This window comes from Lycium barbarum, chromosome 11 (genome assembly GCF_019175385.1).
Source record: "Lycium barbarum isolate Lr01 chromosome 11, ASM1917538v2, whole genome shotgun sequence".
Lineage (NCBI taxonomy): Eukaryota > Viridiplantae > Streptophyta > Magnoliopsida > Solanales > Solanaceae > Lycium > Lycium barbarum.
Genome location: NC_083347.1, coordinates 32,487,552 through 32,559,640, shown reverse-complemented (window position 1 = coordinate 32,559,640; position 72,089 = coordinate 32,487,552). Strand labels below are relative to the sequence as shown.

The following is a 72,089-nucleotide window of genomic DNA, read 5'->3' as shown; positions in this document are numbered from 1 at the left end:
AGATGAAATCTACCGTTGTCTCTGTATCGAAGGATACGTATTTCTTATCCCGCCCGGTTGGTGTGGCTAGCTATCTCCGGCCTTTGGTGTCCCATAAAGATCAGGAAAAGATGGATAATGTCTCGTGGCCGTGTCTCCTGAACGAGAGCATATATTCCTCCAACCGGGTACGTACTGGTAAATTACCTTTCAGTTTCATACCCTTAAATTTTTCCCAAAACATTAACCCATTCTCAAATGCAGGTCGTGGTGTTGCTGTACGAGGGGTTTCTCCGATGTTCAAAAGAAAATGGTGAGCTGCGGAGTCAGCTTGATGATGCTCGAGGTCAATTGGATGCCCAGGGTCGCGAAACACACAAATTTGAGACCCTTTTTCGAGAGGCCAAAAAGCGACTGTCGGAGTCCATGACGCTTCCCTTCTCAAAGCCGAGGTCGACGCCGTCAACGCCGATCTCAATGTCGCCAAGGCCGAACTCGAGGTGATTAAAACTGAGCTTGCCCTTGCTCGGGAAGAGAACCTTTGATCAAGAAATGAATTGGCGGACATGGCGGAGAAGTATACCATCCTTCAGGTGGATAAAGAAAGGTTGGTCATAGAGGCTGAGGTTTCTTCTGAAGCCTTTGAAGAACGGATGACTGCCATCTTTGATCTTAGGCAGGAGCTCGATGCTCTTAAGGCCGAGTTCGACAGGTTGATGACCGAGCACTCTGCACAGAGAGAGGCTCTGAAAATGGACCAAAAGGCAGCGGATGCTCAAGCCAAGGCTGTGGAAAACCTGACCAACCAACTGAACCAGTCATTGGCAGCCCGTCGCCGGATCCAAGATCAGGTTGTTGCTGATGTCCAAGCGCAATTGATCGTTCCATTCTGAAGCCGAGCATATGAAATGGCTGACTTAGGTTCACACTCTTCGTGAGATCCAGGAGCAAGGCCTTGAGGGTATTGGAGCCAAGCTCGCTCAGGCCGAGAAGATGAAAGCCAAAACATACAAGGCATTTAATGGTGAGAGCTCCGGGGATGATCCCTCGAACTCTGAAAACCCAGCCTCTTCGGAGGAGGAGTAGATAGGACTTCGTGATTTTGTTTTTATATTTTAGGGTTTTAGTTCCCCCATGTAAATTTTGAACGATGTTTTTGCATATTTTGGGCCTATATATAATATATGACGGTTTTTGGGTTTGGTGCAACACTTTTCTTTTGATGCTTGGGCCGAATACAATGTGGGTATTTTCGAACTTATAGACCGAAGTAAGCTCATTCTTAGAGCAATGAGGACTTAATTCATTGAGTCTTACCAACTTGAGGCCGTTTTCCGGTCCTTTATGTTATCGTGGGCCTTATTTTATGTCCGTGAATTCGGACGTCTCCGAATCTATACTGGGTATTTAGGTCGATATTTTTCGACCTCAAAAGAATTTTGATGATGCTTAGGCTAAGTCCAAACTGTTAACGCCTTTATGTTTGCATCGAGCTTAATTCCTTTAGGAATCTGTTTGGGCTTGCAGTTTGTTCGACTTATTGTACTGATTAGTCCCTTGCAAAAAGGTAGTTTGTGGAAACACGAACGGTTTGTGGAAACACGAACGGTTTGTGTTTTGATTCGATATTGAAATTTGACACAGTGTCTAAACCGAAGTGTTCTTCTCATTTCATGATCACGGATGATTACAAATAGGATATATGCTCTGCTTATGCCGTAACAAAGAATGCGTTATCCGGGCACGACTCATTCGGTCGTTTGGCCCTTACAAAATAATCTATCCGGGCACAACTCATTCGGTCGTTTGGCCCTTACAAAGATTGACCTAACACAGAAACCCTTCCATGCCCTTGGTCCATCTTACGGGGCTACATTCTCTAGTCCCTCAGTGTTTATGATCGTAGTATAAGAAGAAAAACACTATCGTTGTTACCGGGGAGTGTCACACCCTGATTCCCCTAGGGTGTGATGGGCACCCGACCCCATATCCGGAGCCGAGCGAACCCACAGACTTTCATTCGTACAAAATCTTTCCGGACTCTTAAACTTCATAAAACACAATACATAGCAAATCTTACAGAAAATACACATATATTTTTTTTCTTAGCTTTCAAATCAAAAGGGGTCTGTAATTCCCACAGACGTCATAGCATAACACAGAACGACACATTGGCTGCTGGAGCCACTTACTAAACTGACATACCACACCCACGACTCTGTCTGCAAAGTCTCTAACATCATACAGAATCCATAACGTATACGCTATGTCATACTCTGACTCGGCAGTCCTCCAGGAGCAATTGGAGTTCACCAGCACTGAAATAGCTTTTATAATGTCTTCATCTCGTCTGGGAGTACCTGCGTGGCATGAAACGCAGCCCCCGAAAGAACAGGGGGTCAGTACGGATATGTACTGAGTATGTAAGGCATAAGTACAGAAAACGAAACCATGACTGATATAGACAGAACAGCATACAAAAACTTATTCAGAAATATCAAACACTTATCATTTTTCTTTTCCAGACACAAATCATACTTACTCATCTCGTATACCAGACAGATTACAGAACGTACAAATTGCTTGAATGACATCATATAGCAGACGGAATACAGAATGTACGTAAGGTCAGAATACTTACTTTCCCACATAAGTCATGCATACTAGAATCGGATATCGTATCACATACGCGGCAACCCCGGGGACAAATAACACGCCGGGACAAGTACCATATCATACAGACGATAACCTCGGGGACAAATAACACTCCGAGGAACGGTCACATCATATCATATGCATGGTGGCCTCGGGGACAGATAACACGCCGAGGAACTGATGGACAGTGCCAATGAATGCGCACGATAACATAGGCACGTGGCTGCCACTCCTGCCTTTGGCGCCACAACACATCTAACTTCCAGAAGTTTTTTCTCCGATCTCCGTCACACATCACAACATAACCACGGTACCCGGGGGTGGACAGATAACACAGCACCCCGAGCCCGGACACATCATACTTCGTAACATAACCTCGGTAACCGGGGACGGACATATACCACAGTACCCCGGAACCGGACACATCATACTTCGGAATTCATATATGGAACCCGGCCCCCAACAGAGGACCCGGCGAACCATCCGCACGATACATACCGGCCCGGGACTCGGTGAAGGAAATCATAACATATGCACGAGCAGAGTCGTGAAGAATCAAATGCGCATAACTCAAGCTCAAAGTTAATCAAACGTATTCTCAGAATGTCCATACAGATTACTTATTACCGATTACTTATAGATTATTCAAACATATTCTCAGAATATGCATAACAGATTCCTTATTACAGAATACTTTACGTCAAATTACTCTTAACATAATATTTCTATCAAGGTACTTATCGCTTTTACTCAATCAGAATGCATGTTCCAAATTGCTTGCATCGGATTTCCTCTAACCGACTACTTAGGTCCGAATACATATATCAAAAGGATTATGACAGAATGCCTATCGACATGGGAAGGTCCAGAACAAGTTTCGGGTCAATCGGAGTTAGTATACAAAAGTTACGAGCGTTCGAAGTACAAAACGCTCTCCAATCATTTCAGAAGCTTTTCTTGGAAAACCAAAGCCGTAATCAGGTTAACTACCCTTTTAGACATGATTATGGATCAAACCAAATAGAACCTTTGGAATCATACGTACGTCGGAATACTTAAGTCAGAATAAATATATCAAAAGGGTTATGCCAGGATACTTAATTCAACCTACTTATGTCGGAATATTCAGGTCAGAGTCCATACTTGTATCTGAATTTCTCATATCGGAACACTTATGCCAAATACTTACGTCAGAACATTTGTGTCGGCACGATTAGTCCAGAACGTTTATATCAAAAATACTTAAATCACGATTCACCTATCAGACTCACTTGACACTTAATTTAGGGAAAACATACAGATCACAAACAGACTTTGAATTACAGAATGGAATAACCTCAAGATACATATCATATCATATCCTACATGGCTCTAGGGCATGCCAAGGAAAGAAAGGTAAGCCTCACATACCTGGGCGACGACCAACTGGTTGTGCTTACGCATCCAACTTGTTTTCTTACACGCAAGAGGGTTCATCCATCTTGTCAATCTACATCCAAAAGGATTCATTCAGTCGTTAGACTCGTTGTCACATACTTGCCTTAACCTTTCAAACACGTTTTCTTATGTTCTGCCGGAATTTCGGCAGCATCTCCTCTGTAAATGTACCAATCCCGAGAATAAGGCTCGGCCCCAAATCAACAACAACCATCCGGGAATTTAACCCGGCCAAACCAACAAAGATACTAACACACCAACAAGAGGTTCAAAACATATTTTTCACATTAGCGACTCCTACACAATTCAACATCATAATCTTATACTTAATTCGACTACTTACACTCAAACCAACATCATCGCTCATACATTCCATTTCTAATCCGAACCCAATCGAAACAATATTCCAGACCCTTTAAACAATTCACACGATATTACAAACAACTCAACCAACACCCCGACCTACCCGAATTCATCCCCAAACCCGAGAACAACGCTAAACACATTCTTTCCTCCCAAATTCACACATTATGTTACAATACATTCATTTACAACTTCATTTCATAAATTCAAGAAACCGCATCACGACTATATTACAATCATATTAGCTTCCAAATCAGCCCGCATAATTAAAATCTTAACTTGGATTATCAAAACTTCATTTTCCATCATAGAACTCACAACGACGACAACCAAAATACTAACAACAATTTATTCATTCCCAACTACACAAAAGGGGACCATACGGCCAACCCCCAACAATTCCATATTTCATGAATTTCTTCCAATTCCATATACTACAATACGCATGAATCCTTCATAATAACAATTTTAATACGAAGTAAAATTTGCTTATTCTTTCTATTCCAAAACATCCCATACACAAGGCTACACACACCAATACACACATGTTTCACAAATTTCACTCATTTCTACATACTACAATACTTCAACAATATTCATAACACATAAAAGAGGATTGGTTCTTTACCTTCATTCTTCAACCTCTCCACTTGGTTAAGGCTCATAAACCATCCATATAAGTGTTCTACTTGTTCCAACAATTCCACCATGTTAACAAGCATCCTCCAATTAGTATATAAGCATGAAAAAAATAATCCCTCATGAACAAAATTGAGGGGCTGGTTTCGGCCAGCCCCTAATCCGAACCCTCTCTCTCTCATTTTTTGTTGTGTTTTGTGCTTTTGTTCTTGTCTTGAATTAATAAGGGCTCATATATATATAGACACATAATTAAGGCATGTGAGGGGCACATGCCCCTCTCTAGAATGATCTTCTATTTTCATGAAATTTTTCCATAATTAAAAGATGATCCAAATTCTTGTCTTGTACACTTTGGCCCCTAGGTTTTCCATCACATAGCCAATGTGCCCCTTTTGAACCTTCATAAATTTTTTTGTGAAATTCCCGTTCCGTCCCTCGACTTTTCTCAATATGACCATTTTACCCCTAGCCTTCCACATTGTTTCCATTGGTCTTTTTGCAAATTTCTCCTCTTGCCCTTAGGCTCTCACATTATTTTCATACTAATAATGGTCATAAATAGTATTCTTAACGACTTGTGCATTAATGAAATATTTGAAATTGGTTTCGTCCTTAACTTTCCGCGACGACTTTAAAATATTCAAACGTCCAAAATACGGGCTATAACATCCTCCCCCCCTTTAGAACATTCGTCCTCGAATGTTCAACTCACCTTATGGGGCTTTATAATATTTCGGGAGGGTCCGTCCTATAGACGCTCTTTTCTCCATGCCCGCTCTTTATCCCTTATCTTATCCTCCTTGACCCTTTCACGCATCCTCGTTTCACGTCGTAGGTTTCTCTTTTTTTTTTCTTTTTTTTTTTTCTTCTTCAGTCGACGACATCATTCTCGTCGGCATTCCTACATCTTTCCGTTCGCCATTGATCCTTTCGCACATTTAGTTTGCTGTCTTACTTGTAAATTTTCGTTAACCGTGCTCTTGCGTCACGTTCCTTAGCGTGGCCGTTATTCCTTTGGCTCTACTTATTCAGATCGGTCTTCAACCCTTACACACTTTTCCTTTGTTCATGTTGCCACACTTGTTCTTTTTACGTACCTATACTTGCAATTTCACCTCAGATAATTCCGTGTGCTTCCAGTTATTCCCCTTTTTGGAAGTCTTGCCCATTCATGTTTCTTATCTTTCGCTCCTTTCGGAGATTTAATCTCTTTATTTCCCACCTGCATACTCACTTTCTTCTTCAAACATCATAGTGCTCAGACTATTCCGTCCTTAACCTGTAGCGAAGGTAGCAACTCATCTCATAGTACTTGCACCATTTGTTCCCTTACTACTGGTCAGGTTTCTGATGCCTTCTTTCTGCCGTAGCATAGATCGTTAGGGCACACGTGTCCACTGACACCTTCACACATGAGATATTACACATGTTCACACACACATAATCAATACCACTAATCCACAATACACTTCTAGACGCTATTCAAGCCTATCCGAATTCCCGAGCTATGCAGTACTCTCGTCCCTTCACCGGGCTAATCTGTCCCGTCCTACGCATCTTATTAAGGTTTCCAGTCATCCTATATACTATAGTTTTCACTCAGAATATTCTGGGTTTCCATTTGCCTTTTATATCAAAATATGTAGAATTTCTTGAAGACTTCCCAGGGGGTCACCCATCCCAGGATTGCTCCCACCTGAGCAAGCTTAACTTTGAAACTTGGCTGGAATCCAATACCTTAATGCCGATATTTTCGCGTCAACTTCCGCGCATGACCTTTACTACATAATTTGAGGCTAATCGAGGTCTTACAGATCCCGGGACACCCTCGTAACATGTCTTTTCCTTCACAATTACCATTTTACCCTTTTTGGGCCTCAGAGCTCATCTTTCGCTTCCGCGTATAATTACTTTTCATCCTAGGTTCCCAAATTCCTGATAGTAACAGATGCTTCTTCGTTTCCCTTACTTCATAATTGTCCGGATATCCGTCCGTTCGAATTTCTTACTCACCGCTTTTACATAATAATTTATAGCGAAATTAGTTGTCAACTTTCTGAATCCTTCATCCGACCTTGTTTTCCTTGTACAGAACAAATATCAGTAACAACTTACAGAACATACGGCTACATCACATTCTGGCCATCCTGAACTGCCAATTCCAGGTAACAAGGCAAATACGTCAATACTGCCCCCGGTGACCTTCCATATCACCACTTACCTTTTGTGTCGTATGTGAGGCCCATATAAGAGATCTCATTTCCTATAGTTTGGCTCTATCGCACGATCTGAGACAGAAAGATGGTCAACAATTCCTAAATGCCCTGTAGTCTCCTGTTTATACATGTGGCCGGCAACACACCATAAACAGGACTCTACTAGACACGACTTTGCAGACAACCCACGGACAGACCTCGCTCTGATACCACTCTGTCACACCATGATTCCCCTAGGGTGTGATGGGCACCCGACCCCATATCCGGAGCCGAGCGAACCCACAGACTTTCATTCGTACAAAATCTTTCCGGACTCTTAAACTTCATAAAACACAATACATAGCAAATCTTACAGAAAATACACATATATTTTTTTTCTTAGCTTTCAAATCAAAAGGGGTCTGTAATTCCCACAGACGTCATAGCATAACACAGAACGACACATTGGCTGCTGGAGCCACTTACTAAACTGACATACCACACCCACGACTCTGTCTGCAAAGTCTCTAACATCATACAGAATCCATAACGTATACGCTATGTCATACTCTGACTCGGCAGTCCTCCAGGAGCAATTGGAGTTCACCAGCACTGAAATAGCTTTTATAATGTCTTCATCTCGTCTGGGAGTACCTGCGTGGCATGAAACGCAGCCCCCGAAAGAACAGGGGGTCAGTACGGATATGTACTGAGTATGTAAGGCATAAGTACAGAAAACGAAACCATGACTGATATAGACAGAACAGCATACAAAAACTTATTCAGAAATATCAAACACTTATCATTTTTCTTTTCCAGACACAAATCATACTTACTCATCTCGTATACCAGACAGATTACAGAACGTACAAATTGCTTGAATGACATCATATAGCAGACGGAATACAGAATGTACGTAAGGTCAGAATACTTACTTTCCCACATAAGTCATGCATACCAGAATCGGATATCGTATCACATACGCGGCAACCCCGGGGACAAATAACACGCCGGGACAAGTACCATATCATACAGACGATAACCTCGGGGACAAATAACACTCCGAGGAACGGTCACATCATATCATATGCATGGTGGCCTCGGGGACAGATAACACGCCGAGGAACTGATGGACAGTGCCAATGAATGCGCACGATAACATAGGCACGTGGCTGCCACTCCTGCCTTTGGCGCCACAACACATCTAACTTCCAGAAGTTTTTTCTCCGATCTCCGTCACACATCACAACATAACCACGGTACCCGGGGGTGGACAGATAACACAGCACCCCGAGCCCGGACACATCATACTTCGTAACATAACCTCGGTAACCGGGGACGGACATATACCACAGTACCCCGGAACCGGACACATCATACTTCGGAATTCATATATGGAACCCGGCCCCCAACAGAGGACCCGGCGAACCATCCGCACGATACATACCGGCCCGGGACTCGGTGAAGGAAATCATAACATATGCACGAGCAGAGTCGTGAAGAATCAAATGCGCATAACTCAAGCTCAAAGTTAATCAAACGTATTCTCAGAATGTCCATACAGATTACTTATTACCGATTACTTATAGATTATTCAAACATATTCTCAGAATATGCATAACAGATTCCTTATTACAGAATACTTTACGTCAAATTACTCTTAACATAATATTTCTATCAAGGTACTTATCGCTTTTACTCAATCAGAATGCATGTTCCAAATTGCTTGCATCGGATTTCCTCTAACCGACTACTTAGGTCCGAATACATATATCAAAAGGATTATGACAGAATGCCTATCGACATGGGAAGGTCCAGAACAAGTTTCGGGTCAATCGGAGTTAGTATACAAAAGTTACGAGCGTTCGAAGTACAAAACGCTCTCCAATCATTTCAGAAGCTTTTCTTGGAAAACCAAAGCCGTAATCAGGTTAACTACCCTTTTAGACATGATTATGGATCAAACCAAATAGAACCTTTGGAATCATACGTACGTCGGAATACTTAAGTCAGAATAAATATATCAAAAGGGTTATGCCAGGATACTTAATTCAACCTACTTATGTCGGAATATTCAGGTCAGAGTCCATACTTGTATCTGAATTTCTCATATCGGAACACTTATGCCAAATACTTACGTCAGAACATTTGTGTCGGCACGATTAGTCCAGAACGTTTATATCAAAAATACTTAAATCACGATTCACCTATCAGACTCACTTGACACTTAATTTAGGGAAAACATACAGATCACAAACAGACTTTGAATTACAGAATGGAATAACCTCAAGATACATATCATATCATATCCTACATGGCTCTAGGGCATGCCAAGGAAAGAAAGGTAAGCCTCACATACCTGGGCGACGACCAACTGGTTGTGCTTACGCATCCAACTTGTTTTCTTACACGCAAGAGGGTTCATCCATCTTGTCAATCTACATCCAAAAGGATTCATTCAGTCGTTAGACTCGTTGTCACATACTTGCCTTAACCTTTCAAACACGTTTTCTTATGTTCTGCCGGAATTTCGGCAGCATCTCCTCTGTAAATGTACCAATCCCGAGAATAAGGCTCGGCCCCAAATCAACAACAACCATCCGGGAATTTAACCCGGCCAAACCAACAAAGATACTAACACACCAACAAGAGGTTCAAAACATATTTTTCACATTAGCGACTCCTACACAATTCAACATCATAATCTTATACTTAATTCGACTACTTACACTCAAACCAACATCATCGCTCATACATTCCATTTCTAATCCGAACCCAATCGAAACAATATTCCAGACCCTTTAAACAATTCACACGATATTACAAACAACTCAACCAACACCCCGACCTACCCGAATTCATCCCCAAACCCGAGAACAACGCTAAACACATTCTTTCCTCCCAAATTCACACATTATGTTACAATACATTCATTTACAACTTCATTTCATAAATTCAAGAAACCGCATCACGACTATATTACAATCATATTAGCTTCCAAATCAGCCCGCATAATTAAAATCTTAACTTGGATTATCAAAACTTCATTTTCCATCATAGAACTCACAACGACGACAACCAAAATACTAACAACAATTTATTCATTCCCAACTACACAAAAGGGGACCATACGGCCAACCCCCAACAATTCCATATTTCATGAATTTCTTCCAATTCCATATACTACAATACGCATGAATCCTTCATAATAACAATTTTAATACGAAGTAAAATTTGCTTATTCTTTCTATTCCAAAACATCCCATACACAAGGCTACACACACCAATACACACATGTTTCACAAATTTCACTCATTTCTACATACTACAATACTTCAACAATATTCATAACACATAAAAGAGGATTGGTTCTTTACCTTCATTCTTCAACCTCTCCACTTGGTTAAGGCTCATAAACCATCCATATAAGTGTTCTACTTGTTCCAACAATTCCACCATGTTAACAAGCATCCTCCAATTAGTATATAAGCATGAAAAAAATAATCCCTCATGAACAAAATTGAGGGGCTGGTTTCGGCCAGCCCCTAATCCGAACCCTCTCTCTCTCATTTTTTGTTGTGTTTTGTGCTTTTGTTCTTGTCTTGAATTAATAAGGGCTCATATATATATAGACACATAATTAAGGCATGTGAGGGGCACATGCCCCTCTCTAGAATGATCTTCTATTTTCATGAAATTTTTCCATAATTAAAAGATGATCCAAATTCTTGTCTTGTACACTTTGGCCCCTAGGTTTTCCATCACATAGCCAATGTGCCCCTTTTGAACCTTCATAAATTTTTTTGTGAAATTCCCGTTCCGTCCCTCGACTTTTCTCAATATGACCATTTTACCCCTAGCCTTCCACATTGTTTCCATTGGTCTTTTTGCAAATTTCTCCTCTTGCCCTTAGGCTCTCACATTATTTTCATACTAATAATGGTCATAAATAGTATTCTTAACGACTTGTGCATTAATGAAATATTTGAAATTGGTTTCGTCCTTAACTTTCCGCGACGACTTTAAAATATTCAAACGTCCAAAATACGGGCTATAACATCCTCCCCCCCTTTAGAACATTCGTCCTCGAATGTTCAACTCACCTTATGGGGCTTTATAATATTTCGGGAGGGTCCGTCCTATAGACGCTCTTTTCTCCATGCCCGCTCTTTATCCCTTATCTTATCCTCCTTGACCCTTTCACGCATCCTCGTTTCACGTCGTAGGTTTCTCTTTTTTTTTTCTTTTTTTTTTTTCTTCTTCAGTCGACGACATCATTCTCGTCGGCATTCCTACATCTTTCCGTTCGCCATTGATCCTTTCGCACATTTAGTTTGCTGTCTTACTTGTAAATTTTCGTTAACCGTGCTCTTGCGTCACGTTCCTTAGCGTGGCCGTTATTCCTTTGGCTCTACTTATTCAGATCGGTCTTCAACCCTTACACACTTTTCCTTTGTTCATGTTGCCACACTTGTTCTTTTTACGTACCTATACTTGCAATTTCACCTCAGATAATTCCGTGTGCTTCCAGTTATTCCCCTTTTTGGAAGTCTTGCCCATTCATGTTTCTTATCTTTCGCTCCTTTCGGAGATTTAATCTCTTTATTTCCCACCTGCATACTCACTTTCTTCTTCAAACATCATAGTGCTCAGACTATTCCGTCCTTAACCTGTAGCGAAGGTAGCAACTCATCTCATAGTACTTGCACCATTTGTTCCCTTACTACTGGTCAGGTTTCTGATGCCTTCTTTCTGCCGTAGCATAGATCGTTAGGGCACACGTGTCCACTGACACCTTCACACATGAGATATTACACATGTTCACACACACATAATCAATACCACTAATCCACAATACACTTCTAGACGCTATTCAAGCCTATCCGAATTCCCGAGCTATGCAGTACTCTCGTCCCTTCACCGGGCTAATCTGTCCCGTCCTACGCATCTTATTAAGGTTTCCAGTCATCCTATATACTATAGTTTTCACTCAGAATATTCTGGGTTTCCATTTGCCTTTTATATCAAAATATGTAGAATTTCTTGAAGACTTCCCAGGGGGTCACCCATCCCAGGATTGCTCCCACCTGAGCAAGCTTAACTTTGAAACTTGGCTGGAATCCAATACCTTAATGCCGATATTTTCGCGTCAACTTCCGCGCATGACCTTTACTACATAATTTGAGGCTAATCGAGGTCTTACAGATCCCGGGACACCCTCGTAACATGTCTTTTCCTTCACAATTACCATTTTACCCTTTTTGGGCCTCAGAGCTCATCTTTCGCTTCCGCGTATAATTACTTTTCATCCTAGGTTCCCAAATTCCTGATAGTAACAGATGCTTCTTCGTTTCCCTTACTTCATAATTGTCCGGATATCCGTCCGTTCGAATTTCTTACTCACCGCTTTTACATAATAATTTATAGCGAAATTAGTTGTCAACTTTCTGAATCCTTCATCCGACCTTGTTTTCCTTGTACAGAACAAATATCAGTAACAACTTACAGAACATACGGCTACATCACATTCTGGCCATCCTGAACTGCCAATTCCAGGTAACAAGGCAAATACGTCAATACTGCCCCCGGTGACCTTCCATATCACCACTTACCTTTTGTGTCGTATGTGAGGCCCATATAAGAGATCTCATTTCCTATAGTTTGGCTCTATCGCACGATCTGAGACAGAAAGATGGTCAACAATTCCTAAATGCCCTGTAGTCTCCTGTTTATACATGTGGCCGGCAACACACCATAAACAGGACTCTACTAGACACGACTTTGCAGACAACCCACGGACAGACCTCGCTCTGATACCACTCTGTCACACCATGATTCCCCTAGGGTGTGATGGGCACCCGACCCCATATCCGGAGCCGAGCGAACCCACAGACTTTCATTCGTACAAAATCTTTCCGGACTCTTAAACTTCATAAAACACAATACATAGCAAATCTTACAGAAAATACACATATATTTTTTTTCTTAGCTTTCAAATCAAAAGGGGTCTGTAATTCCCACAGACGTCATAGCATAACACAGAACGACACATTGGCTGCTGGAGCCACTTACTAAACTGACATACCACACCCACGACTCTGTCTGCAAAGTCTCTAACATCATACAGAATCCATAACGTATACGCTATGTCATACTCTGACTCGGCAGTCCTCCAGGAGCAATTGGAGTTCACCAGCACTGAAATAGCTTTTATAATGTCTTCATCTCGTCTGGGAGTACCTGCGTGGCATGAAACGCAGCCCCCGAAAGAACAGGGGGTCAGTACGGATATGTACTGAGTATGTAAGGCATAAGTACAGAAAACGAAACCATGACTGATATAGACAGAACAGCATACAAAAACTTATTCAGAAATATCAAACACTTATCATTTTTCTTTTCCAGACACAAATCATACTTACTCATCTCGTATACCAGACAGATTACAGAACGTACAAATTGCTTGAATGACATCATATAGCAGACGGAATACAGAATGTACGTAAGGTCAGAATACTTACTTTCCCACATAAGTCATGCATACCAGAATCGGATATCGTATCACATACGCGGCAACCCCGGGGACAAATAACACGCCGGGACAAGTACCATATCATACAGACGATAACCTCGGGGACAAATAACACTCCGAGGAACGGTCACATCATATCATATGCATGGTGGCCTCGGGGACAGATAACACGCCGAGGAACTGATGGACAGTGCCAATGAATGCGCACGATAACATAGGCACGTGGCTGCCACTCCTGCCTTTGGCGCCACAACACATCTAACTTCCAGAAGTTTTTTCTCCGATCTCCGTCACACATCACAACATAACCACGGTACCCGGGGGTGGACAGATAACACAGCACCCCGAGCCCGGACACATCATACTTCGTAACATAACCTCGGTAACCGGGGACGGACATATACCACAGTACCCCGGAACCGGACACATCATACTTCGGAATTCATATATGGAACCCGGCCCCCAACAGAGGACCCGGCGAACCATCCGCACGATACATACCGGCCCGGGACTCGGTGAAGGAAATCATAACATATGCACGAGCAGAGTCGTGAAGAATCAAATGCGCATAACTCAAGCTCAAAGTTAATCAAACGTATTCTCAGAATGTCCATACAGATTACTTATTACCGATTACTTATAGATTATTCAAACATATTCTCAGAATATGCATAACAGATTCCTTATTACAGAATACTTTACGTCAAATTACTCTTAACATAATATTTCTATCAAGGTACTTATCGCTTTTACTCAATCAGAATGCATGTTCCAAATTGCTTGCATCGGATTTCCTCTAACCGACTACTTAGGTCCGAATACATATATCAAAAGGATTATGACAGAATGCCTATCGACATGGGAAGGTCCAGAACAAGTTTCGGGTCAATCGGAGTTAGTATACAAAAGTTACGAGCGTTCGAAGTACAAAACGCTCTCCAATCATTTCAGAAGCTTTTCTTGGAAAACCAAAGCCGTAATCAGGTTAACTACCCTTTTAGACATGATTATGGATCAAACCAAATAGAACCTTTGGAATCATACGTACGTCGGAATACTTAAGTCAGAATAAATATATCAAAAGGGTTATGCCAGGATACTTAATTCAACCTACTTATGTCGGAATATTCAGGTCAGAGTCCATACTTGTATCTGAATTTCTCATATCGGAACACTTATGCCAAATACTTACGTCAGAACATTTGTGTCGGCACGATTAGTCCAGAACGTTTATATCAAAAATACTTAAATCACGATTCACCTATCAGACTCACTTGACACTTAATTTAGGGAAAACATACAGATCACAAACAGACTTTGAATTACAGAATGGAATAACCTCAAGATACATATCATATCATATCCTACATGGCTCTAGGGCATGCCAAGGAAAGAAAGGTAAGCCTCACATACCTGGGCGACGACCAACTGGTTGTGCTTACGCATCCAACTTGTTTTCTTACACGCAAGAGGGTTCATCCATCTTGTCAATCTACATCCAAAAGGATTCATTCAGTCGTTAGACTCGTTGTCACATACTTGCCTTAACCTTTCAAACACGTTTTCTTATGTTCTGCCGGAATTTCGGCAGCATCTCCTCTGTAAATGTACCAATCCCGAGAATAAGGCTCGGCCCCAAATCAACAACAACCATCCGGGAATTTAACCCGGCCAAACCAACAAAGATACTAACACACCAACAAGAGGTTCAAAACATATTTTTCACATTAGCGACTCCTACACAATTCAACATCATAATCTTATACTTAATTCGACTACTTACACTCAAACCAACATCATCGCTCATACATTCCATTTCTAATCCGAACCCAATCGAAACAATATTCCAGACCCTTTAAACAATTCACACGATATTACAAACAACTCAACCAACACCCCGACCTACCCGAATTCATCCCCAAACCCGAGAACAACGCTAAACACATTCTTTCCTCCCAAATTCACACATTATGTTACAATACATTCATTTACAACTTCATTTCATAAATTCAAGAAACCGCATCACGACTATATTACAATCATATTAGCTTCCAAATCAGCCCGCATAATTAAAATCTTAACTTGGATTATCAAAACTTCATTTTCCATCATAGAACTCACAACGACGACAACCAAAATACTAACAACAATTTATTCATTCCCAACTACACAAAAGGGGACCATACGGCCAACCCCCAACAATTCCATATTTCATGAATTTCTTCCAATTCCATATACTACAATACGCATGAATCCTTCATAATAACAATTTTAATACGAAGTAAAATTTGCTTATTCTTTCTATTCCAAAACATCCCATACACAAGGCTACACACACCAATACACACATGTTTCACAAATTTCACTCATTTCTACATACTACAATACTTCAACAATATTCATAACACATAAAAGAGGATTGGTTCTTTACCTTCATTCTTCAACCTCTCCACTTGGTTAAGGCTCATAAACCATCCATATAAGTGTTCTACTTGTTCCAACAATTCCACCATGTTAACAAGCATCCTCCAATTAGTATATAAGCATGAAAAAAATAATCCCTCATGAACAAAATTGAGGGGCTGGTTTCGGCCAGCCCCTAATCCGAACCCTCTCTCTCTCATTTTTTGTTGTGTTTTGTGCTTTTGTTCTTGTCTTGAATTAATAAGGGCTCATATATATATAGACACATAATTAAGGCATGTGAGGGGCACATGCCCCTCTCTAGAATGATCTTCTATTTTCATGAAATTTTTCCATAATTAAAAGATGATCCAAATTCTTGTCTTGTACACTTTGGCCCCTAGGTTTTCCATCACATAGCCAATGTGCCCCTTTTGAACCTTCATAAATTTTTTTGTGAAATTCCCGTTCCGTCCCTCGACTTTTCTCAATATGACCATTTTACCCCTAGCCTTCCACATTGTTTCCATTGGTCTTTTTGCAAATTTCTCCTCTTGCCCTTAGGCTCTCACATTATTTTCATACTAATAATGGTCATAAATAGTATTCTTAACGACTTGTGCATTAATGAAATATTTGAAATTGGTTTCGTCCTTAACTTTCCGCGACGACTTTAAAATATTCAAACGTCCAAAATACGGGCTATAACATCCTCCCCCCCTTTAGAACATTCGTCCTCGAATGTTCAACTCACCTTATGGGGCTTTATAATATTTCGGGAGGGTCCGTCCTATAGACGCTCTTTTCTCCATGCCCGCTCTTTATCCCTTATCTTATCCTCCTTGACCCTTTCACGCATCCTCGTTTCACGTCGTAGGTTTCTCTTTTTTTTTTCTTTTTTTTTTTTCTTCTTCAGTCGACGACATCATTCTCGTCGGCATTCCTACATCTTTCCGTTCGCCATTGATCCTTTCGCACATTTAGTTTGCTGTCTTACTTGTAAATTTTCGTTAACCGTGCTCTTGCGTCACGTTCCTTAGCGTGGCCGTTATTCCTTTGGCTCTACTTATTCAGATCGGTCTTCAACCCTTACACACTTTTCCTTTGTTCATGTTGCCACACTTGTTCTTTTTACGTACCTATACTTGCAATTTCACCTCAGATAATTCCGTGTGCTTCCAGTTATTCCCCTTTTTGGAAGTCTTGCCCATTCATGTTTCTTATCTTTCGCTCCTTTCGGAGATTTAATCTCTTTATTTCCCACCTGCATACTCACTTTCTTCTTCAAACATCATAGTGCTCAGACTATTCCGTCCTTAACCTGTAGCGAAGGTAGCAACTCATCTCATAGTACTTGCACCATTTGTTCCCTTACTACTGGTCAGGTTTCTGATGCCTTCTTTCTGCCGTAGCATAGATCGTTAGGGCACACGTGTCCACTGACACCTTCACACATGAGATATTACACATGTTCACACACACATAATCAATACCACTAATCCACAATACACTTCTAGACGCTATTCAAGCCTATCCGAATTCCCGAGCTATGCAGTACTCTCGTCCCTTCACCGGGCTAATCTGTCCCGTCCTACGCATCTTATTAAGGTTTCCAGTCATCCTATATACTATAGTTTTCACTCAGAATATTCTGGGTTTCCATTTGCCTTTTATATCAAAATATGTAGAATTTCTTGAAGACTTCCCAGGGGGTCACCCATCCCAGGATTGCTCCCACCTGAGCAAGCTTAACTTTGAAACTTGGCTGGAATCCAATACCTTAATGCCGATATTTTCGCGTCAACTTCCGCGCATGACCTTTACTACATAATTTGAGGCTAATCGAGGTCTTACAGATCCCGGGACACCCTCGTAACATGTCTTTTCCTTCACAATTACCATTTTACCCTTTTTGGGCCTCAGAGCTCATCTTTCGCTTCCGCGTATAATTACTTTTCATCCTAGGTTCCCAAATTCCTGATAGTAACAGATGCTTCTTCGTTTCCCTTACTTCATAATTGTCCGGATATCCGTCCGTTCGAATTTCTTACTCACCGCTTTTACATAATAATTTATAGCGAAATTAGTTGTCAACTTTCTGAATCCTTCATCCGACCTTGTTTTCCTTGTACAGAACAAATATCAGTAACAACTTACAGAACATACGGCTACATCACATTCTGGCCATCCTGAACTGCCAATTCCAGGTAACAAGGCAAATACGTCAATACTGCCCCCGGTGACCTTCCATATCACCACTTACCTTTTGTGTCGTATGTGAGGCCCATATAAGAGATCTCATTTCCTATAGTTTGGCTCTATCGCACGATCTGAGACAGAAAGATGGTCAACAATTCCTAAATGCCCTGTAGTCTCCTGTTTATACATGTGGCCGGCAACACACCATAAACAGGACTCTACTAGACACGACTTTGCAGACAACCCACGGACAGACCTCGCTCTGATACCACTCTGTCACACCATGATTCCCCTAGGGTGTGATGGGCACCCGACCCCATATCCGGAGCCGAGCGAACCCACAGACTTTCATTCGTACAAAATCTTTCCGGACTCTTAAACTTCATAAAACACAATACATAGCAAATCTTACAGAAAATACACATATATTTTTTTTCTTAGCTTTCAAATCAAAAGGGGTCTGTAATTCCCACAGACGTCATAGCATAACACAGAACGACACATTGGCTGCTGGAGCCACTTACTAAACTGACATACCACACCCACGACTCTGTCTGCAAAGTCTCTAACATCATACAGAATCCATAACGTATACGCTATGTCATACTCTGACTCGGCAGTCCTCCAGGAGCAATTGGAGTTCACCAGCACTGAAATAGCTTTTATAATGTCTTCATCTCGTCTGGGAGTACCTGCGTGGCATGAAACGCAGCCCCCGAAAGAACAGGGGGTCAGTACGGATATGTACTGAGTATGTAAGGCATAAGTACAGAAAACGAAACCATGACTGATATAGACAGAACAGCATACAAAAACTTATTCAGAAATATCAAACACTTATCATTTTTCTTTTCCAGACACAAATCATACTTACTCATCTCGTATACCAGACAGATTACAGAACGTACAAATTGCTTGAATGACATCATATAGCAGACGGAATACAGAATGTACGTAAGGTCAGAATACTTACTTTCCCACATAAGTCATGCATACCAGAATCGGATATCGTATCACATACGCGGCAACCCCGGGGACAAATAACACGCCGGGACAAGTACCATATCATACAGACGATAACCTCGGGGACAAATAACACTCCGAGGAACGGTCACATCATATCATATGCATGGTGGCCTCGGGGACAGATAACACGCCGAGGAACTGATGGACAGTGCCAATGAATGCGCACGATAACATAGGCACGTGGCTGCCACTCCTGCCTTTGGCGCCACAACACATCTAACTTCCAGAAGTTTTTTCTCCGATCTCCGTCACACATCACAACATAACCACGGTACCCGGGGGTGGACAGATAACACAGCACCCCGAGCCCGGACACATCATACTTCGTAACATAACCTCGGTAACCGGGGACGGACATATACCACAGTACCCCGGAACCGGACACATCATACTTCGGAATTCATATATGGAACCCGGCCCCCAACAGAGGACCCGGCGAACCATCCGCACGATACATACCGGCCCGGGACTCGGTGAAGGAAATCATAACATATGCACGAGCAGAGTCGTGAAGAATCAAATGCGCATAACTCAAGCTCAAAGTTAATCAAACGTATTCTCAGAATGTCCATACAGATTACTTATTACCGATTACTTATAGATTATTCAAACATATTCTCAGAATATGCATAACAGATTCCTTATTACAGAATACTTTACGTCAAATTACTCTTAACATAATATTTCTATCAAGGTACTTATCGCTTTTACTCAATCAGAATGCATGTTCCAAATTGCTTGCATCGGATTTCCTCTAACCGACTACTTAGGTCCGAATACATATATCAAAAGGATTATGACAGAATGCCTATCGACATGGGAAGGTCCAGAACAAGTTTCGGGTCAATCGGAGTTAGTATACAAAAGTTACGAGCGTTCGAAGTACAAAACGCTCTCCAATCATTTCAGAAGCTTTTCTTGGAAAACCAAAGCCGTAATCAGGTTAACTACCCTTTTAGACATGATTATGGATCAAACCAAATAGAACCTTTGGAATCATACGTACGTCGGAATACTTAAGTCAGAATAAATATATCAAAAGGGTTATGCCAGGATACTTAATTCAACCTACTTATGTCGGAATATTCAGGTCAGAGTCCATACTTGTATCTGAATTTCTCATATCGGAACACTTATGCCAAATACTTACGTCAGAACATTTGTGTCGGCACGATTAGTCCAGAACGTTTATATCAAAAATACTTAAATCACGATTCACCTATCAGACTCACTTGACACTTAATTTAGGGAAAACATACAGATCACAAACAGACTTTGAATTACAGAATGGAATAACCTCAAGATACATATCATATCATATCCTACATGGCTCTAGGGCATGCCAAGGAAAGAAAGGTAAGCCTCACATACCTGGGCGACGACCAACTGGTTGTGCTTACGCATCCAACTTGTTTTCTTACACGCAAGAGGGTTCATCCATCTTGTCAATCTACATCCAAAAGGATTCATTCAGTCGTTAGACTCGTTGTCACATACTTGCCTTAACCTTTCAAACACGTTTTCTTATGTTCTGCCGGAATTTCGGCAGCATCTCCTCTGTAAATGTACCAATCCCGAGAATAAGGCTCGGCCCCAAATCAACAACAACCATCCGGGAATTTAACCCGGCCAAACCAACAAAGATACTAACACACCAACAAGAGGTTCAAAACATATTTTTCACATTAGCGACTCCTACACAATTCAACATCATAATCTTATACTTAATTCGACTACTTACACTCAAACCAACATCATCGCTCATACATTCCATTTCTAATCCGAACCCAATCGAAACAATATTCCAGACCCTTTAAACAATTCACACGATATTACAAACAACTCAACCAACACCCCGACCTACCCGAATTCATCCCCAAACCCGAGAACAACGCTAAACACATTCTTTCCTCCCAAATTCACACATTATGTTACAATACATTCATTTACAACTTCATTTCATAAATTCAAGAAACCGCATCACGACTATATTACAATCATATTAGCTTCCAAATCAGCCCGCATAATTAAAATCTTAACTTGGATTATCAAAACTTCATTTTCCATCATAGAACTCACAACGACGACAACCAAAATACTAACAACAATTTATTCATTCCCAACTACACAAAAGGGGACCATACGGCCAACCCCCAACAATTCCATATTTCATGAATTTCTTCCAATTCCATATACTACAATACGCATGAATCCTTCATAATAACAATTTTAATACGAAGTAAAATTTGCTTATTCTTTCTATTCCAAAACATCCCATACACAAGGCTACACACACCAATACACACATGTTTCACAAATTTCACTCATTTCTACATACTACAATACTTCAACAATATTCATAACACATAAAAGAGGATTGGTTCTTTACCTTCATTCTTCAACCTCTCCACTTGGTTAAGGCTCATAAACCATCCATATAAGTGTTCTACTTGTTCCAACAATTCCACCATGTTAACAAGCATCCTCCAATTAGTATATAAGCATGAAAAAAATAATCCCTCATGAACAAAATTGAGGGGCTGGTTTCGGCCAGCCCCTAATCCGAACCCTCTCTCTCTCATTTTTTGTTGTGTTTTGTGCTTTTGTTCTTGTCTTGAATTAATAAGGGCTCATATATATATAGACACATAATTAAGGCATGTGAGGGGCACATGCCCCTCTCTAGAATGATCTTCTATTTTCATGAAATTTTTCCATAATTAAAAGATGATCCAAATTCTTGTCTTGTACACTTTGGCCCCTAGGTTTTCCATCACATAGCCAATGTGCCCCTTTTGAACCTTCATAAATTTTTTTGTGAAATTCCCGTTCCGTCCCTCGACTTTTCTCAATATGACCATTTTACCCCTAGCCTTCCACATTGTTTCCATTGGTCTTTTTGCAAATTTCTCCTCTTGCCCTTAGGCTCTCACATTATTTTCATACTAATAATGGTCATAAATAGTATTCTTAACGACTTGTGCATTAATGAAATATTTGAAATTGGTTTCGTCCTTAACTTTCCGCGACGACTTTAAAATATTCAAACGTCCAAAATACGGGCTATAACATCCTCCCCCCCTTTAGAACATTCGTCCTCGAATGTTCAACTCACCTTATGGGGCTTTATAATATTTCGGGAGGGTCCGTCCTATAGACGCTCTTTTCTCCATGCCCGCTCTTTATCCCTTATCTTATCCTCCTTGACCCTTTCACGCATCCTCGTTTCACGTCGTAGGTTTCTCTTTTTTTTTTCTTTTTTTTTTTTCTTCTTCAGTCGACGACATCATTCTCGTCGGCATTCCTACATCTTTCCGTTCGCCATTGATCCTTTCGCACATTTAGTTTGCTGTCTTACTTGTAAATTTTCGTTAACCGTGCTCTTGCGTCACGTTCCTTAGCGTGGCCGTTATTCCTTTGGCTCTACTTATTCAGATCGGTCTTCAACCCTTACACACTTTTCCTTTGTTCATGTTGCCACACTTGTTCTTTTTACGTACCTATACTTGCAATTTCACCTCAGATAATTCCGTGTGCTTCCAGTTATTCCCCTTTTTGGAAGTCTTGCCCATTCATGTTTCTTATCTTTCGCTCCTTTCGGAGATTTAATCTCTTTATTTCCCACCTGCATACTCACTTTCTTCTTCAAACATCATAGTGCTCAGACTATTCCGTCCTTAACCTGTAGCGAAGGTAGCAACTCATCTCATAGTACTTGCACCATTTGTTCCCTTACTACTGGTCAGGTTTCTGATGCCTTCTTTCTGCCGTAGCATAGATCGTTAGGGCACACGTGTCCACTGACACCTTCACACATGAGATATTACACATGTTCACACACACATAATCAATACCACTAATCCACAATACACTTCTAGACGCTATTCAAGCCTATCCGAATTCCCGAGCTATGCAGTACTCTCGTCCCTTCACCGGGCTAATCTGTCCCGTCCTACGCATCTTATTAAGGTTTCCAGTCATCCTATATACTATAGTTTTCACTCAGAATATTCTGGGTTTCCATTTGCCTTTTATATCAAAATATGTAGAATTTCTTGAAGACTTCCCAGGGGGTCACCCATCCCAGGATTGCTCCCACCTGAGCAAGCTTAACTTTGAAACTTGGCTGGAATCCAATACCTTAATGCCGATATTTTCGCGTCAACTTCCGCGCATGACCTTTACTACATAATTTGAGGCTAATCGAGGTCTTACAGATCCCGGGACACCCTCGTAACATGTCTTTTCCTTCACAATTACCATTTTACCCTTTTTGGGCCTCAGAGCTCATCTTTCGCTTCCGCGTATAATTACTTTTCATCCTAGGTTCCCAAATTCCTGATAGTAACAGATGCTTCTTCGTTTCCCTTACTTCATAATTGTCCGGATATCCGTCCGTTCGAATTTCTTACTCACCGCTTTTACATAATAATTTATAGCGAAATTAGTTGTCAACTTTCTGAATCCTTCATCCGACCTTGTTTTCCTTGTACAGAACAAATATCAGTAACAACTTACAGAACATACGGCTACATCACATTCTGGCCATCCTGAACTGCCAATTCCAGGTAACAAGGCAAATACGTCAATACTGCCCCCGGTGACCTTCCATATCACCACTTACCTTTTGTGTCGTATGTGAGGCCCATATAAGAGATCTCATTTCCTATAGTTTGGCTCTATCGCACGATCTGAGACAGAAAGATGGTCAACAATTCCTAAATGCCCTGTAGTCTCCTGTTTATACATGTGGCCGGCAACACACCATAAACAGGACTCTACTAGACACGACTTTGCAGACAACCCACGGACAGACCTCGCTCTGATACCACTCTGTCACACCATGATTCCCCTAGGGTGTGATGGGCACCCGACCCCATATCCGGAGCCGAGCGAACCCACAGACTTTCATTCGTACAAAATCTTTCCGGACTCTTAAACTTCATAAAACACAATACATAGCAAATCTTACAGAAAATACACATATATTTTTTTTCTTAGCTTTCAAATCAAAAGGGGTCTGTAATTCCCACAGACGTCATAGCATAACACAGAACGACACATTGGCTGCTGGAGCCACTTACTAAACTGACATACCACACCCACGACTCTGTCTGCAAAGTCTCTAACATCATACAGAATCCATAACGTATACGCTATGTCATACTCTGACTCGGCAGTCCTCCAGGAGCAATTGGAGTTCACCAGCACTGAAATAGCTTTTATAATGTCTTCATCTCGTCTGGGAGTACCTGCGTGGCATGAAACGCAGCCCCCGAAAGAACAGGGGGTCAGTACGGATATGTACTGAGTATGTAAGGCATAAGTACAGAAAACGAAACCATGACTGATATAGACAGAACAGCATACAAAAACTTATTCAGAAATATCAAACACTTATCATTTTTCTTTTCCAGACACAAATCATACTTACTCATCTCGTATACCAGACAGATTACAGAACGTACAAATTGCTTGAATGACATCATATAGCAGACGGAATACAGAATGTACGTAAGGTCAGAATACTTACTTTCCCACATAAGTCATGCATACCAGAATCGGATATCGTATCACATACGCGGCAACCCCGGGGACAAATAACACGCCGGGACAAGTACCATATCATACAGACGATAACCTCGGGGACAAATAACACTCCGAGGAACGGTCACATCATATCATATGCATGGTGGCCTCGGGGACAGATAACACGCCGAGGAACTGATGGACAGTGCCAATGAATGCGCACGATAACATAGGCACGTGGCTGCCACTCCTGCCTTTGGCGCCACAACACATCTAACTTCCAGAAGTTTTTTCTCCGATCTCCGTCACACATCACAACATAACCACGGTACCCGGGGGTGGACAGATAACACAGCACCCCGAGCCCGGACACATCATACTTCGTAACATAACCTCGGTAACCGGGGACGGACATATACCACAGTACCCCGGAACCGGACACATCATACTTCGGAATTCATATATGGAACCCGGCCCCCAACAGAGGACCCGGCGAACCATCCGCACGATACATACCGGCCCGGGACTCGGTGAAGGAAATCATAACATATGCACGAGCAGAGTCGTGAAGAATCAAATGCGCATAACTCAAGCTCAAAGTTAATCAAACGTATTCTCAGAATGTCCATACAGATTACTTATTACCGATTACTTATAGATTATTCAAACATATTCTCAGAATATGCATAACAGATTCCTTATTACAGAATACTTTACGTCAAATTACTCTTAACATAATATTTCTATCAAGGTACTTATCGCTTTTACTCAATCAGAATGCATGTTCCAAATTGCTTGCATCGGATTTCCTCTAACCGACTACTTAGGTCCGAATACATATATCAAAAGGATTATGACAGAATGCCTATCGACATGGGAAGGTCCAGAACAAGTTTCGGGTCAATCGGAGTTAGTATACAAAAGTTACGAGCGTTCGAAGTACAAAACGCTCTCCAATCATTTCAGAAGCTTTTCTTGGAAAACCAAAGCCGTAATCAGGTTAACTACCCTTTTAGACATGATTATGGATCAAACCAAATAGAACCTTTGGAATCATACGTACGTCGGAATACTTAAGTCAGAATAAATATATCAAAAGGGTTATGCCAGGATACTTAATTCAACCTACTTATGTCGGAATATTCAGGTCAGAGTCCATACTTGTATCTGAATTTCTCATATCGGAACACTTATGCCAAATACTTACGTCAGAACATTTGTGTCGGCACGATTAGTCCAGAACGTTTATATCAAAAATACTTAAATCACGATTCACCTATCAGACTCACTTGACACTTAATTTAGGGAAAACATACAGATCACAAACAGACTTTGAATTACAGAATGGAATAACCTCAAGATACATATCATATCATATCCTACATGGCTCTAGGGCATGCCAAGGAAAGAAAGGTAAGCCTCACATACCTGGGCGACGACCAACTGGTTGTGCTTACGCATCCAACTTGTTTTCTTACACGCAAGAGGGTTCATCCATCTTGTCAATCTACATCCAAAAGGATTCATTCAGTCGTTAGACTCGTTGTCACATACTTGCCTTAACCTTTCAAACACGTTTTCTTATGTTCTGCCGGAATTTCGGCAGCATCTCCTCTGTAAATGTACCAATCCCGAGAATAAGGCTCGGCCCCAAATCAACAACAACCATCCGGGAATTTAACCCGGCCAAACCAACAAAGATACTAACACACCAACAAGAGGTTCAAAACATATTTTTCACATTAGCGACTCCTACACAATTCAACATCATAATCTTATACTTAATTCGACTACTTACACTCAAACCAACATCATCGCTCATACATTCCATTTCTAATCCGAACCCAATCGAAACAATATTCCAGACCCTTTAAACAATTCACACGATATTACAAACAACTCAACCAACACCCCGACCTACCCGAATTCATCCCCAAACCCGAGAACAACGCTAAACACATTCTTTCCTCCCAAATTCACACATTATGTTACAATACATTCATTTACAACTTCATTTCATAAATTCAAGAAACCGCATCACGACTATATTACAATCATATTAGCTTCCAAATCAGCCCGCATAATTAAAATCTTAACTTGGATTATCAAAACTTCATTTTCCATCATAGAACTCACAACGACGACAACCAAAATACTAACAACAATTTATTCATTCCCAACTACACAAAAGGGGACCATACGGCCAACCCCCAACAATTCCATATTTCATGAATTTCTTCCAATTCCATATACTACAATACGCATGAATCCTTCATAATAACAATTTTAATACGAAGTAAAATTTGCTTATTCTTTCTATTCCAAAACATCCCATACACAAGGCTACACACACCAATACACACATGTTTCACAAATTTCACTCATTTCTACATACTACAATACTTCAACAATATTCATAACACATAAAAGAGGATTGGTTCTTTACCTTCATTCTTCAACCTCTCCACTTGGTTAAGGCTCATAAACCATCCATATAAGTGTTCTACTTGTTCCAACAATTCCACCATGTTAACAAGCATCCTCCAATTAGTATATAAGCATGAAAAAAATAATCCCTCATGAACAAAATTGAGGGGCTGGTTTCGGCCAGCCCCTAATCCGAACCCTCTCTCTCTCATTTTTTGTTGTGTTTTGTGCTTTTGTTCTTGTCTTGAATTAATAAGGGCTCATATATATATAGACACATAATTAAGGCATGTGAGGGGCACATGCCCCTCTCTAGAATGATCTTCTATTTTCATGAAATTTTTCCATAATTAAAAGATGATCCAAATTCTTGTCTTGTACACTTTGGCCCCTAGGTTTTCCATCACATAGCCAATGTGCCCCTTTTGAACCTTCATAAATTTTTTTGTGAAATTCCCGTTCCGTCCCTCGACTTTTCTCAATATGACCATTTTACCCCTAGCCTTCCACATTGTTTCCATTGGTCTTTTTGCAAATTTCTCCTCTTGCCCTTAGGCTCTCACATTATTTTCATACTAATAATGGTCATAAATAGTATTCTTAACGACTTGTGCATTAATGAAATATTTGAAATTGGTTTCGTCCTTAACTTTCCGCGACGACTTTAAAATATTCAAACGTCCAAAATACGGGCTATAACAGGGAGTCTCCAGTCCCGGGTCGTTGCCAGCCTTCGACGTTTAAAGTAACACGTTGTATATTGTTGCCTCATTAAAAACCTTGTCGGAAAACCCAAGTCGGGATAAAATCGGGCCAAGCGAAAAAGAGTGCAACACGTGTTTTCCGACCTAAATCCGGCGACCACAGCTTCGCTTGTGCTACTGCCTGTATGGGTCAAATTAACATGTTTAAGAAATTCACTAGAGTTAGAGTTTGTACCTTAGCAGTAGTATCTCTTTAGATGTGCTATATTCCAGTTGTTTGGCACCAACTGTCCGTCCATTGTCTCGAGCTGATAAGAGCCCTTTCCCGTTATTCGGGTTACCTTGTATGGTCCTTCCCAATTTGGTCCGAGTTTTCCTTCGTTGGGGTTCTTCTTATGCAGTGTTATCTTTTGAAGGACCAAGTCCCTGATTTAGAAATGACTGAGGTTCGTCCTTTAGATGTAGTACCTGCCCATTCGTTGTTTTTCGACTACTAATCGAACTAATCGGGCTTCGTGCTATTCCTCCGTCAAATCGAGATTTATAGCCATAGATTCATCATTTGATTCTTTGGTGGCGTATTGGAACCTGAAGCTGGGCTCGCCTACTTCCATCGGGATTAGAGCCTCTGTACCATACACCAGGGAAAACGGTACTTACCCGGTGCTTGACTTCGGTGTTGTTTTGTACGCCCACAATATCTCGAGGAGAACTTCTTTCCACCTACCTTTAGATTCATCGAGACGCTTTCTCAAGCTCTGAATGATGGTTTTATTCGTGGATTCTTCCTGTCCGTTTGCATTCGGGTGGTACGGAGTTGACATTATTTTATTTATCTTCAGTCCTTCGAGGAAATTATTTACTTTGGCTTCTATGAATTGTCGACCGTTATCATATGTGATCTCGGCCGGTATGCCAAATCGGCAAACAATGTGGTCCCATATGAAATTAATGACCTCTTTTTCCCGGACCTTTTGAAATGCCTGTGCTTCAACCTACTTAGAAAAATAGTCAGTCATAAATAATATAAAGCGAGCTTTACCTGGTGCCGAGGGTAAAGCTCCGACTATATCCATCCCCCATTTCATGAATGGCCAAGAGGAAAGCACCGGGTGAAGCAACTCGCCTAACTGATGTATCATCGGGCATGTCTCTGACATTGATCGCATTTGCAGATGAAGTTCTTTACATCCTCTTCCATATGATGTCAATAATAACCTGCTCGAATCAATTTTTGGACCAACGAATCTGCTCCGGAATGATTGCCACATATCCCTTCATGTACCTCTCGCGTTGCGTAGTCGACTTCGCAGAGCCCTAGGCATGTGGCGAGAGGACCATAGAAGGAAAGTCGGTATAGCCTACCATCAACCATGTTGTATCTCGCTGCTTTAGTTCGGAGTGCGCGTGATTCCTTAGGATCCATTGTCAGCTTCCTATCCACCAAGTAATCTATGTACTTATTCCGCTAATCCCAAGTCAAACTTGTTGCGTTTACTTCTACTTGGTTGTTTTCTATAACTGAACCCATCAACTGGACTACAGTGCCCGAGTTTAGTCCCTCCGTTTCTACCGAGGAGCCTAGGTTTGCCAAAGCGTCTGCCTCGATGTTTTGCTCTCTCAAGGTATATTGTAACGTCCATTCTTTGAAACGATATAGAACCACTTGAACTTTTTCCAAGTATTTCTGCATTCTATCCTCTTTTACCTCGCAAGTCCCATTAACTTGGTTCACGACCAGGAGGGAGTCGCATTTTGCTTCTACGACCTCGGCATTTAGTCTCCGGGCTAACTCTAAACCTGCAATCAAGGCCTCGTACTCGGTTTCATTGTTAGTCAATGTCAACAACGCTTTTATAGACTTACTTATTACATCTCCGGCCGGGCTTTTTAGCATGATACCGAGTTCGAACCCATTTACAATGGATGCATTGTCCGTGTATAAGGTCCAGACCCCCGATGTTTTTCCCAAGGTTAACAACAATTCTTTTTCAACCTCGGGTACCATCGCAAGGTGAAATTTGCCACGACGTCTGCCAAGATTTGAGACTTTATGACTGTCCGGGGTTTGTACTCAACGTCATACCCGCTGATTTCGACCGCCCATTTTGCTAACTTACCGGATAATTGTGACTTGTGCATTACGTTTTTTAATGGGTGGGTAGTTACTACGCATATGGGATGACAATGGAAATATGGTTTCAACTTTCTAGACGCACTTAACAATGCTAAAGCAAGCTTTTCTAAGTAGGGATAACGTTTCTCAGCGTCTCCCAAAGTTCTACTAACATAATAAATCAGAAATTGCGTACCTTTTTTCTCTCGGACCAGGACACTGCTTACCACAATCTCGGACATAGCCAAGTAAAAATATAACTGCTCATCGGCCTTCAGAGTGTGCAGTAAGGGTGGGCTCGACAGATATTGCTTCAATTCTTCCAAAGCTCGTTGACACTCAGGTGTCCATACGAAGTCATTTTTCTTCTTGAGCAGGGACAAGAAACGATGACTTTTGTTCGAGGATATGGAAATGAATCTGCTCAAGGCCGCGATTCTCCCGGTCAGCTTTTGTACGCCCTTTACATTTTCGACCACCGTGATGTCCTTGATGGCCTTTATCTTGTCCAGGTTATTTTCAATTCCTCGATTTGACACCATGAACCCTGAAAACTTGCCCGACCCAACTTCGAAGGCACACTTCTCCAGAATCAGCTTTATGTTGTATTTGCACAGAACATCAAAGGTTTCCGGCAAATGCTTTTGTGGTCCCCTGTTTCCAGGGACTTAACTAGCATGTCATCAATGTAAACTTCCATCGTTTTTCCTATTTGTTCTTCGAACATTTTGTTAACTAGGTGTTGATAGGTGGCTCTGACGTTTTTTAATCCGAAGGGCATTACATTGTAACAATAAGTTCCATACCTAGTTATGAAAGATGTTTTCTCCTGATCCTTCGAATTCATTCGGATTTAATTGTACTCGGAGTATGCATCAAGAAACTTAACAGGGTGTGTCTGACCATTGCATCTATCATTCGATCGATGTGAGGCAAAGGGAAAGAATCCTTCGGACATGTCTTGTTCAAATCTTTAAAATTGATACACATTCTAAATTTATTACCTTTCTTTGGCACGACTACGACGTTGGCTAATCAGTCCGGGTATCTTACCTCCCGGATGGACCTTATGTTTAACAACTTTGTTACCTCTTCTTTGATGAATGCATGTTTGACCTCTGACATCGGCCTTCGTTTCTGTTTTACCGAGGGGAAACTCTGGTCCAGGCTTAATCGATGAGTGGCTATCTCCGGTAGAATTCCTATCATGTCTAATTGGACCATGCAAAACAATCTGAATTAGCTTTAAGAAATTCAATTAACTTACTCCTGAGCTCCGGGGTAAGTCCTGTGCCCAGTTATACCTTTATGTCCGGTAGGTGAACGAAAAAGACGACTTGTTCCAGTTCTTCTATTGTTGACTTCGTTGCATCAGATTCGTCTGGCAGCACGAAGGATCTTGGTATGCCGAAGTCGTCTTCCTCTTCGGCCACTGCATTCTGTGATTGTTGTTTGGGTCTTTTGCCCGTGTCTGAATTCTTGGCGCAGCTTACAATTGGTGCAAGTTCTTTCGGTGCTACTTCCTTGACCACGAACATCTCTTTGGCGGCTGACCGCTCTCCCCGGATTATCTTTATCACATCGGGGGTTGGAAATTTCAGCATCTGGTGTAGTGTGGAGGGCACTGCTCTCATTATGCGTATCCAAGGTCTCCCGAACAAGGTGTTGTACTTTATTTCCCCATCAATGACGTAGAACTTGTGTGTTGCACAACTCCGGTTGTGTTTACGGGCAAGGTGATTGCTCCTTTCGTGGTTTCAAAAGCCATGTTGAACCCATTCAAGACCCTAGTTGTAGGTATGATTTGATCCAACAGGCCTAGTTGTTTGATGACCTTCCATCATATGATATTTGTCGAGCTACCTGGATCGATTAAAATACATTTAACGTGAGTTTTATTTATAAGTATAGAGATTACCAGGGCGTCATTGTGAGGCTGGTGATGCCTTCCACTTTCTCATCGTTGAACGAAATGATTCGATCCGGTATGTAGTCCCTGCTCCTCTTTTCCCTCGTGATAGAGAACTTTGTTCTTTTCATGACAGGTCCTCGAGGTATTTCAACCCCGCCAATGATCATGTTAATAACATGTTGAGGCTCCTACGGCTCAACCTTTTTGTTACCTTCCCTGTTCTTATAGTTATTTCTCCCTCGTTCACTCAAGAATTCTCTTAGATGACCGTTCTTTAGTAACCGAGCCTCTTCATCTCTTAATCCCCTGCAATCGTTGGTCCGATGTCTGTGAATACCATGATAGTCACATATCAACTTTGGATCCTGCTGTGAAGGATCGGTTCGGAGCGGTCTTCGCCATATCGCTCCTTCTATCTTTCCAATAGCCGCCACCAAAGTTGATGAGTCGACATTGAAATTATATTCCGACAACCTAGGATTTTCTCCGATATTTAAGACAGCGGTGGTGTTGGTTTTGTACTGGAGGCCTCTGCTCGACGAACCCCGATCGCTCCGTCTGTCTTCTTGGTCGCTCAGCCTGTCTCCTCGATTCATGCTAAGACCGAGTGCGCTTCTTCTTTTCTCCGATCAAAAATCGGGCCTTACTGACGGGTAAGGATGATACCTGTCCCTTGGGGAGTTCAACTCTTGCTCGAACATCCCTTTCGATCTGTCGTTCCTTGTTCGAGTTACTGGACCCGATGGGAGCCTGAGCTGATCATCCTCTACCCGGTGGGAGCTCGAGCTGACCATCTCATCGTCCTCAAGATCATTCCCGGCTATAGCACAATTGTAGGCAGTAATATGCTTTTGCGGGTCGGTTGTTCCGTCATACTTCGATATGTCGAGCATTTTGAATCTCTTCGTGAACAACTTTGGTGCGGCACTCGGAGGGAAAGGCCTCCTCACAATGTATTTGGTTTCTTATCCGGTGAGGATTGGAGGCGCTCCCGGGATCTGGTCTACCCGGGAGTTGTAGTCATTCACCTTTTTCTCGTTGGAATCTATCCGTTTGATCAAAGCTTCGAGCATTCTTATCATCTCGGATGACTCGCCAGCGGCCTGCTTGTCACGACTGTCGCTGTCATCTATTTCCCTTTGAACTGGCTCAAACACTCGGTCTTGTTCTGGTGCCAACGCGTCGTTGGGATCCCTTTGAAGTCGTACAATGGCTTCTTGCTGTTGTTGCATGGTGACTTGATGTTCCTGCAACAAATTATAAATCACATGCAAACTAACTTCCTCCGCCACCCCTTTGAGGGCTCCATGCCTATCCACTCCATTAGCATGTAGGTTTTGGACAGCCTGATCGCCCACTGGATCAGCGGCGGGCATGTTGTTGGGTGGTACCCCGTTGATGTTTGTGTTATGCTTGTTGGATTCACCTTCGTTGAGGTGAACGGAGTGGCTTAGGTTCGACATGTTGATCCTGAAATCACAAAAATTAACAAAACAAGTGAAAGTTGTACAGCCAACGAGCCGGTTACTATTATCCTTAACCCCACGGTGGGCGCCGAACTGTTTCCCCTCAAAAGAGAGCAACAATAGAAAATATTCGCAGTTTAAAGGATATGTGATTAGGCTTATTGGCAAGATAAACAGATAATCAAAAAAGTAAATAATAACGTGGAAAATTAAGAGAAAATAGCCTGTGTAACGAATGCAAGCAACATGTTCGAGTAGGAGAAGGATTTATCTCCTTGCTTGGACCAAAAATAAACTTGAAGTAACAAAGCTTTATTGGTATCAGGCCTCTGCTATGATATTCTTTCAAGTGTTAATGGCTAATTTAAAGAGATGGAGATGTATGAAGATGCCCTCTACTGGGGCTGTTACATATGCATTTATAGTGCTAGTGTCCTATTCTAACTAAATGACACGAGCTTCAACGTGGGTAAATGGCTCCGAAAATATCAGACACGTTTGTTGAGGGCGTGAGTTTCAGAGATAAATCTGTGAAGCATAATCTTCCTCAGATTCGGACTTATCTTCTCGGACTTCCTTCGAGCAGGCTTGGTTTGTTGCCTCCGTCTTCTCGGACTGACCCTCGCTATTCACCCCATATGACCCATCGTCGAACCGAGGTGAACTCACGAGTTCACATCGTACACAATAAGGGATGTTGCTTTCACTAGTGATGGAGCCTTCTCCTTTGTTACACCCCATATCTTCGAGGAAGCACTTATCAAATTTGAAACATAAGTACGTTGAGTTAGGGTTAAGTAAAACTACTTTGCAATATAAGGAGCAAGCATTATTAAGTATATTTAATGAGTGAAGGATGTATATAAGGTATACCGGAAGGTTTTATAACGAAATGAGTGGAGGAAATGGAGTAGTACGACTTTGGAGAAAGGATGGGTAATGTCTTGTGTGAAAATTTTGGTCCAACTTGGGGGACGGATATCTCTTAGCATATGAAGTGTTTTAAGGTGAAACAAAAGCCTAAGATGAAGCTCGTTGAGTCTAGTTTTTAACGCAACAAACATCTCGTCGATTGGACTTCGGAGTAGAGAATTATGGACGTTACAAGTTCAGCTGACAGAGCAGAAACGCGTGCTACAGTACTGCTACAGTAAAATGCTACAGTGACCCGACCCGAATTTGAACTTTATAAAAGGGGAAAAACCCCATTTTTTTCACAAAAAAAAAAAATCAGATTGGGAGCTCAGCACATATAGGGGTATTTTGGTCATAAAAAGTTGAGAGAATTGAGTGATTTTAGCTAATCAAGGCTCGGATAGTGCGTAGTTGTAATCACGGTATTAACTTGCGTTGGATTTAGCTTGTATTCAAGGTGGAATCTTGAAGATATTATCGTTTTGACAAGAAAAAGGTATGAATCTTTCTCTTTTGGTATTATTTAAGGCTTATTTACGGAGATAAAGTCGTTAAATAATTGCGTAGTAAGTTGGTTAGTTATGGAATTTGGAAAAACAGCGTGTGGGCTGTTTTATGGTACATATTGGTGTTGTAAATTATGTTATTGATGTTGGTATTGTTGTTGTTGTTGTTGGTTGCTGAATTGAGATTCCATGCTAGGCATATAAACAGGGGAAATGCTGCCCGATTTTCAGCAGGATATAAAATAGTTTGACTTGAGAGCTTAGCACAAATATACTACGATGAGTCTAACGATTGTGTGAATCCTCTTAAATGTAGACTTACGAGCTCGGACGAATAAGTGTAGATAATGGGAGGCTGAACAGGTATGTTAAGGCTCATCCCTTTCTTTCAAAGGCATGATTCCTAGGGTATGATTCCATAAATGTTTTCGTAACCTTCTTGTTTTCAAAAGCTAAAAGTCCATGGTTCTTAAAAGCTTCTCATGGTGTCGAGCATAAGAATGGTTTTATGATGGTGACAACGATAATGATGATTTTGTGTTTTGAGAACTCAAGTTTATGATTTCAAAGCGAATATGAAAATGTAAAACTACTTGTAGATTTTCTCAATTTTATCCATTGATGATGACTCTATCTCTAAAGGCTCTAGGGTGTATGTAAAGTTATCCCTTCCTTCTCTTTGGCATGAACTACATAAAGTGAGCGAACAACACACATACATGACTCCAATAAACTCTAGTTCTCAGCGGTACTTGACATGACAGTTGTATTTTATTCTCAAGTGTTGGTTCATTCTGATTATTCTGTTGAGTCTCAAATAATGATTTAGTTTGCATATGGTTGCTCATGATATTCTGCTCGTGCATAACGTTAATATATCATTCACCGAGTCCCGGGCCGGGTATGTATTCGTGCACAGTCTCATTGCATTGTTCACCGAGTTCCTCACTAGAGGGCCGGGTACGGTATATATATGATTATTTCACCGAGTCCCTCACTAGAGGGCCGGGTACGCTATATATATATGATGATTTCACCGAGTCCCTCACTAGAGGGCCGGGTACGGTATATATATGATGATTTCACCGAGTCCCTCACTAGAGGGCCGGGTACGGTATATATATAATGATTTCACCGAGTCCCTCACTAGAGGGCCGAGTACGATATATATATATGATGATGACTTCACCGAGTCCCTCACTAGAGGGCCGGGTACGGTATATATATGATGATGACTTCACCAAGTCCCTCACTAGAGGGCCGGGTACGGTATGTATATGGTGATTTCACCGAGTCCCTCACTAGAGGGCCGGGTACGGTATATTGTATATGTATGCATGACTCATCTTATAAGGCACAAATGCATTGGTATCCTTGATTATCATACTTGTCTCCTGTCATCTTCTACTCAGACATGATCTTCATTATTGTACTTCATGCTTTACATTTTCCGTACTGACCCCCTTTCTTCGGGGGCTGCGTTTCATGCCCGCAGGTACAGACACTCAGTTTGGTGATGCTCCGGCTTAGGACTTCTGCCCAGCTGCTTAGAGAGCTCCATTATTCCGGAGCTTGAGTTATTTTGGCACAGACCCTTTTGAGGTAGACTTTGTTACACTCTTAGAGGTCTGTAGACATATGTGGGTTGTGTATATACGGTTTGGTCAGTTATATCGATGTAGTTCGTCTTGGACGTCCCCGTGTATAGCGGCAGCCTTGTCGGCTTGCATATTTGTTATGTTTTGGTTAACTGTGACTTCTCAGCAGACAGGTTCTTTCTGATGTATGATATGATGAGTTCACAGCATGCTTTTATAGAGTGTCATATTATTTTCAGTTTCAGTCTGATTATATCTAGCGGGTCGTATACGGGTGCCCAGCTCGGGCTCTAGTCATGGCCCATCGGTTTGGGTCATGACATCCTCCTTGTGTTTCCCCTTCGTCTCCACCGCAACTCATTTCGAGGACGATGTTATTCTCCCAACACAACTTCTTCACGTTGGACACCACTGGGGAACAACAATAACAACTAATCTCCCACCTTTCCCCTCATTTGCACCACCAGTCAATAGCCGAAAAACCTCAATTCTCATCCAATGAAATCAACATCCACTGCACCTTTCTCTTCATTCTAAATTTGTTCATCGTTTACCCAATCCACTACGTATTCAACTCTAGCTACAACCAAAAAGTGTTCATACAGTAAAAACAAAGTCTCAGAAGAAAATATTCTTCAAAAATTTCACGCTCCATTATATGAATATTAATAACAAAGAAAAGCAAAAGAAAGTAATTCAAAGTTAGAGTTTTAATTTTTCTTTTCCCGATAAGTACATCTCGAAATTGAGGGAGTTGACGGTGACGACAACAATGGGGGAGGGGGAGTGGGAGGGAAGGTAGATGAGGAGAAAAGGGAGGTAGGGGCGAAGCAACAAAATAGAGAAGAGTGGGAGAAGACAGAAACATAATGAGGAAGATGAAAATGGGATTTTCTTTTTCTTTGTCAATTTCATTTATAGTTTATTTTTCTAATTTGAGTTATTCAATTCAAAATTTTTGTAACGACGCGCTTTATGACTCTTTTTAACACGCGTTATTGCTACAACAGTAAAGCTTTTGCCACATAGGTAAGCTCAACAATCAAAGGTGTTTATTAATATATATTTTTAAAAAATTTAGGGGTTTAAATGAAAAAGTTACAAATATAAAATACTGGAATTACAAACGGTGCAAGTTTAGGTGGCCATTAAGTCGCTTTGCCAAACTTAAATAGTGGCATTGAAAGAGGCTAACAACAACGACGATAACGACATATTCAGTGAAATTACACCGGCATTGAAAGAGGCTAACAACAATAATGACATATCCAGTAAAATCTCACAGACATTGAAAGAGGCTATTTGTGTAAATCCCCCAAAGGTTCTAACCCGAGCCCAAATCTTAAAATCAGTTGAAGAGGGTAATTGTGTTACTCCATAACTTGTGACGAACAGACAAACAAACAATCAAAAGAAAAGGAAAAAATATTCTAGAAGCATCTTATCTTTTGCAGAAAACCCCTCCTCTTGAACCTTCTAGGGTTTTGTTATCCTCTTCTTACCTACTCTCTCTATATTTCCACCAATCTAACCACACACACACTCGCTACTCCACTTCAGAAAAGAGAAAAAAAAAAAAAAAAAACTTCTTTTTGAATCCTAATTCAGGTGCCCTTTTGTTCAAAAATATTCTTTTTATTGTGGGTTTTGAGGATATTAACCAATTTCCACTTTTACTTGAGGAAAAAAAGAACTTATTTTTGACTCCTAATTCAGATACCCTTTTGTTCATAAGTAGTCTTTTTATTGTGGGTTTTGAGGATACTAACCATTTGATCATTTTTGTTGTTGTTGTTGTTGTTTAATTTGGTTAGGATTATAAAGAAATGGCAACCACTCAGTTGACAGCATCATCTATTTCTGGGAATGGATTTGCATCATTTGAAGGGCTTAGGTCTAGTGGTTTTGTAAAGGTTGCATCTTTTGCTACATTGAAGCAGAATAACAGGTCTTTTCGTGGTCTTTTTGTCAAGGCTGCAACTACTGTCGCTCCTAAGGTATATTACTAATTTTTTATTGCTTAATGGCTATGAATAATTGGTTTCTTTACTAATGTGTGTCTTTTGTGAGTGAATTATGTGTTTAATTAACATTGTTGATGCTTTTCTTGTTCATTCTAAATCTAGTACTAATATCAAATATTGGTTCCACCTAATACATTTGGTCAATCTGAATTGTTGGGGTCTGCTAAAGTTTTATTCTTTTAATAAAAGAAAAATAAGAAGGGGCAATTCTTGGGTACACTTTTTGTGGAAGAGTTAGCTAAAACATATAACTTCAAACCAAAATTTAATTGGATAAGTATTGTCATTTTGTGGATTGCCTTTCTGCCTGTTCAAATGTGTGACAAAGTTTGTAATTTGGGTTTACTGAAAAATATGGTTCCCTGAGCAAAATTGAGGAACAATTATACTTATTCGGTTTCAATTTATGTGATATTTTTTTTCCTTCTTAGTTGGTCTCACGCAGAATGACACGTTCCTAAATGTCAACTGTTTCAAAAAAAAAAAAAAAAAAAAAGGAATGACACCTTTCTATATTTAGTAATAATTTGACTTTAAATTTTTCATTTTACTCTTTAATGAGATATAATTTATAGCCACATAAATATTGATGGTTTCTTTTTTTATCACAAGTCCCAAAAGTCTCTCTTTCATTCTTAAATTTAGTATTTAGTCCAACACCATCACATAAATTGGGACGGAGGAATGGAGGGAGTAGCTCTTTCTGATGTGTTTGCCTGAATAGCAGTTGTCTTCTTGAGAAGTGTGCTTTGAAGCCCAAAGATGACATCATTGAACATTAGGCTTCATCTGCTTATACATCCTGACTTTTTACTTGATCTTTTGTTATGTTTATGGTAGCCCTTTTCTGCAACTTTACAGTATCATATTGTGTTGTTACCCTTGTCAAAGAGACATTACTACTTGGGACAATATGTTAAATTCTGTTGTCTTTGCAGTACACTTCGCTTAAGCCTTTGGGCGACAGAGTGTTGGTAAAGATTAAGACTGCGGAGGAGAAGACTGTAGGTGGTATCCTACTTCCAGTATCAGCCCAGTCGAAACCAAATGGAGGTGAGGTGGTTGCTGTTGGGGAGGGTCATTCAGCTGGCAAGACTAAAGTGGACATTAGCGTGAAGGTAATAATACTATATATTCAAATACCACAGTCAAAACTTGGGAATCATCAATGGATAATCAAGTTGACTGAAAATATCTATTGTGTTTAGACTGGTGCCCAAATCATCTACTCAAAGTACGCGGGAACAGAGGTAGAGTTTGATGGATCAAAGCACCTCATTCTCAAAGAGGATGATATTGTTGGTGTTCTTGAGACAGATGATGTCAAGGATCTCCAGCCATTGAATGACAGAGTCTTAATCAAGGTTTGTCATTCATGTCCTACCTCCCTTTCTTGTTTGCAAGATATCTAATGTTCCATAGTCAGTTGTTTGTCTATTTCTGGTTTAGTTTTCCTTTGTGGTTTGTAGAGTTGGGTTTATATGAGGTGAGGTGTAGTATTTAATCGTAAATACAAGTTTAAGAGATTTATGGGTTTCTCCTTGCGGAAGTTGATTGCAGCAACCACGTCTTGTGTCACCGGTCGTTGGGAATCCGGATGATGCGGACGAATTCCTGTTGTCCACAATCTAGATATCCTAGATGCAAAGCGTATTCTTTCTTGTACAGCTAACCTTAGCTGTCATGTACTCGTATTCTTTCTTGTATAGCTAACCTTAACTGTCATGTACTCGTATTATGGTTGAAAAAATCATCATTCTTCCAATACCCTATAGGCTAGAGTTTTGGGAGGAGGACAAGCTAACGGATACTTAGCACTCCCTATGGGTGTACCCAACCCAATAGCTACTTCCAGCACGAGGAAATGTGTTTTAAGATTCTGGCTCCTCCCATAGGCTAGAGTTTTGGGAGGAGGACAAGCTAACGGATAATTAGCACTCCCTATGGGTGTACCCAACCCAATAGCTATTTCCAGCACGAGGAAATGTGTTTTAAGATTCTGGCTCCCTAGCCTAGTACTTGTCTTCCTGCATTTGTTTCAAGTGTTTCCATTTTCTGCGAAGTCTTTAATTGGCTGAACGAGTTTACTTGTGGTTGCATTTGCTCTTTAGGTTGACGTGGCTGAAGAAAAAACCGCTGGAGGCTTACTGTTGACTGAGGCAGCAAAGGAGAAGCCTTCAATTGGAACGGTAAGAGAGAGAAGAATTTGCATTCCCCAGTCCATGCTTTCTATATTGATTGTGATGTTCTAAAGTCTAAACCTTAATTCTACGATTGAAATTACAGATTATAGCGGTTGGACCTGGTTCTATTGATGAGGAAGGCACCAGGAAACCACTTCCAGTATCCCAAGGAAATACAGTTCTCTACTCCAAATACGCGGGCAATGAATTCAAAGGTGCTGATGGTTCTGATTACATTGTGCTCAGGGCGTCCGATGTAATGGCCGTGCTATCTTAGTTGGACTATCAAGTTCCGTGCCAAAATTTTCAGTAAGATCTAGGAAGGAGGAAGCTGCATTCAACTGAGTCGCGAGCTAAGCGCTTTACAAATTAATGATTAATTTTTAAAGTGTAGAATAATTTTCTGAACGCATTTCTGTTCTTGATTTAAGGAATTACCCTTTTGGGAATTTTGTGTGTTAAAAGTGATTGAGAACTGCAGATTATGAAGATCCGCAATCAATTCTTCCGGATGGATTTTCACTTTAAAAGTTGTAGGAGTCGTAGCAATAATTTTGAATAAGATAGTTGTGGAAAGTAATGAAGGGGGATCAAAACTGAGATATAGTAATGACCAGGACTTAAGCTGATATTTGTTATTTTCAGGACTTACGCTTGTTCAGTATGAGAAATAAGGATAAATAATTTTGGGATTATATTTGAGATAATTTTATTCCACGTTTGGTTGGGATAAAATTGCGGTATAATTAATTTTGAAATTAGTTATTTCGAGATTGTCGTGTTATTTTATCTGTATGGGGGGTGGAATAGCTAATCCCGAGATGACTAATTAGGGATAAGTTATTCTGGAATAAATTGTTTCCAACCAAATGACCCCTTAGTTCTCAGGGATCCAGAGGATGAAAGAGGTAGTGTTTTCAACTTGCAAATCCATTAGCAAAATGTCTCAAGCGTTTTAAAAAGGTTCATAGTTCTTGGTAACCAGTCATAATTATGGTGGTTTTGTTCTTAGATAAAGAAAAAAGATAAAGAGGGGCGTGGGTGGCTAATTTCGCACAGTTCAAGAGCGAACTTTTGACGTAGGACACGCTAGAGGGATTCCAGAAGAATGTAAAAACTTGAAGCGCTGTAATGTCATTAGACAAGTCTTCCACAATCGTCAAAGCTATACACTTTCTGTTAAATTTAGTACCAACAGGAGTGTTTCTTCCTGTAATTTTGCGATGCCTGAATTACAAGGCTAACTTCCACCTACTTTGATCGGAAAAATAATAAATTTAAGGTTTCTCTCTTCAACTCATTCACAAATTTTGCACCTAACAATAAAGTATCAATCGAACTAATCTAATTTCAACTGTGCCGTGAAGACAAGCGGGGAGTTCCATAGCCGGAAAAGGTATGTGAATTCACGTCACGTATAAAAGAACGTCATGAGTTGCTCCCACCAGCCGCCTAGAACACATGGTTCCACTACCTCATCTTCAGTTAGAATATGCTGATCTGAGTTGTTGGCGGCCTCGAGGGAAATGTGTTGAAAATATATCCCAAAGTCCGTTCCCATTTAATTGGAACACCTTATCGATTAAACGATGCAGCTGAGTTGTCATCATAGTGTCCCCTCCACGCATTACCACTATCAGTGCCACTGCTAGCTTGGTTTGGTACTGGCACATTACCTAAATCCCCATCCAAGCTCATTTGCTGCACTTCAGCACAAGACAGGATTTTGATGCTCTGAACACAGCTCACAAATTCCCTGAGAAAAATGAGCAAGATATGAATATCTTCGGAAAAGTAATACTTCAAGAATCATAGTACAACTTTCAGCAAGTCAACACTTACTCCCAAGGATCGTCACCAACAAGCAGTATATCATTCTCATGGTCAACATACACAAGCTTCCATTCAGTTCTTTGAGGATCTTCAAGCTGTCCCTCTATTCCAAACATACGTGCTAGATCATGCCTTAGTTCATCATACTCTTTGTAACGAGTGACATCTATAGTTCTTCCCACAGAGCCTCGTTTTTGAACCTTCATGATTGCAAAATGATTTTAAAAACTTTACATTGGGAAAGAGACATAACACTGCTACTCCATCATATGAAATTTAAATAAGAGCAAACACGCAAGGGTGATAAAGAGAGCAAAGCATGTGTGCAACAGACCTTTGTATATGTTCTCATGCGCTGAGTCTGATTCGTCCATGCATTATTATTCAGAACACCATTGTCATTCACAGCAAGATCATTGGAACTTCTTGGCTTGTATGACATGTTTGGCACCCCAAATTGTTGAGAATTGATCCCAGCATCAGACAACTCAGTTTCTATGTCCCTAGGGGCGTTGCCAAAAGGAGAGAATAGGTTTTGCATATCCTTTCCGGGATCATAATCCCGTGATAGTAAAGCATCAGGGGTCAATCCATCTATATTATTTGCTGCAGAAGGAAGACTGTTCCTAGAATGTGATTGAACATCACCTTCCACACATAATGCAGGCAATGAAAAGTTGAATCCACTAGAATCCAGCCCGTAGGATGTTGTTGATGAGGCTGCCTCTAAGTTCTCAGTAACATTGCCTTTGTATTTAGACTGCTCTGAACCTTTTGAGAACGGTAGCTCATGTTTTATTCGAAATTCGGATTTGTTTTGCTCTTGAGAAGGATCAACTCCCGACTCATCCACCAGTATCGCTTGCCCTTGGTTCCTCGTCAAGAAGTTTGGTTGTGAAACTTGGAAATTGTTTGTAGAAGGAGAGGTTGAACATGAAGGAGCATCTCCATCTGTAGCACCAGAAAGGGCTTTGATTGTTATAGGGGATTTGTGCTGGCCTTGGAGTTGGTTGAAAGCATGTTGAGGTGACTGGAGATGTGTGGTTGTCAATTGCTGATGAGCAAACTGGAGCTCTTGTGGCTGCCGGCACTGTTGTTGCTGGGACATACGCGGCTCCACAGTAGAGCTTACAGGAGATAATCGCTGTGCTTGTTGCTGATGTTGCTGTTGTTGCTGCTGCAGTTTATTAAGAAGCTGTAGTTGCAGCTGCTGCTCCGTAAGGCTCTGCTGTGATGATGGTTGAACTTGTGGCCTCTGCATCAAACTTTGCTGCATCAATTGTAGTGGAGCTTGCTGTGGTATTGTCTGCTGCTGCTGAGGTTTTTGATGTTCCACTTGTTGCTGAAATGGGAAGTCTTGTGCCAAGGATGTAGAAGGAAATGGATTTCTATTGACAGGAACATTTTGCTGTGGTTGGGTACTAGCTGATAGTAACTGTTGCTGCTGATGCTGACCATATATCGCACCTTGTGAAAAAGGAATCTGGTTAGGAGGAGATACACAATGATTTACTGGTGGCGATGAATTCACGGCCAATTGTTGCTGCTGGGATGGACGCTGTTGTTGCTGCAGCTGCTGCTGTGCTTGCTGTGCTTGCTGTGCTTGCTGATGAAGCTGTGGCTGTGGCTGTGGCTGTGGCTGCTGCTGCAGCGAGTGTTGTTGTTGCTGCTGCTGCGAGTGTTGTTGCTGCTGCTGCTGCGAGTGTTGTTGCTGCTGCTGCTGCGAGTGTTGTTGCTGCTGCTGCAGCATGTGTTGTTGTTGCTGCTGCTGCAGCATGTGTTGTTGTTGCTGCTGCTGCAGCATGTGTTGTTGTTGCTGCTGCTGCAGTGCGTGTTGTTGTTGCTGCTGCTGCAGTGCGTGTTGCTGTTGCTGTTGCAGCAAGGGTTGCTGCTGCTGTGCACTCACAGGAGACTGTAACGATTGCTGCTGCTGTTGAGCCCATGCTAATGGTGGCTGCTGGATTTTCCCAAATTGCTGATTTTGTTGAATTGGTTTGTTGAACTGGAGACCTTGCGTAGATAATGTAGGTGACTGAAAGTTCAGCAACTTAGAATGGTCATCAGTACCGATATTACTATGTAAGACACTAGGAAGTCCAGATTGGGCAACTGGCACATGATTGTTCTGTTGCATACTCATCCACTGTACCAAGCTCAGTCCTGGGAATATTGAGCTTTGAGCATCTTTTATACCTAACTCGTCGTTCATCCAAGGCATCCCCCTCTTTAAAACATTTTCAATATCAGACTCATCACCTGCAAAAGCGTTAACCCTTTAAGGATTATATCGAGGAAGTTACAGTAGACTAATTTCCTTTTTGTGCAAGTAGAGATGAGCGAGATTAATCGTGCTAATATACCAATGGCTAGACCTATTTCCAGCCATGTAATCAGACATAATTAATTGAGATGGAAAACTGGAAAATTCCTAGATTTCCTTTTAAGTCAAAGTCAAGTTTTAACTCTAGTGAACCTTCAAATAAGCTATTTGTTTTAGTTCTTCTTAACCTTTGAAACATTATAGAGATAGCTAAATGTCAAGTAGCTTACCAGGAAAACCTGGCTGCTTAGGAAACTTGGACCTGAAAAATGGAGGTGGACAGATATAAAAAGGAGTCACGACAGGCTCAATATCCCATATAGAAACTCTGCTTGGACGTTCCCCAGCAGTTGATTCATCCCATCCCACCTAACAAATTAAATAAAGAAGTAATTTAGAACTGGATCAACGCAAATGCAGTTTACTATATACCATCAAGAAACCCTTTGGAACCACAAGTAAAGTTCAATAAAGAAGCCAGCAGGATATCTAATGATCACGGAAACATCTGAAAAAGTGCAAGACTGCAAGTAAGCACTGCTAATCTGGAGGAGCAACTGATGACTCAAGTGACATTCCCTAATATATACTATATGGTATAGCACTGGGAAATATATTTTCAAGAAGTGGGAAGAGCTCTACTATGACCACTAAGTTAAATATACCAAAATTCTAGGCAAATTCTTGGGCACAAATCCTAGATGACTGAGTACCTGAAGATTACGCCACTGTGAGTTCTTCCATCGTATGGGGTCCAGATCACTAACACCAGTTATTGTACCCATGTACCTACGGACTCCAGAATCCTCCGTTTCAAACATCATCCGAAATCGCATACCTAGTTGAACTTGTGCATACATAGCTTTATTATACTTGGCCAGAGGAATTACAAATTCAGAAGGGCTAGCCCTGTCAAGAACAAAAGGAGCAAGATTAAAAAAATGTGTGTATAATTCAACATCTAAATTCAAACACGAAATATTTTCAATGTAACAAGGGCTGATATAGTACCTAGGATTGTAAAAGATAGTAAACGGACTATTGTTTGCAGCAGCATGAGCTGCAGCAGCAAGGATCCCAATGTGCATGCTGTCACTAGATATAACAGATGAGGAAAGGACAGGCTGCTGTCTATTCGCTCGTTTTATACCCAAGAGAAGATGTGACTTTTCATCTCTACATAAAATTTTCCCAGTTTAGCAACAAGATGGCCATCATATAAATAAGAAAAAGTAACTAATGTTTCCGTTACCTTATGAAAAGGACAGAATCGCCGGCACACAGCCTTTTAGAGGAGATAAAGACACTCCAACCAGTAGTCAAAAGGTGTCTTTTTGGTTGACCTGAAATCATGTAAATTAATTTTAATGAACCTTGTTAGCACTTAGCACTGACCAATTGTTTTCTGATACGTTGATAGCTCCAGTTTGTTGAAGGGAACATGTTCACAATTCACAACATGACCTAAAACATAATTCACTAAAGGCTAAGCTTCTTTACATCAATGTACTTTAAGAAAAATCCGCTACAAAATAGTAATTCCTAATTAAAAGATATTTGAAAAGTTAAAACAAGAAAAATATTATTGGAATCACATTTTCGTAAGTTGAGTTGGATTTAGAGATAAAAGTTACTACTGTATAACAAAAGAAGGTTAATTATTCGAATCACTTAATCTAGCACTCCAAAAGGGAACTGTATCCTTCAAAGAGAAACCGAATTGTCAACTACTAGTATTGCGACTCAAAGCGTTACCCCAATAGTAGTTCCACACAGAACTGTCAGAACTAAACTTCCAACATAAGAGAGTAAAAGATCTTAAAAAGTACCTCGATAGATATGCCTGAAAGTCCATGCTTGGTCATGTAAATCTCTAGCCATTAGCTCCTGAGCAGGAGGTTGCATTGAATAGTCCTACAAAGAAGCTCCCTGTCAGATGCGTAAAAACAGATCTCTTTTCATTAACGTACTTTATGAAGATAAACAAACCAGGGGAGGAAATATCTTCTCGGCTGCGCGTCGAGGAACAGAAAATCCACCATGTGTGCTTGTATCACTAGCTGTGAGAGTTTTACAGAAGAACTCGGCAGGCTGCCTGTTCTGCTTAAGGCCCATATCAGATAAAAGTAAAGCCTCCTGGTCATACTGCAGAATCAAAACGCAAAATTTGGTTTCATACAACTTCTTATGGAGTAGGTAAAAAAGTACTGTGACTGCAAAGACAACAGCTAAAATTGTAAACAGCATAAAGGACTTACCTTGTTTACAGGTTGAAGAGTCATCTGAGCATAAACCTCATCAGTTTCAGGGTCAGCCTAACAAAATCATCACAAGTATACCATGTTAGGATAAAGGAAACTCCACTACTCCTTAATTTGCTTTAATAGAACAATATTTTTCTACTTAAGTCACAGTCACATCTTTGTAAATACAAAGAAGGTATGGGAAAACACTCATATTCAATCATTAATTTTAAGCAAAATATGTGGAAATGGAAAGACAACTCATGAAATCATGAATCCCAGCCAATACGGCGATAGAGGAAGATGGCATACATGTAAAGTGACATTGTGTAACATGCAGATCAACTTGGAAGGAAGATTAGGATAGCTTGGTATTCCATCTGTCTCCTTTTGCATTGATGCCGCCACCTGCATAGCGTTGATATAGAAGTACAGTTTCAATATCTTGGGGAAGTAATACTCCTATTTTTTAACTTAAAAAGATACATACCTGCTCACTGTGACCTTGAGGAAAATATACCACAAGGCTTCCAACAGGAGGCAAAGAAACCAATGGGCCAGCACAAGCGTGCCATAACTCTGAATTCATGAGCTTTCTTTCACCTGTTGCATTATGATACACACTTTCAGGTACACATATTTACTGAATTAAAGTTCAACTACAAAAATTCATCCGAAGCTTCACTATACAAGAAACTAAGGTCCTTTATGCCCGAAACCTCTGTCTTAAACAGATGAATTAACTACAGGTACATAAAGATAAGGAGTTCCACAAGCCAAATGATTATAAAGCTTCAGCAATACCAGGAACCTACGCGAATATTGTGTGACCCTCTAAGAGTTGTATACCAAATGGCGATCAAAAACTAACCAACAATTGTGAGTTTAGGCATGTCAATGATATGCACGGATAGCAGTAATGAACAGATCTAGTAATCCATGAAAAGAACAGCTTTTCCAATTTCCGTTCTCAAAGAAAACCATGTCAGAATATGAATTTATGGCAAGTGGATCCTATTAAAGCATCATGAACACAGATCAAGCAAAATTTGTAGCATTAATTTCGTTCCTGTTACAGTGATAACCTCGTTTCACTCTGTTCTTACCCCTCCTTGTACTTGCTTGTCAGCAAAGCAGAACCTACTTAAATCTAATTGCAGAGAGACCGATTCCCATGCTCATGTTCCGCCCGTGATCAACCCCCACAAAAATAACTAACGGAAAGTGGACCATCAGAGGCATCTGCTAAGTTAATAAGAGGTCAAAAGTGAAACTTAAAACGAATAACAGACATGATTTCATAGGTCAATTACACTAAATACGACTTATATTCCTGGATGCACAAATTATTTTAGTAACATTTTGCTAATGCACGAAAAATAAATAACTAATGAAAGAATAAACAACTAAAAGCAGTTCACAGAAAGTGTATTTCTGTTCTCATTCCTTTGCAATAGAAATGTTTCTAAACCAAAAAAAAGACTATATCTGACTTAAAAACAGGCAATATTCACAGGAAATTAAGCATTACAAGGACAACTTAGTCTAAGAGAAACCTGCATAATATAGTTAGCAAGTAACCGAATAATCAAATGAGATAATGGTCAAAAACACACCTGAACTATCACTTTTTCATTAGTTTCCTACCTGAACAATCAGCAGTGCGGGTTTACTGCCTTATCGCTAACTATTTATCAAAACACACCTCAACTATCAGTTGTTCCCTTTTCCTACCACAACTATTCACGTAAGGAAAAGGGAACAATTATCTATAAGAAAAGGGAACGACCGATGGTTGAGGTGTGTTTTGATAAATAGTTAGTGATAGTTTAAGTAGGAAACTCCCAAAAAAAATGTTAATTCAGGTGTGTTTTTGACGATTAACTCTAATCAAATTGACGTCCAATAGCCCCATAAGACACAACTTGAAGAAATAAATAACAAGGTAGAAAGTAGAAATGCAAAAGAATCAATCAAGCTGTAGTAAGCACCTTCTCCTGAATTTGCTAGATATCCATTTGATGGCGCCTTCATTTCACCAAAAATTTCCACTTGAATTGCTTCACAATCTATTCAGTTTTTCCACTTCTCTCTCTCTATCTCCAAAAAACAATTTCTTTTAAAAAAAGAACTCGTCTAACACAAAGTTTTCACGTAATTCCAGCTTTTCACTTTCTCAATATAGAAATCTCCAGCATTTCTTTAGGTACTAAACCACCATTATGCTAAGCTCCATAATTGCAACACGGAATTTCCTGGAAACCAAATATTCTTCCTTTTCAATTGTCATGATTACGCCAGCATTTTCCAGTTGCCGAATTAATCAAACTATACCCCACCAAAAAAAAAATCTCTGAATGGGGTGATTACAATTTCCTATTCGACGAAAGGTTGGATTTCAAGTTATGGAAATATTACCATAAGTTGATCAACATGTAATTAGCATTGAAGTAGGAAAAAGGAAGCTGACACCAAGGGTCGCCGGATAATCAAGAACCAACAAAAGATGTTTAAAAAACAATACTAGTATCCAAAAATGGAAAGGCAAAGAGAATAAAGTAGAGATAATATGTGAAGTTGCACGAAACCCAAGGTGGAAGTGGCCGGTGGGGTGATCGGAGAACTCGCCGGAAAATCAGAGGCCAATAATGACGGAGCTGTGCTTTATATTGCTACTGTACTACAACATACACCTTTATACTATTCCAATATGCTAGATCATATAGTAATTAGTAGCAACACTTACTTTGGATGGTTGTTACGTGTTTTTGTTTTATAAATGTATCGTATTTTATGGTATTGTATTGTCTGATTAATATAATATTTGGATAAATTATATTGTTTTATGCCGTTATATGACATTAGACATCACCAATTTGAAAGGTAAATCTATTATAAAAAAATATGATAGAGTGTAAAACTATCATAAAAAAATATGATAAAGGATAAAATATGATTATTTGATATAAGTAAAGACAAAATAAAAAAAAATAAAAATAAGGTAACGATGCGATAACAGTAAATCGGTCGTTTTATAAAATGAGATTTTTCATCGTTATACAACAATATATTTAACGATACGATACAATAAAATTAAAATAACAATAAAAATAAATATTGTATTTAAACAAACAAACACTAACATATACAATAGGTAACAAACCGTCCAAACAAGGTGTAAGTATTAATGAAAAAACATATGCGTCTGTTATATGATACGTGTTATTATATATGTTACTGTCATGAATAGTAGTTGGTTACGTTTTGAGGAGTAGTAGAGAACCAGCCGACACGGATGAACTGGACAAGGTTAAATAATAAGTGAAATTACAAGCCATGTTTTGCTCTTACAAGACATTATTTTCCCCTTCATTAGATTCCTATATAATCTCTCTTTTCCCCTTAATTGATTGGATGAGTTGATTCTATTTTTATTTTTTCTTGTCTCTGTTATATTTGAATTCTTTCATTTCATAATTATCATCCACTTCATTAATTATCCGGTCACACTCTTGATTTTTTTCTTGATTTTCTGTTATATTTGATACTTTAAAAAAAAACAGTTAAAAAAAGAATGATATATTTCTATACTTAACAATAATCTAAGTTTAAAGTTTTTATTTTATTTTTAATGAAATGATTTATAATTACATAAATATTTTTAACTTATTTTAGACCACAAATTTCAAAAATAAAATCATTCTTAAACTGCATGCTAAATGGTGATGAAGGAAGTATTAGATCCTTTTTCAAGATGTTAAGTTTCTTGGAGTATGTCTAATTTAGGTAGATTGACATATGTTACTCAATACATTCTATTTTAAGTGACTTCTTGCTTTTTAAATTTATTTCAACATAAGTGATTTTTGAAGAAATTAAGAAAGTAGTATTTTTTTTTTTTCCTTCAAACTTACCTGGTTGATAAGGGTTGAATAAATTTCTATGAAATTTTTCAGAACTTCTTTACAGTTTTCTATACATATGCAATATTAAATCGTCTTTAGTAAAATAACACGATTATATAATGCTATTAAGTAACCTTTGTAATTGCTGTTCGGAACTCTTAATTACGTAAAATGGAATGGCGGGAGTAAATGAGATGATTTAAGTTTATTACTATTTGTGAGTGGTGTTAAATTTAACTTAGATCCAACTATTATGACCTCAACACTCAATTATTGATATTTGTTCTTTTCTTCAATTTACCAAGACGATAAACGCTCTGCTTTCCCTAATCAAAGGTTTCACGGATAAAGAGTTAGGTAAATAATTTTGGTACACAAAGCTTTTTTCTTGGATTATATGAATAATTATTGGTCACAAGTTACTTTATTTGGTTTTGATGATTGTCTTAGATTCGTTGATTCATGTGAATAGGAGTCATTCGGTGCAAATGTCGTTCATTTTTACTGCAGTGATATTTGTATTTTAATTAATCATTAGATATGTTAATAAATTAGTAATATTTCTAATTGAAAAATTAATGCGATAACTCTCAAGACTATAGTACAATAAAGTGAAAGGCATAACTAGTAATGTCCAACAATATTGAAGAAATAATAGATTAAAGAGTTTTACGTGTTTTAATGTCTTTTTAAGATCACGTAAAATGGAATAATAATAGCTAAGGCGTTGAAGGCTAATGGTAACGTGCTTCATGCCTATGATAGTTCAGTCCATTTGTTGAAACCTCGTAATAGCTAAATCGTTGACAATTAGAAAAGCACTTCAAATGGTTGTGAAGTATGATTGGAAGAATATAAGTATCTTGTCAGATTCATCAATAATGGTTCAAATGTTTTAATGGAAGAATAGGTCATTCATGAGATGTGAATGGAATTTGGGATGATGTTAGTTATCTCGAGCAGTGTTTAAATGGTGTATTTTTTGTGCATATAAGTAGACGTTTTAATACTTGTAGACATAAGTTAGCTGTTACTACTTAGTGAAGTCTCGTGGTTTGACACCTTCGTTGTTTGGGTTGTCAATGAGGTTTTGTCTTGCTTTATACAATTGACTACTGAATTTGATTAATGAATACTTATATTATTTGATAGAAAAAATAAAAATCTCGAAAAATAGATAGATTTTTTGCCATTACTAGAAAGATAATGGTAATAACCCCGCAATTAATGGAAGGCGGGTTTTTATCTCTAAAGTTTCCAAAACCAAGTTTAAAGTCCTATTATTGACATTTTCTTAGTCAAGTATTAACAGCAGGCCTTTCCTAGAGCCATTATGGTGGTTGAAGGAGGCTATCTGAGTCCAGAATAATTCAAGAGCTTAAAAATTATTTCATGTCCTCCATAAAATAATTCTTTCTTTGGTAAAACCTTAAAATAAGATTAATTTAAACTAATTTTGTTTTCGATTTTACCAAAAATTATTATGTTTGAACTCTAAAAAAGTCGCGCATATAAGTGAAAAATGACAATGACGCTGTTTTCACGTACTATTTCTCTTGGATAAACTCTAATGGCTATGTGTGAAACTAATTAAAATGTGGGGGGTAATTTTCTAATGTTTGGAGAGTATTATCTCAAAAGTATTCGGGTGAATGTTGCTTTTTTTTCCTATTTAATACACTTGTAACGATAGTTTTGGATCTGGCATTCTTGATGAATAACTAATAATTGGTCCTACTTCCAAGAGAACTTTGAGTAATCATGTGCATTTTAGGTCGATGTTCTCTAGCAATGATGCCCCTCATCACAAATTTTTCTTTTCCATGTTCTCTTTTCTCATTAATATCATATTAGTACAACAATGTGAGTACTCATGGTCACTTTTCTCTCGGGATATACTATATAGTCTTTATAAAAAAAAAAATTGTACCTAACCGTCTCCATCTAATTCTAGTTATTTCCTATTATTAGTACATCAATTCCTATTCTTTATCTCATTGTTCAATCTTAAAATTTCAAAAGTAATTCCAACTTTATTTGCCAAGAGCATTTTATGACCTTAAACAAGCATTTAATCTATATAAAGTGCTATAATTGTCCACATTTTTTTAACAATTTCTTAATGGATCTATTAACCTAAAAGGGAATTTTTTGAAAAATTCCTCAATTCATCCCATCAAGTCAAATTATTGTTTCATAAAAGCTAACCCTCTCCTTCTAATTATTATATTTCTTTCATTTTTTATTCTGTCTAGTAACACAATTTTTTTTCGTAAGTCAAATAATACTACTCTCGCTATTCCAAAATACTTATCGATAATCACTCTTCAAAAGTGAAACTAGACTTTTGTAAAACGCTATTTTACATAAATTTATACAGTATCCTTTTAGAAAATTTTAAAACACAGTACATGAATATACTTTTCATTAAATCTATCATTTTGGTTGTTCGCCACAAAATTCTAGCAATCCTAAAATTGGCTTTGAAACATAACTTAAATTGGCATTCACTAATTAAATTTCTGGAAAAGAAGCAAGTATTTGTTTATTTTTTTGGTGCAATACTGAGGCAAGAAAGAACAAAAAGATATTCTTCCAAGTCCCGATTAATATTTGGGTCAAATACATTGAATTAGATACATCGTATATCCTTATTTGTTTTGTTTGAATTGGATGTCTCCATCTGAATCGATTAGAGTAAAAGAATCACAAAATAGCTTAAGTTAATCTACAAAGCCGCAAAAACCGGAAATTTTCCACATGACATTAACTATATGGAGTATAAAAGTTTATAATCGTACTTACGGAATAGCATACTTAGGTCACCAACTTATATAAAATAATTGACGAAAACGTACTAGGCTTTTTTTCGTGTTTGGTAAAAAATTTAGGTTTTAAGCCACTTAATTGTTACCCTTTGACAAAATTCGTCTTTGCCGCTATATTCAAATTGTACGGTATCCTTAATCAAGCTGTCCTATTCTCTATAGAGTTATGTTATAGCCTTAGGACTTTAATACACACTATTTATCGGTAACGAAATCTCTACTTCAGCTCATTTAAAGGACATTTATAAGTACTTGTTCTTAAAATATGATATTGATAATTTTAAAACAAGATAGGTTATCTACTACAATAAATAAACGTGATGACCTTACAATGTAAAAAGTCATTACATTAATAATGTATAAGACTGAAACTCTAGTATTATATGGGTCATGATAATCTCCTTCTAATCGTACTTTTTTTTATATGATCCTAGGCACTTCTCATTTTTCATCAAGTAGTTTTGGGGTTGAATTATGTCTAAAGTCTTATGTATGTAGTTATGTGTTCAGCAGAATTCACTAACTTTTATCCAAATATTTTATTTGTGTTAAAATTCACTTAATATGTATACATATTTTACTGTCTTTTTAAAATTCAGATCTCATAAATTTAAAAGCCTAGCTTCACCGGTGAATGGACAGAATAACATAGTTTCATAATATATTAATGAAAAATCACATTCTTGTGCTAGATACCTGGAACAACTTTTGAACTACTTATTAATTATCTAAGACAGCCTCACCGCACTACCCAAAAACCCTTGAAATGTGCATGGCTTTTTCTACTTTCCCTGGAATATATATTCATTCATCACAAAGGAAATTTATAGAAAAAATGATATTTCTTTTCGAGCAATGAATATTCTTCTCCTTTTTCAGTTCTATTCTACTACTATAAGGAAAAAAAAATCAAAAGAAATGATGTAATAGTAATAAAGAATATTGAAAGCTGCTAAGCTTACTTCATGTTGTATATAATTTATCTTTGAGGAAAAAACATATAATTTATCTTTGAGGAAAAAACCCATGTGAAGGACTGCAGCTTTTGTCTGGTCAACAACTTCCTAACTCCGACCAGAATGTGGGGAAGTTTTTTCATTATACTTGCTTCCCATATGATACGTACATTTTTCTAGTCCTCTTTTTTTATTTAATCATCATAAATATTGTACTAGTACTACTATATATGATAATATGACATATATATCGTGTGGCTGTCACTTTTATTTTTCAAGCAAATTAATTGTGGTGGGGTTACTTCCTATATTGATACTCCTACCTTGGTTGGCACTGGCCCACAACAAGAGAGCTAAGAGCTAGCCTAGTCCCCACAAAAAATGGGTTGAAAAGCATATTGTTAAGCCTTTTAAAATCTCAAAGTATGATTGCTATGAGTCATTGCAAGTACGGAATTATCGATCTTTTATCTATTGTTTAATCACCTTTCAACTGAGTTTCTGCTATTTCTGTTCTGAAATGTTGCACGAGGGGCATTCTCTTTTTCATTTTTGAAGTAGTACCTAGCTCTAGTAATTGGGCACAAGTACTATATTATAACTTTTTAATGTAAGAGAACAGGAACAGCACTGCTAAAATATATGTTTAAAGTTGAATTTACGATACATCAGAAGCAGCTTTTAACATTAGGGATCAAAATGAAAGTTCAATTCAGTAAGATTCCTCCTTTTAACAAATGCTAAAGCTATCAGAACGTGTATGTCTTATGTAATTATATTCCTGGATTAACTGTTCACTTGTCGGTAAGGGCTATTTCTTTGGTGGAAGGCGAAAAAAGACACAGACCCATCAATCATAATCGTTTACATCTTTTCCATTAGAGATATTTCAAATGAAATGTCATTTCGGATAATAAAAGCGGATTAAGGAGATATTATTTTGTGGGTCTAGAATGTTAGTGAATCCACTTACAGTATTAATTACTATTCCCTCCGTTTCAATTTATGTGAACTCATTTGACTGGACATACAATTTAAAAAAAGTAAAGAAGACTTTTAAACTTTTGGTGTTAAATGAGTCACATATATTTTGTGTGGTTATAAATCATTACATAAAGGTAAATTGTTTCCAAATTTAGAAAGAGGTAATTCCTTTTGGTACAGACTAATAAGGAAATGATTTCACATAAATTGAAATGGAGGAAGTATTTGTGTTGTTGAATTCAAAAAATTAATTTTGTTGTGTGTTTATTAGATCTCTTAATACATATACAGGGGGTGAGCTAAAGTTACTATATTCAATATTGAACCTCTAACTTTAATGATACATCTGCCCCAGTACATTAGGATTAAGCAAGTGTTATGTTGCAAATAACACCCCAAATCCCCAATAATAAAGAAGTAGAATGTCCTTTGTCGTAGCAACGGAAATATCTTGTATTTTCATTTACTAGAGACTTATATACACAGGGCAGAGTTAAGCGCGCGCATATATAAGAAGATCTCTACTCCAGACCAAATAAACCTGCAAAAGAAAGAAGAGAGTTGTTGTAAAGATTGTCAAGACAACAATACATGCTGTAAAAGCAAAAGAGAAATAACGAATTTAATTCTAGAAGAAGAAGAAATACTAGACGACGATAATCTAATAGGAAAAAATTATACTTTAATAAACATAGAAACAGAATTATATAATTTTAAAACAGGGATAGAAAGGATAGGAGTAATAAAAAACCAAAAAGATTTAGATAATATAATAAGAATACTAGATGAGATAGAAAATATAGGAGAAAAACCTTTAAAACATTGGAAAAATAACAAAATTGTATGTAAATTAGACATAATAAATCCAGAATATATAATTAAAACAACCTCAATAGAAGCAACTAACCAAGATGTGGAAGACTTTAAAGTACAAATAAAAGAATTATTAAATTTAGGAGTAATAAGAAGATGTACTTCTAAACATAGATCTGTCGCATTTATGGTAAGAAATCATAGTTGGGTCCATCCCCTATTTTGAGGAAGAAAACATCTCCCTCATTTTGAGGAAGAAAAACATCTCCCTTGTTTTGAGGAAGAAAACATATTCCTTGTATTTGGCAAATTGTCAAGTGCTTGCTTGAGTCATTAATGACATCAATAGGTTCATTTCATCCCTATAAATAGGGAAGTCTTCTATCATTTGAAGACACACCAAAATCATTTGCTATGCACACCAAAATCTCAGACAATACATCTGAGTGAGAGCAAAGTGAGGTATTCCATAGACTGTAAGAAAATAGAGTGTGAAGAAAAATAGAGTGTGAGTGATATTGTAATGAGGTGAGAAAAATCAAAAGAGTGTTTTTCTTTTTGAGTGTGTAGTGGTCTTTGGAGTATTTATACTCGTGACTACACAGTGTAAAATTCCTTACTATAGTGATATCAGCTGCTCCTCTTGGCCGTGGTTTTTCCCTTATTCAGAAGGGTTTCCACGTAAAATCTTGGTGTCATTATTGCTGCATTTTATTCTTGCTGATTTAACCATAAGTTAGTGTTCCACGTTTATCACTAATACCGTGAATATTATTTTTGCGGATTTATTTTATTCCCAACAAGAAATCATAGTGAGATAGTAAGACGAAAAGCTAGAATGGTAATAAGTTACAAAAGACTTAATGATAGCACCAGAACAGATGGATATAAGTTACCAGACAAAACAGAACTAATAAATAGAATACAAAGTAAAAAGATCTTTAGTAAATTTGATTGTAAATCAGGATATTGACAGGTACGAATGCATGAAGAAAGTATAGAATGGACTGCATTTACCTGTCCTGAAGGACATTTCGAATGGTCAGTAATGTCATTTGGATTAAAGACAGCTCCACTTAGAAGACTTTAGTAGAAAGACGATTCTACAGCCAGAGTCACACCTAATGTACACTAATTCTAGAGGAGAAACATCTATAAGATTTACCAATTATAATTATACATCGCAAAGACACATAGAAGAAGAAAGTACTCTAGATGAAAATGAAACTACAGAGTCAACCCTTATGAACATAGAATTAATACAAGAAGAATTTGAAGTAGACATAGCTATAGAAGAAGCAAAAAGACTTCATAGAGAAAATAAAAATATAAATTTCAGATGTAAAGAATGTAAGTTAGGAGATTTAACAATAGAAGAAACTATAAGTCACTTTAAATTATGTGAAGCTAGAACTGATAATTGGGGATATAGAGTAGAGCATATACACCAAAAGAAATCAGACGCTTTCGATAAAATATTAGAAGATATACAAGATAGTGATGAAGAAATAGAATTAGACTCAATAATAAGCCAAAAAGAATTAATGGAATCTAGTGCATCTAGTTCTAGTCCATTTCAAAGAACAATAGGAGAACAATATACAGTAGACACGAACACAGGAAATGTACCTAGAAGAAGAGTTTTTAGAACAGCAGGAGAACCTATAGACAATATAAAACCATCAAGGAAAAGAATGCATATAGAAGAACCTATTATTCTCGAAGAAGGAGGTAATAAAGGAAAAATATTAAATATAGCAGCTCATGATCCACAAAGATGGAATTCAGTAATAGATCTTTGGAAAGGAATTGAATAGTAGTAGCAGACTATATATATATATATATATATATAAAGAAGTTCAATTGAACCCTCTTACTATCGAATTCCCTTGATATAAGGGAAGTTTGCAGTATAATGACACATATAGTTAAAAATTCATCTTGGATTGCAGGTTCGAATCTCATATGTGATGCTTTCGCTTTTTTTTTTTTAATTCACTTATTAAAATTTCTGGCTCTATTAATATAGTTAAGGTATCAAGAATGATACATACTTGGTGAAATGATGCAGTGATATTCATTGGTAATCATGAACGGATTAATCCCGTACAAAAGTTGGACTTAACTAATTACAAGCTGGCAAAGATATCCGTCAAATAGCATCCAATGAATTAAATCCTGCAAAACCCTCTCAATATTGATGTAGATTTGAACCAAAGCACTATCAATCAATTCGGTCCTTGACCTTGAATGATCAATGCCACCACCAACCACCAAGATAATATGAAATTGCATCACATTGTTTCATGCATGTAAAGATTAAAGAACCAAATCAAAACACGATAATTGAATATTTTCGTTTGATATATATGGACCATCTGGTTAGGTATTTATTTTAAAGAGGAAATATATATATATAATGGCCAATGATGAGGTATTATTACTATGATGGTGAACATTGCGCTGAAATTTAATTTTTGTACAGAAAGCTCAGTAGATACATGCAATAGATGTCTTAGCCATCACAAGTTTAACAAATTAATTACGAGGGAGAAATTTAGCTGTTCCAATAACGAAAGAATGTTTGCACTGGAAAACAACAATTAATATATATGAAAAAGAAAGCTGCTATCACAAGGCTATTGACAACTCTCTAATACATCCCTAATACATGCTAGCTAGTAACAACATATCTTCAATTCTTCATAGATAAATATATAATGGTAGCCTAGAATTATATATGTTCTTGTGGTTCACATTTCATGACGGACCCTCTTGACTAATTCTTAGGCAATCTTAAAAAATGGAATCCTCTCTAGATGTAATAATTCAATTCGTTTAGCTGGACAAAAGATCGTGCAATCTCTCATTTTCTAAGCTCATATATCCAATTAGACATTATCCAAAATTTTCGATCCTACAAATTTCCAATTTTCATTGGCAAAAGTAAAAGAATTCTTGATAGTTGGTTCACTACACATCCGAGTCTACCAAAATGACATTGCTTCACTATGATCAAGTGTCGGTTATATTTTGACGCATGTCTAAACAAACAAAAAATGATAATTTCATTTAATCATTTTCCCCTCAACTTGTGGTTTAACAGAGTCCGGAGCCAAAATGGGTTATTTTTGCAGCTATTAGGCTAAAATAGTATATTTTTTTTTTTTTAGACCAAAATGACCAACGAAATACCCACACTCACACTGTTCCGGTGCCGAATGAATTGTTGCATTTCGCTACATGTGTAGCGAAATGCAACAAATTAATTTTTTATTTTTATTTTTGCATTTCGTTGTGCAATTCACGAAATGCAACAATTTTTTTTTATTTTTTTTTGCAATTCGTGAAACTAATGAAAAAAATTGCTTTTTTTAATTTTTTTTTTTTTTTGCATTTCGTTGTGCAATTCACGAAATGCAACAATTTTTTTTTTTTTTTTTTTTTTGCAATTCGTGAAACTAATGAAAAAAATTGGTTTTTTTTTTTTTGCATTTCGTTAATTGATCGACGAAATGGGGTTTTTTTTTTTTTTTTTTTTTTTGCATTTCATGAAATTAATGAAAAAATTTGTTTTTTTTTTTTTTTTTGCATTTCGTTGTGCAATTCACGAAATGCAACATTTTTTTTTTCTGTTTTTGCAATTCGTGAAACTAATGAAAAAAATTGTTTTTTTTTTTGCATTTCGTTAATTGATCAACGAAATGGTTTTTTTTTTTTTTTTTTTTTTTGCATTTCATGAAATTAATGAAAAAAACTGTTTTTTTTTATTTTATTTCGTTCATCTAAAAACGAAATTGGAATATATATATATATATATATATATATATATATATATATATATATATATATATATATATATATATATATATATTTTGCATTTCGTTGGTAGATCAACGAAATAGGATAATATATATTATTTTTTTGCATTTCGTGTATTAAAAAACGAAATAAGATAAAAAAAAAATTAGTTTTATCCTATATGTTGAGAAAATTAGTGAGCTTTATTTTCAAAAATTGAAACCACATAAGTGAAATTGACATTCACAGCTACATTACTCCGAAATTTTTATGTTGAAGTCTATTGCGCATCATCATATTATAAGTAAAGAAAACTAAAAATTTCCCGCCAATTTGGGGGAAAATTAAAATTGGAAGGGAAAAAAGAGGTTTTCTAGAAAATCGGGTTTGCGCTGCTAGATCTCGAAAAAATATGCAAAATCAAAAAAACAATTGCATAAATCGGATATCCGAGCGCAAAGTTATGACTGTTTAAAGTTTCACCAATTTACAACTACTCTTTCACCAATTTACAACTACTCTTTCTCCTATATTTTCTAACTATGTTTTTATCTAATTGAATTAGATTTATATTCAAAATAAAGTTATGTTTTGATTAAAAAATAAAACACTTAAACAGAGTAGTTGTAAATTGGTGAAAGAGTAGTTGTAAATTGGTGAAACTTTAAACAGTCATAACTTTGCGCTCGGATATCCGATTTATGCAATTTGTTTTTTGATTTTGCATATTTTTCCGAGATCTAGCAGCGCAAACCCGATTTTCTAGAAAACCTCTTTTTTCCCTTCCAATTTTAATTTTCCCCCAAATTGGCGGGAAATTTTTAGTTTTCTTTACTTATAATATGATGATGCGCAATAGACTTCAACATAAAAATTTCGGAGTAATGTAGCTGTGAATGTCAATTTCACTTATGTGGTTTCAATTTTTGAAAATAAAGCTCACTAATTTTCTCAACATATAGGATAAAACTAATTTTTTTTTATCTTATTTCGTTTTTTAATACACGAAATGCAAAAAAATAATATATATTATCCTATTTCGTTGATCTACCAACGAAATGCAAAAAAAAAAAAAAAATATATATATATATATATATATATTCCAATTTCGTTTTTAGATGAACGAAATAAAATAAAAAAAACTATTTCGAAAATTGATTCACGGAATGCAAAAAAAAAAAAAAACAGTTTTTTTCATTAATTTCATGAAATGCAAAAAAAAACAAAACCCATTTCGTTGATCAATTAACGAAATGCAAAAAAAAACAATTTTTTCATTAGTTTCACGAATTGCAAAAAAAAAAAAAATTGTTGCATTTCGTGAATTGCACAACGAAATGCAAAAAAAAAAAAACAATTTTTTTCATTAATTTCATGAAATGCAAAAAAAAAAAAAAAAAAACCCATTTCGTTGATCAATTAACGAAATGCAAAAAAAAAAACCAATTTTTTTCATTAGTTTCACGAATTGCAAAAAAACAATTGTTGCATTTCGTGAATTGCACAACGAAATGCAAAAAAAATAATTAAAAAAAGCAATTTGTTTCATTAGTTTCACGAATTGCAAAAAAAAAAAAAAAATGTTGCATTTCGTGAATTGCACAACGAAATGCAAAAAAAAAAAAAAAAAAAAAAATTGTTGCATTTCGCTACACATTTAGCGAAATGCAACAATTCATTCGGCACCGAACAGTGTGAGTATGGGTATTTCGTTGGTTATCCAACGAAATACCCATTTTGGTCTAAAAAAAAAAAAGCATACTATTTTGAGCTAATGGCTGCAAAAATAACTCATTTTGGCTCCGGACTCTAACACCACCAAAGAGTTTTATGGTATGGTTCGAAATTTTTTATCCTTAATTAGATTATTTCAAATTTGTATTTGGGAATGAAGGATATCTTAGTAAAGAGTGTTTTACTTCTTTATACAATTTACTCGATGTGAATCCCAACAGATCTAATCAAAATTTCAAATATCAAATTTATAAAAAAACAAAAAGTAAAGACCTGCGAATATGTGAACCCAAAATGATGAAAATCAATGTATATTGACGAACTAGATTGGGAAATGTCATGTATTTTAGTCGCGATTAGACAAAAAATTACTCTAGCTCTTTGTTTCAATTTATTTGACGTACGTAGTTTGATTGGAAACATAATCTTTTAAAAATAAAACCTTTTGAATTTATGCTTAACTATGTCATGATATTTCTATTTCTATGTGAATATAAAAGTAGTTACTGTATTAAGGATAAATTGAAAAAATTAAAATTACTTTATTATTAAATATAGCAAATGTCATTTTTTTTAAATCTTGTGTGACACATCAAATGAAAGGAATTGGAGTATAGTATATAATTTTGTGATAGAAAGGGATAGCCCCATGGAGCAGACAAGACATAAGTAATTGCTTAGTCAGAGATGCGTTTGCCATTGTCCACCGCAAAGCATAGCTAATATCCATCCCCTTTTGCACACGTTTTATATTTTCACATCTCGAATAGATTAATTTAGTGCTTCTTACCTTTTTTCTTCGTTTTTCTCCTTCCAAGAATGAATTTTATGTCAAGCTATTATGTTAAATCAAGAAGAGAGGTAGAATTAACAAGTTTAGTCATTGGCAATTCATTTGACACAGCATGTAGAGATATAATACGAATTTATTTTCAGTACTAAATGGCTTAGATGAGAGTTTTTCAGTTATTACTTGAATAAGTTATCTAATATAATAATGTGTAAACACTTACTTACATTTATTGGGTGTTTACACCGGACCAATAAATATAAAATATTCGCATACATGTTTATCTTTTTGTTATGATTAAGTGATATATATTTTGATTTCTATATGACATATCAAATCGGGTTATTTTGTACTTGATAGTAGTTTAATTTTTAAGTTAGTAAACTATCATTAACATATTGGTAAGTTGCTTTCAGCATCAGACCAAAAGCATTGAAAATAAATATACCAGAATATTTACTTCATTTCAGACATGCGAAAGAGAAAAAGAAAATGTTTCTTCTCTTTATCAGTTTACTCCATTTTTGCACTAGTTTTCTTATTACTAAGCCACTTGGAGACAATGAAACTTCTCCAACAAGAGTAAATATATTACTCCAAAAAGATGAAATAAAACTTAGTGTTTAATTGTAAGGAAAAATCAACAAATGATTGGATAATTCTAAACCTAGACTTATCCTTATGAATATACGAAACATAGGTACTATATAGATTGTTATTTTCATCGTATTAATTGATGTCGCCTTCAATATAAAATATACACTGCATCATAAATCTTGTCCCCAATGAATTGAATCTGCAGTTGTCTCCCATGATCCCATGTTACTCTTTTCACACATTTGAGAAACAAGAAAAGAAAAAGGATATTACTTCTTTAGTTCAAATATGTTTCAGAAAATTGACAGGATAATTAAAATGCATGCGCTAACCAGAGAATCCAGGATGACAAGTACAAGATTCTCATAACTTGTTTTTTTTTTTTTTAATAACCTTTCGCTTAAAGTCGTTAGTCGTTGAGTCACTAGGGGCAGGAATAATTACTTGAGGAACGAGCGCAAGAGATGAATAATCTTTATCTTTTGAGTTGTTTTTCGATTGCTCAAGATCTTTGATTTTTATTCGGACCCGATTAAAAAAAATGGGATCACTTTTTAATTAGTACTCGTTGAGGATGATTTGATCTAATTCATAACCTATTAGAAGTGAAAAGTGCTCTTGTTAGATTTTCACAGACAGAAAAAAAATTGTAATTAATTTGATAATTATGATCGAGTGGCATTGCTTCTTCGACATGAACGAGCGAAGTTATGAGCTGACATGAGTGGAATCGAAGCAACTAGTTTTGTCCAAAGAGTCCCAACCCCAGGGAAAGTCTTTTGTTAGGGGCGAAAGCCGACCACTTCCACTGTGGTATCTGAACTGGCTGTAAGGGTCCTGCTGGTCTCTGGTGTTCAGCCTTAACCAGCGGGCACACTAGCATTTGGCTACATACTTAGCCACGGAGCGATTCAGGCATCTATCTTATTGTATTGACGCAATTGGAAGATCAGGATTTCTTTTTGCCGCTCAAGCGGGATCAAATCGAGCTTTACCAAAAACAACTGCAACTGAATGGGAAACGGAAAGACTTCACTTCAACTCAATAAATGACGTCTACTTCGTAAGTAGAAGATCAGCAATGAGCTGCTCAGTGTTTTCGTGGATTAATAAAACACTAGGATGGGAACTTTGACATTCCATTTGAATGATTACACGTTAGGTATGCACATGCTCCCCATATGAAATTAATCGTTTGAAAAAGAAGAAAAATATGTAATCATTTGGGCATCTTTTCGAATGAAGTGCCAATATATGTAATTAAAACATTAATGAGATTATTCCCTTCTTAACTACCTTAAAATCTGGACAGTCTTGGAATTTTTTTCAATTCATTATGTAGAAGATGTTCACTTATTCATGAGAAAAGGATAAAAATGGTCCTTAACTATGATAGTAGGTTCAAAATAGTCCCTTAACTATGCACTTAACGGTTTTAGTCCTTTAAGTTTGTTACAAGTTAACAAAAATGGTCCCTTAACTATGAGAGTAGGTTCAAAATAGTCCCTTAACTATGCACTTAACGGTTTTGGTCCTTTAAATTTGCCATAAGTTGACAAAATGGTCCCTTAACTATGAGGGTTAGTTAAAAATAGTCTCTTAAGTATGCACTTAACGGTTTGATAATGTCAGAAAATGATGTCTCGAAACACAAAGACCGACGGACTCTATCGATTAAAACTGAGGGAATCCATCGACTAAATAAAATACACTAGCCTTTAGAAATAAATTAGAAATAGCAGAAACTAAAAAAGTTGTCACTACCAAAAACAAGCGAAAAAAATGATGGACGGAAACCGATGGATAAAATCGAGGGACACTATTTTTTTTTTTAATTTTTATTGTTTTTTACGAAAACCAACGGAAGTCCATCGGTTATTTTTGAGGAAAAATGCGCAGAAGTCCATCCTATAACCGACTAACGTCCGTCGGTTTTGTCCCGAGTTATTTGACCGATCTAGAGTTCTCACTAATTTTTCCCTTTTTTTCATAGTTCTCGTCAAATCTAACAAACAGAGTTCGATGAATATTTTGTCGAGACTAAAACTGTCAACTTATGGCAAACTTAAAGGACCAAAACCGTTAAGTGCATAGTTAAGGGACTATTTTGAACCTACTCTCATAGTTAAGGGACCGTTTTTGTTAATTTGTAACAAACTTAAAGGACTAAAACCGTTAAGTGCATAGTTAAGGGAATATTTTGAACCTACTATCATAATTAAGGGACCATTTTTGTCCTTTTCTCACTTATTCATAGACAACTCAAGACATTTGCAAATCCACTCGCCGCTTATATTATGAACGAGCAAGTACATACAGCTTTACAAACGCTTGTTGAACGGGAAATTTATTCCCATTTAATAACTAGACTAACTCAATAAATATATAATATATGTATCGATGTATGATATTATTTTTTAATCTTAATTAGTTAATTAATATATATTACCTCATTTTTATCAATATGTATGATGAATTAATGCAGTTTAATTGGTGTAAAACACTGAGTGTGTGTACTTAAAGAAAGTCTCTTATTTGAGTATGCCTTTCGCATTTCGAATAATTACATAATTCAGTGTATATCATTTAATTTAAATGGTTAATAATATTATAACCCGTTTGAATCACAATTTCTTTTGGAAGTCTTCCAAAAACGATTGCTAAGAAATAAACTTAGTTATGCTGAAATTAGGTGTTCAAATTGAGAAAACTGAATCAAATCGAAAAAAACCGATTAAATAACCGATTATATTTAATTTAGACAAAGGCACAACGAGAATCCTCAACATGATTAAGCAAACTATGGGGATTTAAAGTTTTTATATAAATCCTCAACGAGGAAACAAGTTTGTTACAGTATTATGTATTTCTCCATATTAAGCAAGATCTGTGTAAATATAGTAACCTTATTTTATGTATCTATATTTGTAAGAGATATAATATTCTAGGAGATATTATAGGGATATGCTATATTCTGAGAATATTCTTAGGAAAGATTTTAGGAGTAGGAGATTAAACTCATGTATATAAATTCTGTTTTTCTGGGAATGAGAAGGCAAGGGCAGATTTTCAAACCAATATCTGTTGTATTATGGTATCAGTGCCAGATCTGGTTTGAAAAAAAGAAAAAAAAAAGAGGGGGGGGGGGGGGGGGGTTTGATCCAAAATCCAAAATAGCCATGGCAAGGGATGAAGGATCACAAAGGAATGAACCAACCAAAAAGAAAATATCACTTTACGATTTGACTTCAAACCACAACCCAGGAAACTTGATCACGCAAGTACAATTGCGAGGAGAAAATTATGAAGAATGGGCTCGTGCAATGCGTACCTCGCTGCGCGCTCGGAGGAAATGGGGATTTGTTGATGGAACCATCATACAACCAGAAGAAGGGTCTTCTGAGTTGGAGGACTTGTGGACAGTTCAGTCCATGCTAGTGTCATGGATCTGAAATACTATCGAACCAACTCTGCGTTCAACCATATCACATATGGAGAATGCAAAAGATCTCTGGACAGAAATTAAGGAGCGGTTTTCTGTTGCTAATGGGCCTCGAATTCAACAATTGAAATCTGATTTGGCAGAATGTAAGCAGCGCGGTATGACAATTATAGCATACTATGGAAGGATGAAGGCAATATGGGACGAACTAGCAAATTACGAGCAAATTCCTATGTGTACATGTGAAGGATGCAAATGTAACATAGGATCACAGTTAGGAAAGTGACGGGAGGAAGAAAAAGTGCATCAGTTCTTTATGGGATTGGATGACACGCTCTACGGGACTGTGAGGTCCAACATGCTCGCTGCGGAACCTTGCCAACTCTAAACAGAATCTACTCTGTTTTAATCCAGCAGGAGAGGGCGAATACCATCTCTCGTGCAAAGGAAGAACGAGGTGAGGGCTTGCTGTTCAGACAAATATCAGGACAAGGGGACGTGGAAAGGTGAAGGACAAATCAATGACTTGTACCCACTGTAACCGTTCCGGACATGAGACAGATTTTTGCTTTCAGCTTATCGGCTATCCGGACTGGTGGGGTGATCGTCCTAGAGCCGAAGGACGGACTAGTGGAAAAGTTAAGGGGCTGCCACAATAGCAACGAACTGGAACAGGCACTGGTCGCGGTCAAGGCGGAGCAGTACGTGCTAATGCTGCTCAAACCGCTACAAGAAGTGCTGGAGAATTGAGAATGTCTGGCATAATAACTTACATGGCCAGTGTTGGCTTGAGTAATGAATAATGGCTGGCTTTACGTGATATTGTGAACAACCACAAAATTGGTACGAGTGAGAGGATGACAGGTAAACATGACAAAATCTTATGGTTAATTGACACAGGGGCGTCAAACCATATGACCGCAAAATTGGAGTGCATGACGGACTTGCGTGAAGTTGCTGGATGTCCCGTGGGACTTCCAGATGGACAACATACAGTTGCTACAAAAGAGGGATCTGTAAAATTTAACGAGAACCTGAAGCTTGAAAATGTTCTCTTTGTGCCTCGTTTAAAATGCAATTTAATTTCTGTATCGCAATTGATAGATGAAGTCGATTGTATTGTTCAATTCACTAAAAATTTGTGTGTTATATGGGCCGTACTTCGAGGATGCTGATTGGTGCGGGTGAACGAAGGGATGGACTCTATTATTTCCGGGGGGTACCACAAGCAATGGCATTAAAGACCAACGGGATACACTCACTTGATCTATGGCACAAGCGTCTAGGACTTCCTTCTTTAAGGGTTACCAAGTTAGTTTCCAATGTTGTTCCCAATAAAGATAGTGAAATTATGAATAAAACTTGTGATGTTTGTCAACGAGCTAAGCAGACTAGAGATAGATTTCCTTTAAGCGAAAATAAAGCTTGTGACAAGTTTGAACTTATTCATTGTGATTTATAGGGTCCATATAGAACTCTATCTTCATGTGGTGCTTCGTATTTTCTGACAATTGTCGATGACTATTCCCATGCGGTATGGATATTTTTGTTAATTGATAAAAAAAAGGTGTCACGCATGATGTTGAATTTTCTTGCCATGGTGGAAAGACAGTATAATAAACAAGTTAGAATTGTTCGAAGTGATAATGGGACGGAATTCACTTGCATGAAAAATTATTTTCTTGAACAGGGAATTATTTTTCAAAATTCTTGTACTGGAACCCCGCAACAAAATGGTAGGGTGGAGAGAAAACACAGACATATCTTGAATATAGCACGAGCACTACGTTTTGAGGGACATCTTCCAATTAAATTTTAGGGAGAATGTGTGTTGGCTGCAGGTTACTTGATTAATAGAACTCCTTCCTCAATTTTAAATGGAAAAACTCCATATGAGATTTTAAATGGAGAACCTCCTTCTTATGAGCACTTGAGGGTATTTGGTTCACTATGTTATGCTCATAACCATGGAAGAAAAGGTGATAAATTTTCGAGTAGGAGCCGTAGATGCATTTTTGTTGGGTACCCCTACGGGAAAAAGGGTTGGAAACTATATGATCTTGAAACAAAAGAATATTTTGTTTCCAGAGATGTTGTATTCTGTGAGAATGAATTCCCATTTGTCCAACAAGTTCCTACTTCTTATGAGAATATTGAGAAAGTTGTTGTTGATAATGGATCTGTTGATGATGATTTTGAGGGAGATATTATAATTGAGCATAGAGAGCATGAAAATAAAAGCACAAGTGTGGTAGTGCATGCTGATGAAGAACACCAATCAGTGATGACAATTCAAGATTCTCAAGTTAATAATGTGCAAGATGCTCAAGAAATGGGAGAAGGAGACGTGCCTGCCACCCAAGATGCGGAGGGCAGCGAAGAACAAAATAATGAACCTCAATTGGGTCATAGAAATCCAATAAAACAACAGCCTGCTCGTCTACGTGATTATGTTACTAATACAATCCGAAAATTGAGTCCTTCCACTAGTTCATCTGCCCCAACACATACCGCAGGTACGCCTTACCCAATAGCACATTATGTGAATTGTGACAAATTTTGTTTGCGATACCGAAATTTTCTTGCAGCTATTACTACAGATCATGAGCCATCATCCTTCTTAGAAGCAGTGAAAGATGAAAGGTGGAGAGAGGCAATGCGGCTTGAAATCGAGGCTCTTGAAAAGAATGAGACATGGGTAATTGAAAAATTACCACCCGAAAAGAAAGCACTCGGATGCAAGTGGATCTATAAAATAAAATATCATTCTGATGGTTCTGTGGAGCGATTCAAAGCACGACTAGTGATATTTGGCAACCATCAAAAAGAGGGAATTGACTATAACGAAACATTTGCTCCAGTTGCCAAAATGGTTACGGTGGGGACATTTTTAGCTGTAGCTGCAGCAAAGCAGTGGGAGTTGCATCAAATGGATGTGCATAACGCCTTTCCACACGGAGATCTCCAAGAAGAAGTGTACATGAAAATGCCTCCAGGCTTCAAAGTACAACATTCTAATATGGTGTGTAGACTGCGAAAATCACTATATGGATTGAAGCAAGCCCCAAGATGTTGGTTCGCGAAGTTATCAACTTCCTTGAAGGAGTATGGTTTCACGCAATCATACTCTGACTATTCATTATTTACTCTACAAAAGAATGATGTTCAACTTAATGTGCTTGTCTATGTGGACGACTTGATAATTTCTGGAAATAATCATGGCGCCATCCAAAAATTCAAAAGTTGTTTGAGTGATTGCTTTCACATGAAAGACTTAGGCGCTTTGAAACATTTTTTGGGTGTCGAAGTTGCTAGGAATACAGAAGGCATTTTCCTATGTCAACGTAAGTATGCTTTGGATATTATTTCAGAAGTTGGATGACTAGGAGCCAAACCTGCAAATGTTCCTATGGAATCAAACCACAAGCTAGCATTAGCTGAAGGACGTCCACTTGCTAATCCAGAAAGGTATCGACGGCTGGTAGGTCGTCTCATATATTTGTGCTTCACCAGACCAGAGTTGTCCTATTGTGTGCATGTATTATCCCAATTTATGCATTGTCCACAAGAAGAACACTGGGAAGCTGCACTACAGGTCGTTCGATTTTTGAAAGGAAAACCTGGACAAGGTATTTTATTGCGTAGTGCATGTGATTTGAAGCTATATGGATGGTGTGATTCAGATTGGGCAGGTTTCCCTTTAACACGCCGATCTCTCACTGGGTGGTTTGTGCTCTTAAGCGATTCACCAATATCTTGGAAGACTAAAAAGCAACAGACCGTGTCCAGGTCATCCGCGGAAGCTGAATATAGATCGATGGCCACCACAACTTGTGAATTGAAGTGGCTGAAGGGAATTTTGTTCAGTCTGGGGGTGCCACATCCTGCTCCAATAAGACTATATTGTGATAGTCAGTCAGCGCTGCACATAGCAAAGAATCCAGTATTGCATGAAAGAACGAAACATATAGAAATAGATTGTCATTTTCTCCGAGACGAGATAATGAAGGGCAACATTCATCCAGCATATGTTTCCTCTAAAGTGCAGCTCGCTGATATTTTTACAAAGGCATTAGGAAAGCATCAGTTTGACTACCTTCTTTGCAAGTTGGGCATTCAAAATCTTCATGCACCAACTTGAGGGGGGGGGGGGGGGGGGATATTAAGCAAGATCTGTGTAAATATAGTAACCTTATTTGTAAGAGATATGATATTCTAGGAGATATTATAGGGATATGCTATATTCTGAGAATATTCTTAGGAGAGATTTCAGGAGTAGGAGATTAAACTCATGTATATAAATTCTGTTTTTCTGGGAATGAGAAGGCAAGGGCAGATTTTCAAATCAATATATGCTGTATTACTCCGCCACCGCCGTACCAAAATTAGTTAGATTCTTACAAAAGGCACAAATACTCCATTGACAGCTTGCCAGATATTAATCCATAGGATCCACATCCTATCCCACAACCAAGACGTGTTATTCCATAATTATTATGGCAAGATTACTTGAAATCATAAATTGGTAGAATAGTGACACATATGGCATTCACCCATTTAATTCTTGGGATTTTCCACCTATACATCAATTATGTTTTATCTTTCATTTAGGACTTTTGGACCAAAGGATATTCTCCCTTTTTATCCACGGTTAACAGTGCGATTGACCAACAAGGAATCATCCAACCGCACCGCTTTAGGCCTCAGAGAATTGTGCATGAGTAAAACATGAGGAGAGACCTTCAGTTGTGGGAAGGTGGATTTATAATTGGGCCGGGATGACAATTACGAATTCAAAATTTAAACTTTGGGAAGTTTGAATCAAACAAAATAAGCTAAATCGCATATCAAAATTTTATTTATATATATTTTTAACATATATATAAAATTCATGGCGCAGTTAGCTTACTAAGGACATGACTTTAGATAGAAAGTTGTGGAGGACACGGAGTAGGATAGAAGGTTAGTAAGTAGTAGATCGTTGTCTCGCTTATCCTTCCTTACCAGTAGCTCATAGTATTTCTCCTGTAGT

General features: G+C 38.1%; 2 protein-coding genes across 4 annotated transcripts; one reads left to right on the top strand and one right to left on the bottom strand.

The window, feature by feature from the left end:
* Nucleotides 1–37,997: 37,997 nt before the first annotated feature.
* On the top strand, nucleotides 37,998–41,260 carry LOC132617529 (20 kDa chaperonin, chloroplastic-like). Its single transcript, XM_060332544.1, has 6 exons — nucleotides 37,998–38,212; nucleotides 38,419–38,601; nucleotides 39,567–39,746; nucleotides 39,837–39,992; nucleotides 40,740–40,817; nucleotides 40,915–41,260. The coding sequence occupies exons 2-6, from the start codon at nucleotides 38,431–38,433 to the stop codon at nucleotides 41,086–41,088; spliced, it is 759 nt and encodes a 252-aa protein (XP_060188527.1). The 5' UTR covers nucleotides 37,998–38,212; nucleotides 38,419–38,430; the 3' UTR covers nucleotides 41,089–41,260.
* A 660-nt stretch (nucleotides 41,261–41,920) lies between these two features.
* Nucleotides 41,921–49,959, bottom strand: LOC132617528 (auxin response factor 7). 3 transcript variants are annotated; one of them, XM_060332543.1, is made up of 13 exons: nucleotides 49,199–49,958; nucleotides 47,698–47,810; nucleotides 47,520–47,615; nucleotides 47,223–47,279; nucleotides 46,954–47,109; nucleotides 46,794–46,878; nucleotides 46,217–46,307; nucleotides 45,976–46,140; nucleotides 45,678–45,873; nucleotides 45,195–45,333; nucleotides 42,979–44,900; nucleotides 42,654–42,844; nucleotides 41,921–42,567 (listed from the first exon to the last, which is right to left on the bottom strand). In XM_060332543.1, the coding sequence occupies exons 1-13, from the start codon at nucleotides 49,239–49,241 to the stop codon at nucleotides 42,387–42,389; spliced, it is 3,435 nt and encodes a 1,144-aa protein (XP_060188526.1). In that variant the 5' UTR covers nucleotides 49,242–49,958; the 3' UTR covers nucleotides 41,921–42,386. The 3 variants fall into 3 exon arrangements, with proteins under 3 accessions (XP_060188526.1, XP_060188524.1, XP_060188525.1); XM_060332541.1 differs by having other exon boundaries at nucleotides 45,678–46,140; nucleotides 49,199–49,959; XM_060332542.1 differs by lacking the exon at nucleotides 49,199–49,958 and adding an exon at nucleotides 48,314–48,438 and having other exon boundaries at nucleotides 45,678–46,140.
* Nucleotides 49,960–72,089: the final 22,130 nt, after the last annotated feature.

Bases quoted from the DNA above. Each gene is read 5' to 3' on its own strand.
- LOC132617529 (XM_060332544.1), top strand. From the start codon at position 38,431: ATGGCAACCACTCAGTTGACAGCATCATCTATTTCTGGGAATGGATTT. The intron at 39,747-39,836 runs GTAATAATACTA...TATTGTGTTTAG, and splicing joins AAGTGGACATTAGCGTGAAG to ACTGGTGCCCAAATCATCTA. The intron at 39,993-40,739 runs GTTTGTCATTCA...TTTGCTCTTTAG, and splicing joins ATGACAGAGTCTTAATCAAG to GTTGACGTGGCTGAAGAAAA.
- LOC132617528 (XM_060332541.1), bottom strand. From the start codon at position 49,241: ATGAAGGCGCCATCAAATGGATATCTAGCAAATTCAGGAGAAG. The intron at 47,616-47,697 runs GTATGTATCTTT...AACGCTATGCAG, and splicing joins CTCAAGGTCACAGTGAGCAG to GTGGCGGCATCAATGCAAAA. The intron at 47,110-47,222 runs GTAAGTCCTTTA...TTGATTCTGCAG, and splicing joins CTCTTCAACCTGTAAACAAG to TATGACCAGGAGGCTTTACT.